At 43.7% G+C, this 72,089-nt stretch overlaps 2 protein-coding genes across 2 annotated transcripts; both read left to right on the top strand.

Annotated features, from left to right (window-relative positions):
* Nucleotides 1–6,773: 6,773 nt before the first annotated feature.
* LOC132823812 (tyrosine-protein phosphatase non-receptor type substrate 1-like) lies at nucleotides 6,774–14,631 on the top strand. Its single transcript, XM_060837857.1, has 7 exons — nucleotides 6,774–6,911; nucleotides 7,105–7,425; nucleotides 10,877–11,158; nucleotides 12,792–12,905; nucleotides 13,177–13,220; nucleotides 13,568–13,678; nucleotides 14,332–14,631. The coding sequence occupies exons 1-7, from the start codon at nucleotides 6,857–6,859 to the stop codon at nucleotides 14,476–14,478; spliced, it is 1,074 nt and encodes a 357-aa protein (XP_060693840.1). The 5' UTR covers nucleotides 6,774–6,856; the 3' UTR covers nucleotides 14,479–14,631.
* Nucleotides 14,632–31,739: 17,108 nt separating this feature from the next.
* LOC132823811 (rano class II histocompatibility antigen, A beta chain-like) lies at nucleotides 31,740–58,510 on the top strand. Its single transcript, XM_060837856.1, has 4 exons — nucleotides 31,740–31,813; nucleotides 32,271–32,552; nucleotides 34,046–34,136; nucleotides 58,480–58,510. The coding sequence occupies exons 1-3, from the start codon at nucleotides 31,798–31,800 to the stop codon at nucleotides 34,132–34,134; spliced, it is 387 nt and encodes a 128-aa protein (XP_060693839.1). The 5' UTR covers nucleotides 31,740–31,797; the 3' UTR covers nucleotides 34,135–34,136; nucleotides 58,480–58,510.
* The last annotated feature ends 13,579 nt before the right edge of the window (nucleotides 58,511–72,089 follow it).

Genomic DNA, 72,089 nt, shown 5'->3' with positions numbered 1-72,089 from the left:
CTAACCATGTATTTGTCCAAATGTCCCTTAAATGTAATTACTGTACCTGCCTCAACCACTTCTGCTGTCACCTCATTCCATATGAGTACCACACTCTGTAAAAACGTTGCCCTCAGGTTCACTTTTATTCTTTCCCCTCTAAGCGTTAAGTGATACCCTCTACTCTGCAATTCGCCAACCCGGTGGAAAAGACTGAGCTTATTCACCCTATCCATGCTCCTTTTGATTTTGTACATTTCAAAAAACCCCTCCGTCTCCTTTGTAAAAAGTCCGAGTTTGGCCAACCTCTCCCTACAATTCAGTTAGTTGAATCCTGGAAACTTCCTTGCAAATTTCTTCTGCATTCTTTCTAGTTTAATAACATCCTCCCTATAACAACGTGACCAAAATTGGAACACAATACGCCAAGTCAACCTCAGCAACGTCCTGTATAACTGCAACATAATTTCACAACTTTTATACTCAATGCACTGACTAATGAAGGCCAGTGTGCCAAAAGCCTTCTTCACTGCCCTGTCTCCCTGTCTACTTGGAGAGAACCATGCCCCTGATCTCCAAGGCCCTTCTGTTGCAGTACAATCCTTAAGGACTTACCATTCGACATGAAACTCTTACTTTGATTTGACTTCCCAAAATGCAAGACCTCACACTTCTCTACACTGAACCACATTCGCCATTTCTTGGCCCAATATCCCAGCTGATCAAGGTACTGCTAAAATTTCTAATAACCTTCCTCACTGTGCACGATACTGCCTATGTTAGTGTCATCCACAAAGTTACTAATCATGTCTGTACATTCCAGTCCAAATCGTTGATATCAAAAACCAGCAGCAATAGATACAGCAGCGAATCCTGAGGCACCCCACTCGTCACAGGCCTCCGTCCGACAAACATCCTTCCACTATTCCCCTCAGCTTCCTACAATCGAGCCAACTGTGTATCCAATTTGCCTGCTCCCCCTGGATTCCATGCCATGTGATCTTCTAGAGCAAATTACCACGTGAAACCTCATCAAAAACCTTACAGAAAACCATACAGACTATGTTTACCACCCTGCCCTCGTCGCTTGCTGGCCACTTCGTGGAAAAAAACTTTATATTTCGGAGGCAGGACCTCCCATGCACAAAGATATGTCGATTATCCCTAATCAAACCCGTCACAGAATCATTGAGATGTACAGCATGGAAACAACTAGTCCATGCCGACCAGATATCCCAACTAAATCTACTCCTGCCTGCTAGCACCCTGCCTCTATACCTCCAAAACCTTCCTATTCATATACCCATGCAGATGCCTTTTAAATGTTGCAATTGTACTAGCTTCCACCACTTCCACTGATGGCTCATTCCATACTTGTGCCACCCTCTCTGTGAAAAAGTTGTCCCTTAGTTCTCTTCTATATTTTTCCCCTCTCACCCTAAACCAGTGTCCTCTAGTCCTCGACGCCCCACCCCAGTGAAGAAACTTTGTCTATTTATCCTATTCATGCCTCTCATGATGTTATAAACCTATATATGGTCACCTCTCAGCCTACGATGCTCCAGGGAAAACAGCCGCAGCCTACACAGCCTCTCCCGAGAGCTACAATTCTCCAAGCCTGGCAACATCCTTGTCAATCTTTTCTCAACCCTGCCAAGTTTCACAGCGTCTGCAACCGAGGAAGGAGACCAGAATTGCACGCAATGTTACAAAAGTGGCCAAACCAATGTCCTGTACAACAACAACATGACATATAAATGCATGCATATCTTACCCTCAGAATCTTTTCAACTAACGTACCCACCACAGATGTTCGGCTTACGGGTCTCTTGTTCCCAGGTTTTTTTGGGGGGCCCTTCTTGAAAAAGGGCACAACGTTCACAACCACCAATCAAACAGACCTCACCTGTGACTATAGAAGATGCAAAAGTATCAGCCAGAGATGTAAAAAAAACGCATTCTGGTTATTTTTTGTTGACAGTGCCTTCCAATGCCACCAGTGAGCAATTTCGAGCTCCATCCAAAACAATACGATTATTAAATGATTACCATTCTGCCAAAGCAGCAGTACTGAATGGTCATTACTGACAATTGAAAAACGTTGAAAACAAAGATCAATAGTATTTCATTTGGTTTTGGGGGTGGAGAAATAAACTCATACCCCTAAGCATGGTGACAATTTAAAATAAAATGAGACATTGCTGGATAAATTCAGAAACTGTCTGTGGACTGGATTTCCCGGAACAGTCACATGCCGGACAGGAAACATTAACTCTGTTTCTCTCTCCAACGGAGATGGCAAATCTCTTGCGTTTCTGGAGCACTTCCATCTTTAGATCTCGATTGTCTTTGTTCTCTTCTGGGACGTTAGTTAAACATAGTAAGGGATCAATGACATTAGGGTGTCCTCGGAGACAAGAAATCACCTGTTACAGTGCGCTAACTACCCTTCATTATTCAGCATTATCATGCAGACTAAAGAATTTGGTCAGCCTCTTGGGTAGACGAGGCTGAAATATCATAAACAAATGTTGGAAAAGCACTCTGTCCCACTGCTGTTGACGATACCTCACGATTGATCAGAAGCGATGAGACTAAACAAGATTAACAATTTAATTTCACTGATTCTGAACCAGGTGAAAATTTAATGTCAGACCAGATGCTGCGACAACAGTGACGTCATGCAAGCCGGGAAAGATTAGTCAACAAGAATCCCTGTTGATGCGCACTTGGAGAAAGCAGTGACTGGGTCAAGAGTGCTGGGTGTACCTTGAGCAAGTAACTTCAATGTCTATTATCATGAGGGTTCGCCAGTCCAAGTGCTATCCAGGTTGGCCGAGTACAAAAGGTTGTTAACTGGGTTGGCAGCATTTGGGGAGGAAGTGTGCCAAAAAGAGGGGACAAAACTGTCCTCAGCTTCAACAACCCGACTGTCACAGATGCATCAAACCATAATTGTATCCATACGAGAGACCACTGACTGTTCTTGAGAATATGAAGTCGCATCTTTGAGTGAGCATCGAAACTTTCGTGTTGTGTGGCACCACAATCGTGCTCAATGAGGTAGATTTGGAACAGGTATAATAACTGAAAGCACGGTATCCATGAGGTGTTGTGGCCATCGGCAACAATCGAATTATATCCATACCAATCTGCAAAGTATGGCACAGCAGATTCGCCACTCTGTCAACCCTATCAAGCCAGGGAATCAAACGCAATTACAAAGAATGTGCAGGAAGAAATGCCAAGAGCAGCACCAGGAATACTTAAATATGGGATAAAAATATGACAAAGCTACAAAACTGGACAAACTGCATGTCAGGCAGCATAAACATCAATTCGAAGAGAGAACTCCACAACAAAAGCACTGGATCAAAGATTTGCAATCCTGACACATCCAGTCATAAATATTGGTTAACATTAAACAAGTAATTGGAGGTGGAAGCTGCACAAACATCCCAAACCCAATGAATACGAAACACAGCAAATCAATCAAAAAGAAAAGGCTTTGCAATATATAACAATCTCCTGGAACAGGTCGATGAACCACCTTAGCCTCCTCAAGTATTTCCCAGCATCGTAAATGCCAATCACAAGTATTGCTCGACGTGATGTCAAGAAACGTTTCAAGAAAATAGGTACTACAAAGACTATGGGACCTGACAACATTCAGGCAAACATATTGAAGAGTTGTGTTCGAGAACTTGTCACAACCCGAGCCAAACTAATCCAGGACGACTGCAACACTGACATCTCAGTCAAAATGTGGGAAAGCATCTGCAGTATGCCAATGCGCGCAAAAGGTATTAGACGCTCACTCAATTGAAATAACTGTGTCACCAACCTTCGCCAATAAAGTGTTGGAAGATATCATCAACAGTGCTATGAAGTAGCGCTTGCTCACTGATAAGCTGCTCAGTGACGCCCACTTCAGGTTCCGCCAGGGCCACAGAGACCCTGACTGCATTACAGCCTTCCTTTCAAACACAGAAAGAACTAAACACCGCAGAGGAGGTGAAAGTAACTGCTCTTGGGAGAAGGTCAGCACTGAGCCATTCTAAGGAGTCCCAGAAAAATAAAACCAAATGGAAATCAGGCGAAAACTCTCTGCTCATTGAAGTCTTAGCTCGCACAATGAAAGATCGTGAAGCTGATCAGGAGTCAGTCATCTCGGCTTTCCCTCATCCTGCTGTCAGAATACTGAATAACTGGCGATGTTTGTGCAAAGTTCAGCTCCACCGACCACTTCTCAGACACTGAATCAGTCCACGTCCAAATGTAACAAAATATTGATAGCATCCAGTCCTGGCCGGAAAACTGGCAAGTAACAAATCCGCCACTCGACTGCCGGAAAATGACCATCTCCAATAAGACAGAATCTAAAAACTGGCCTTTGAAATTCAATGAATTACCATCGCAGAGTCTCCCCTCCATGATTTGCTGAAGGTAATTGTTGAACTCAATTTGAAATAGACAACATCTGCAACTAAAGTCATTCATGTAACACAAATCACGGGAGTCAGTTACAGAGAGCAGCATGTCGCCTTGCCTCTACTCCAGCAACCTCGAGTGCTGATATGGATCCAGCATCACTGCTCATGGCAAAGAACTCTATATCCCTGCCCTGGTCGCCTTCCAGACTGCGCTCATCCTGAAATGGACCTCATCGCCCTTCCTGCCAGTTGCAGAATTGTGGCAACAAAAAAGAGGGATCATTTAGATATAACACATCTGAACATAAAATTTTGGAAATGGCTTACCACCACACTACCATCCTCATTTTGAGTGTTGTACTGTACTTTCATCCACGTAGGCCACTATTTCTACAAACAGAACAAAAATCTCAACGTCATCACCCTGGATGTGCAACATCAGATCTCATCACCTTACATTGAGGCATGGGTCACCCAGAGCCACATATTCCTAACATGGCCACCTCTGAACTGATGATGTAATCCCATCACCAGAGCTTCCAGAATGAGTATCAATCGTTCTTCATGGGCAGTATTGTTTGTTATTCTTTAAACTACAACAGATAACGAATGATTAAATAAATATCTGAGACAACTTGAGTTGGAGTATATGACATTGCTGAGACATAACAACGAAACAGCGCTGATAATCAATGCTACCGTGTTTAAAGGTTTTCAAGAAAGATAGGGTAAATATTAGTAGAGGAGCGTCCTTAATAATGAATACTGAAATCGCCTCTGGAGCGATAGAGAACATAACAAGATGTAATCAAGTCGTGCTGATTTGCGAACATGATGAACAAAACAGGAAAGAATTTGGGGCTGTACTGGAGGTTGAACGTAAACCCCTAGCTCCTTTGAAGAAATGTTTTGTTTTGACAATCATCAATGTGTTACAAGAACATCATGTCAGCCTTTCAAGTCCAACTTTTTTTGCATTCATTAGTAAAGTGGCTTTCACGCGGCTTTTACCGTTGACATAGCTTGGTTAAATCAAACAGGTGTCGAACAGAAGGTAGAGAACAGTAGCATTTACGACTTTGAATAAATCTGCTGCAGTTAAATCAAATGTTTTGCATATACGGTCGGCTGCCAGTGCCATATGGTGTGTCATGGCGTTAGTAACTACGCATGTTGATTCACTATTTGTTCGACACGGGTTCACGTACACCACGACCGATTGTGAAACTGAAGTTTAATTTGAAACAAAATGGAGAAGAAAGGCTGGTATAGCGATGACCTTTTTTTAATCACTGTTGTCAAAAATAGACAAAATCTTGTTCACTGGTATCCTTTGGGAAAGAAATTCAAACATGCTGCAGTGTCCTCAATGTCTCTCCAATTTGGATTGGTCACTGGATTCTTTCCTGCCTTTAACTCGTCCAGCTCGCATGGTCTTTCCAAAATCATTCGTTCCATTCTTTCCTGCTCTTTCATTCCTAATAATCATAAATAACTCATTACTTAACTTTCATTCCTCCAACCATTTTGATTTATATTATATCATCCTCACTGACCCATGCACCCCAAACACAACTCCATCCTCTAATGTTCAAAACTGTCTCAAAACCGGTTGGTTGACTCCTCCGTACTTGGAAATATCTCTGAACACTGTATTCTTACCAATTTCTAAAACTGAGCATGTTTGCAACAATTTTATGCTTAAACCTCATTAATCAGAAATGAATTTGAGTAAATTTTGAGTTTTGAATAAACCAAAATAAAGAAATTCACAAATGTTCTGCTGACCACTGAATCCCTTCCATGTAGGCTCCCGTCACCTCTTTGGATTATAACAGAGACCACCACACTTTTCATTACCACCTATCCTCCAATGTGCAGTTGAAATTGATAGGCCCCATTCATTTCCATCCACATTATCCAGTCATTCTATCAGATTCTCCCGGAATGGGTGGGTTTACTGCATCCACATGGCTCTACTATGCCAATAACACCCCCAGCAATTAACCATTGACCACTCCTTTCTCCCCGTTGTACCTCAGCAAAGTAATGCATCCGCTCCAACTGTAAGATCGGGGCACGCATATCTATTTCATCACCACCACCTCTGTCAAACTTCGTACTGCTGCTGGGCCAGATCCCCGCCGCAGTCCCAAATCCGCAACTGCCATAGGTCGGACAACACTGAACTTTGTCAAGGGTTGTCTCAACCAGAAATCTGTCACGTCATGCAAAAAATAATTGATCGTCTCTTGGTCACCAATCAGACTTGAGCCATCCTCATCTTGCAACACCTACTACCTCGATCCGCCTTAAACAGAACCAATCCATTGAGGTTGTCTCAGACATGAATGCATCAGGGAGTCCCAGATGGTAATAATGTTTCCATCGGGTTTCGCTGGATCTTGCTGTCCTCCTGCTCCAAGACATCTTCCCTGCCCAGAATGCCTGTGTTTCATGTGCTCTGCTATCTCTCAGTCCTGGGAGTAATTTATACAGGTCTGTAAATATTTACACTCATCTAGCGGATAGGAATATGAATGGAAATACTGAGAATTCAAAACTGGCAGCTTCGTTTTCATGATTAATTATTGGATTTTGTTTCGCTGAGTTTCTAAACCATTATTTTACCATTTTTCATTTTTCGGTTCATGAAACAGGAGCAACTAACGCTTGTATATATTTCTGGCAGGTACTGGCGAAACCCCTTTGCCCGTGATTCAATCCCCCCCGTACCTGACTGCAGTGGAAGGTACAAATGTGTCAATGTATTGCTCCACCCCGCTTTTCGATCGCAAAATATCAGTTAACGTGTCCTGGCGGAAAGATGGAGAGATCAAACCTTTGGATCCAACAGCAGACGAAAGGAAAATAATGTTACCGTTCAAGCAAGTATTTTCTGTGTTTCATCTGCTGAATGTGAGCTTCCGGGACTCCGGAATCTATTTTTGTCGCATCAGCGTCTTCGGCAGGAAAACTTCCAATGGGAATGGGACTAAGCTTATCGTACACGGTGAGTGTCACTGAGGAGGAATGAACAGCGTTAAATTAGGCAGGTATACATCGATAATAGATAACAAGAGCAGCAAGGGTCTGCTTTCAGTTTGGTGCCGAAAGGAAGGCTTGTCTTTTTTTCAGTTCAATGAGACTTAGACCGAAATTGTCCTGGTGGATACCAGACTTGCTGTCCGCGGTCAATCAAAGCTAGCCAGGCGGTGTAATGTACTTAATCTTGTATTATATCGTATATTTATAATCAGATAATGTATCATAAATAATGCTCCACTTGATTTTGATAGCTACCGGAAATGAAATGCATTAGATTTGTCATGGAGTTCAAAGTGGAAAGATGTGTTTTTCTGTTAAAGAGATAAATGTCAGGTTTTCAAAATCGATTACCAAATAGGTGCAAGTGATCATAAACGGATACAGATACAGCACAGTGTGAGTAATGCAAAACGAGAGCAAATAATTATCCTGAGGAAGAGGAACAGGCATTAGGAAAACATTCCAATGCAAACTAAGGTAAAACGAATTATTAAATGCTGTCTCAGAAATGTCATGTTTTTTCTTAAATATTTACAACTGCTCACTTAACTTTAACTGAGAAGCATGGAGTATTCTGCTATCTCAGAAATGACGCGCATCCTCACACTGTCGGATTGGAATCTTAAATACTAAGAAGTGCTCACTCAAAATTTCCCTGAGAAGCAGACAGCATTATTTGGATTGCTTCTACAGTAAACTTGAAATTAGAAATGTACTTAGCGCTGCTTCCAAGTATGATTTTGTGGAGAAGTTTACGTTTACTTCGAGATTAAATTCACTGATATATTTATTTTGGTTAATCCCCAATTTTGTTTGCAACTGTTGATAAATATATACATTCCTCATAGTTTGAGTTTCATCTTAAATCCTGATTTTAAGAAGTGGATAAAGTTTACTAAAAACTTTACCTCGTTATGTTGATGCAACCAATCTCCCTACATGAAGTCACTGTATGGAAATATATATGAAAGTGATTTTTTTTTCTGAATACTAAATAGGTCCTCGAGGCACTTGCTCAAGTCTGTGCACCAGCTTCAAATGTAACTGGCCTGTTTTGTAAAGCAACTCTGCCTTTGAAATGGGTAGTGGCATCATCCATACCAGATGTTGGTCTGGGATTGCAACAGGATTTTGTCAATTGAAAATGAGGTTTGGAGGCCTGAAGCAAATGATCAATGAGGAAATGACTAAATGCAATCCTGGGAAGTACATGCAAAGATCGCATGTTGTTCAAATTCACATTGTGTGAAGAATGTGTGCACCACTAGGAAACCAACATATTTCCCAAGGGATCTACATGAACTGGGTTGGACAAGGTTCCTCATGGTAGACTGGCTTGCAAGTTTAGATCACATGGAATACAGGGAGAATTAGGCATTTGGATACAGAACTGCCTGAAAGGTAGAAAACAGATGGTGGTCATGGAGAGTCGCCTTTCAGACTGGAGGCCTGTGACCAGTGGTGTGCCACAAGGATCGGGGTGCTGGGTTCACTGCTTTTCGTCATTTTCATAAATGACTTGGATGTGAACATAGGAGGTAAAGTAAGTAAGTTAGTAGATGATAACAAAATTGCAGGTGCCGTGGACAGCGAAGAAGGTTACCTCAGAGAACAACAAGAACTTGATCAGATGGGCCACCGGGCAGAAGAGTGGCAGATGGAGTTTAATTAGACAAATGAGAGGTACTGCATTTTGGAACAGCAAACCAGGGTAGAACTTATACACATAATGGGAACGTCCTGGTAAATGTTGCTGAACAGAGACCTTGGAGTGCAGGTTGATTGGTGAGGCCACATTCGGAATACGGTATGCAATTCTGATCTCCTTCCAATCGGAAGGATGTTTTGAAACTTGAAAGGGTTCAGAAAAGCTTTACAGGGATGTAGCCAGGCTTGAACGATTTGATTTATCGGGAGAGGCTGAATAGGCTGGAGTTGGTTTCGCTGGAGGGTCAGCGGCTGACCTGATAGAGATTTCTAAAATCATGACGGGCGTGATAAATTAAATAGACAAGGTCTTTTCCCTGGAATGGGGGAGTAAAGAACCACAGTGGAAAGTTTTAGGGTGAGAGGGGAATAATTTAAAATGGACCTAAGGGGCAACTTTCCACGAGGAGTGTGGTGAGTGCATGGAATAAGCTGTGAGAAGGCTAGTACAAGGCTAGAATGCTCGTGGATGCTTGTACAAGTACAAGATTTAAAAGCATCTGGGTGGGTTTGTAATCAGGGAAAGTTTAGAGGGATACGCAATGTCGAAATTCACTATATATTCGTCGACAGCACCTACAAAGCCCACAGCAGCAGATACGTGGCAATATGACCTTCCAAACCTTTCACCATCCCGACTTTGAAATGTATCATCATTCCCATAATAGTGTCGCTGGGTCAACATTCTGAAACTCCTTTCTTTGCAACATTACGGATGCAGGCATACCTCCGTGGGTTGCCGTGGTTCAAGAAGACAGCTTACTACCATCTTCGCAAGGGCAATTGGAAATAGGAAATAGAATATGAAGTCGATAGAAACACCAACATTGCATGCATACCTTTCCTTGAAAAGGGTTAGCTATTTGTCATCTTTTGAGGGGCGGGGCCGAGCAAACAAAGGAATTCTTGAATTTAGGATGCTAATTTTTTTATTGCAGTTTTAACAGATGCGGGTGGAGGTTGGATTGATCTCAAATGCAAACGTACCTTCGGACAGACGGGTAGAGGGTTAAATTCCAAGCTCAATAATCGAAACGAGAAAGAAAAAAGAAAGGGAGTGAAAAGTAAATTGGATTAAGCTTGTATTTGCGATAGTGTCACGCTAGTGATAGAAACTGAACGCCCCGTTTTTATTCATCTTCAATCATCGTTTCATTGCAACCTAAATACAAAGACACGACCAGTCCTGGACTTGAGATTGAGGCTTTTGATGGGACCAATTATAATTAAATGCAAACTGTGGATTGAGAATATCTGGTGGATCCATTGAGTAGACTCTGAATTTCTGGTATCCAATTGAACCAGTGATTGTTCAATGGACAATAAACTGAGGGTGTCTGGTGCACCTGGCGATTATTTAGTATGGACTCTGACTAACTGTGACCACTGTTTATTCAATATAGATTCAGAGCTGCGTGTGCAGAGTGCGTGCCTCGTCCAACATTTTGTCTGTTTTGTGCATGGTTTTGTCCACTCCATTTATCTCCACTTTCTATCTGAATGAAAAAGAAGGAGCGGTTTAACAAGCATACATCGATTTTAAGTTTCAGAATGGGAACATTATTTGTTAACATTATTAGGGTGATTAAAAAAAATTCCCTCCAAAATTCAAAAAAATCTATGCCTTTTGACAGGCTGTTCTGTTCTGTCTGCTGTCCAACCCACACACAACTTCCGATGTTGATTTGTTGATTGTTATTGTGTTCCAGTGCCGCCAACCCCGCTGAAGATAACCCGCCAGTACTCGCCCTTCCTCGCTCTCCTCTGCACAACTGCTGGCTTCTTCCCGGGGCAGTTTGAACTCGTGTGGTATAAAAATCTCTCCGAAATCACGTCTGGCATCAACATCAGGAAAATCGTGAACGAAGAGGGTTTATTTCACGTTTCCAGCGAGCTCAGTCTTCCGGAGAAGGGGTCAGTCTACACCTGCCAGATTTCTCACATCACACGCAGCGTCCCGGCAAACATCAGCGACAAAATTCCGAATCACGGTAAGGGTCACCGGTTTTCAGTTTTTGATATACAGAGGAACCTAACATCTGTCATCAATATTAAAAATACAAGGGTCCAATCCGTTCCCGGATGCTTGGCACTTCAGCCAACGTTAAAAACAGATTTGAAGTGTTACAAAGCCGTCAGTTCAAAATTTACCGCAAACAGAAACCGGCCTGCACTGCATCTGCACTGTGTCCGGGAACCAGCATGTCTATGGCCAGTTTCCTCGTCTGACGCGAGGTTTCATCCACAAGACTGATGATAAACACTTTCTTGCTCTCCATCTCAGTTTGTCTTTCTCTCCCTCTTTCTCTCTCTCTCCAATTCACTCTTGGTCTTATTGGAAAAATCAAAGTTACTTTTCTCTCTATGTTCACCTCCCACTTTATTGTCCTCCTTATCTCCATCACCGTAATGCGTCCAACATCAGACGCCACTCGCTCTCCATTCACTTCCTGGGCACTCCGTAGTTACTGCCTTGGTACGCACCTCAGTTGGTCTGATCGCTTATTTTTTTTTTGTTATCTGTTTTTGAAGGCCGTAGGATCAATTCCTCTTCCGATCCCACTCACAATGGTTTGGCAGAGCCTCGCAGTGCTGAGGCAGTATTGCTCAGTTGAAGGTGCGGTCTTTCTGGGGCTAAAGTGGGTACTGTAGATGCTGGAGATTAGAGTGAAGATTGAAGTGGTGCTGGAAATGCACAGCAGGTCGGGCAGCATCCGAGGAGGAGGAAAATCTGATTGTCCCTACACGTAGGAGCAAAAGATCCGGCGCACCGTTTTGCAGAATAGCAAGTAAGCCCTGCGTGAATACTTATCCCCCGAAATCCACATCACAGAATCAGATGGTCTGATCACTATCACATTGGCCTTTCAAAAACAGTGTCCATAATAGATGCTACAATGCATATGTTAGAACAGCGACTCTGCTACAAAGAAATGGACAACAAATGCTGCCTCAGCCCCCGATACCCACATCCCAAGAGCCAATAGTAAAATCTGATGCATTCATCCAGTCTTTTGGTACATGTTCCTTCGGCAAGATTCCGCTTGGCAGACTTGTTAGTAAAATTAGATCACGTAGGATTCAGGGAGTGCTAGACAATTGGATACAAAATTGGTTTGACGGGAGGAGACAGGGTGGTGGTAGAAATTTGCTTTTCGGACTCGAGTCTTGTGACCAGTGGTATCCCGCATGGATCAGGGCTGGGACCAGTGCTTGTTATTTTCTAAATGATTGGGAAAAGAATATAGGAAGCATGGTTCGTAAATGATGGGCACAGGGTCAATTCTTTCGCCTGTTTGAATGACGTGTGGAACGAGGTAGAGATCTTTCCACCTGGTAAATACGCGCTAATTCGCGGAGGGATTATAAACAATGCTGTATATTCACTAAATCAAATACGGTCATTATTCTGAACACATGCTGGTGTTTTCGAAATGGATAGGCGCTTTGTGGTTCAATTAGTTGGTCGATAAAGGGACAACGGAGCCTCGCGTTCGGTGAGAAGCTGCAGGAATGTGGCAGAGACGGTTTTAATGTGAGTGCAGTCTGTTACCTGGATTGGCGAATATGTTGTATCATCTGCTTTTAAAAATGCTAACATTACACCTTCTCTGTCCCCTATAGGTAACCAAGACCGTACATTCTACTACGCCTTAGTCTTTGGTTGTGCAGCAGGCGGGATTATGATTTTAGTTCTGGGAATTGTCTTCAAGGGGTGCAAATTAGACAAAACAACTGGTGAGACTTGATTTTTTTCCTGATTCTGTACTGGGCTTTCATCTCTTGTTCCATGTCACTGCTGCAGTAGGAGAGAAAGGGGACGGGCAGTCTGGAATGAAATCTTCAAGTGCAGTGCGCATAATGTGCAGCTCATCTCATCCAGATATATAGCAGAATGTTAGCGTTCGGCGAGCCTGCTCACTTTGCTTCAATGGGGCTTAATTTCTTGCGGGCTTGTGATACATTGTGAAAATGATCATGTGTGTAATGCCATTCGGTTCTCTGACAGGCAACGCGACTGCTGAGGACATGAACAGCCAATTTGAGGAACAGGTCAGTTTCTACTTATGACAACGAGAACGAAACTGTGAGTGGGATGTTGTCTACATACGGGTAATTTCTATCCATTCTCCAGGAATCTCAGACGGTGTCCTTCGACGGCACGCATATCGAGTTCACGGTGTCCCCAGTGCATCGCTCTGATATGAACACGAGACAGTGATCCATTGGGACAATGACGTCGAGTCCAGACAAGCCCGCAACTCTCGAAGACATTTTAAATGTTTGCGTTTTGTTAGGATCAGTTGGCCTGCTCTTCAGTCAGGAGCAGAGGCACAGCTCGATTTGTGATTACATTTTTTTAAACTTGCTGGCTAACCTTTCTGCAAAACCTTCCTCAGGTCAATCGGGACAGAGAGGCAGTGAGTCCGATTTATGCTGCTCTCCACTTCAGCGGAGAGAGGAAACCTGCAAAACTACTAACGGAGAAAGAGAGCTTTGTGTATGCGCAGGTACTGTCATGAAAATTAACCATCGGTTTTCCAATGGGGACCGCTTTAACACACGTCTGACCTTAGTCATGTATGATTTGGAGATGCCGATGTTGGACTGGTGTGTACAAAGTTAAAAATCGCACAACACCAGGTTGTAGTCCAGCAGGTTTAATTGGAAGCAAAAGCTTTCGGAGCGCCGCTCCTTCCTCAAGTGGTTCTGGAGTACACAATTTTAAGACACAGAATTTATAGTAAAAGTTTACAGTGTGATGTAACTGAAATTACACATTGCAAAATACCTTACATTGTTTGTTAAGTCTCTCATCTTTTAGAATGACAATGTTAGTTTCGCTTCTTTCATATGCAAATCACAAAACTTTGTTTTAAAGTTACATTCTCGGGTTAACCTTAACAATTCGTGTCTGCACAGATTGGTGTTTCAGTTACATCACACTGTAAACTTTTACTATAAATTCTGAGTCTTACAATTGTGCACTCTGCAAACATCGGATGAAGGAGAGGTGCTCCGAAAGGTTCTTGCTTCCAATTAAACTTGTTGGACTACAACCTGGTGTTGTGTGATTTTCAGCTTGGTAATGTACACCGACAGCCTGAATAATTTTATTAAAGTGAGTAGCAGAAACTACTTATATTTCATTGTTTTATTACAGACAAAGCACCGGACAGCTGGCGAACTGACCTACGCGTCTTTGAATCTTTCCGCTTCCGAGAAAACGGCAAGAAAACCAAATAAAAAGGAGGCGGAGTATGCAGAGGTCAAAATAAAAAAGGGAAGCGGAAACGCCTGGATTCCATGAACTCCAACAATATTCAGTGATAGTACAGTTACAGAAAAGTTGCTTTTGTTTTGTTTATTTGAAAAAGACAACAAGCCAGATGTGATGGGTTGATTGTGAACGATACCTTAATCGATGGTGTATTCTAATTGCTGAACCTCTGTTTATCCTTCAAATCCTTCGATTCCTGTAAAAGCAATGGAATAAATCCATTATTGTCATTGTGTTAAATGGGAATGACGAAAATCATTGAATCCCTACAGTGTGAAAGCAGGCCATTGGGCCCATAGAGTCCACGCTGATCCACCGAAATTCATCCCACCCAATCCTTATAAACCTGCTTTTCCCATTGCCAATCCACCGAGCCTGCACAGGAGGAAACCGGAGGACGGGGCGGAAACCCACGCAGACGCGGGAAGAATGTGCTACTCCACACAGATAACAACTGAGGGTGAAATCCAGCCCTGGTTCCTGGCGTTGTGAGCCCGCAGTGGTCCCCTTCGTTTAGTCAAATTGTAGTCAAAATTGAAAATCATAGGACTCAAGATTATAGTCCAAAATGATAGTCCTTGTTGGATTCAAATCTAGTGTCGTGTGATTTTCAGTTTTGTCTATCTCTGCCCAACATCGGCATCTTCACATCAAAATATTGTGCATCAGACTATTTAATAATGAGATAGTATTGCTGAGCAATCTATATTAATGTCTACACAGAAACTGAACAGGTCGAGGCCGCACTTGATGTTCTGGACGAATTTCCACCATCCTGCCCTACTTCACAAAACCGAATGCAATAGCCTTCTATTAATGTCTCCCTCATGAATTTGTCCAGGTTCCTCCTAAATCCATTCTCAAGTCCATTCATTCTTTGTGATGGTGAATAACACGTTCTAAACCTTTCCCGGGTGTTTTATTTTCTCCAAACCTTTTTTCTAATTAGATGCATTTTTTGTTTCCAACTTCTATTTCCCGCATCGCCCATAAATGTAAATATCTCCTTTCAGCCAACTTAGTTAATATATTGTACAAACGTAATGACATTTGTTATAAGGACTAAGAACAGAGTAGGTTCTTTGACCATAATTGCCTCAGACTCTCTCCGTACAAGTCATGATCACCTGAATGTCCATAAAAGAATGCATGTCTGTCTGGAATAGACAAAATAACGTTTCTTTCACTTTTGACGATAGCCAGATGTCTTAGATAACTTATAAACAAACAAAGATACTTCGCAGGATGGTCGATATAGCAATATAGGAGCAATTCCCTGCTGAACTAGACATATTCCTGTTAGGTTGAGGAGTCGAAAGATCTACAACACCTTGAAGGAAGGAACTTCTCCTCATCTGATCAGTCCCTTTTTGAGAAGAAGTGATTTTGGCCATAGCTTCTAGCAATGATTTCCTACATTAACTCCACCAAGATTATGATTTGATTTTTTTTTACATCTTCCGATGACATGGCGTCTGGTTAAAGTTAAGCTGAAAATGTGTTGCTGGTCAAAGCACAGCAGGCCAGGCAGCATCTCAGGAATAGAGAATTCGACGTTTCGAGCATAAGCCCTTCATCAGGAAGGGTTTTTACTCTGGCTAAAGTTAGTTAATGTGATGAATTAAACCTTGCTGCACAGAAGAATTCTCTGAAACCTTGCGTGAATCTAAAAAAACCATTTGGTGTCTGGTTTTCAAAACAAGGGTATGCTTTCTTTCGTAAAGAAATCAAAATTGAAACCAATACAATGAATGCCATCTTATTGAAGTACTGCACAATTGTGTAAAATCTCTTTAAGTTGTATATTATAATTCGTGTCTAATCAGAACTGACACGTGATCAGATTCCCTGATTGCTTACTGTATTGGAATGATTATTTGTTCTGGTTCCTCCTTAAGTCTCCTAAACGACCGTGAAACAAATTTCCACAGGCCTTCGGCATTATATACATTTTCGTTACTCACTTTAATCACTTCAAAGGATATAACTTCACACTTCACAAATTGTGCTCTAGCTCTTGCGTGGTTCCTCGATCAAGAGACAGTCTTGACTGAAAACACTGATTGAAAACGAATAATCGCTCAGAGTCACAAAGTTATAATATAGAGCTTAGAGTCACTCAGAGTCATTAAGTACATCACGGAAACGTTCCAATTTGTCCAAGCCGTACAGGGATTCTACATTAATGAAGTCCCATCAGCCAGGATTTTACCCATATCACTTTAAACCCTACCGACCCATTAACCCACCCAAGTGCCTTTTAAATGTTGTAATTGTACCAATCTCCGCCACTTCCTCTGGAAGCACATTCCATACACGCACCACTCTCTGCGTGAAAAGGTTCCCCCTTAGGTCCTTTTAAAATATTTCCTTTCTCGCCATAATGCTACGCCCTCTAGTTTTAGACTCCCCCACTCTGGGGAAAAGACCTTGTCTATTTACACTCTCCATGACCCTCATGGTTTTATAAACCTCTATGAGGTCACCCATCAGCTTCCGACGCCTCAATGAAAATAGCTCCAGCCTGTTCAACCTCTCTCTCTCTCTCGCTCAAAACTTCCAACACTGGCAATATTCATGTCATTGTTTTCTTACCCCTTTCAAGTTTCACAACATCCAAACCAACGACATGTCTCCAGCCGCAACATGACCACCCAACTCTTACGTGCAATGCATTGACCAATAAAGACAAGTGTATCAAACGTCCTCTTCCCTATCCTGTCTGCCTGCGACTGCACTCCAAGGTCTCTTTGTTCAGTCACACTTCCCAGAACCTTACCAATAAGTGTAAAATTCCTGCTCTGATTTGCCTTCCCAAAAGGCAGCGCCGCTGGGCAGCACAGTGGTTCAGTGGTTAGCGCTGCTATTTCACGATGTCAGCGACCCGCCTTCGACACCTGTTTCGGGTGACTTTGTGGAGTTTCCAATTCTATGCGCGACTTTCTTCCGGTCATTCGGTTTTCACCCAAAAATTCATAGACAGACATGTTAGATGGTCATGTCAAAGTGTGCTTAGCGTGCAAGTTAAGTAAACTAGTCTGGGGAATGAGTCTGGGTTTGTTGGGCCGAATATCCTCTTCCTACACTCTAGGGATTCTACATTACATAATTTGAGTGTTTATTGGGCAATGTTTGCAGCTTTTCATGGTGCATGGAGGCTCTGTGGTTGGCACTGCTGCCTCACTGTGTTATGATCCTGCGTTCGATTCCTGCCCCGACAACTGTCTGTGTGGAGTTTGCACATTCTCCCCGTGTCTGCATGGGTTTCCTCCGGGTGGTCTGGTTTCCTCCCACAATCCAAAGATGTGCGGGTCAGGTGAATTGGCCATGCTAAATTGCCCATAATGTTAGGTGCATTAGTCAGGTTTAAAAATGGGGTACGGGAGTAGGTTTGGGTGAGTTACACTCGGAGGGTGTGTGTGGACTTGTTGGGCTGAAGGGCCTGTTTCCATACTGTAGGGCATCTGAACTAATTACATTCGCCTAACTTCATATCGGTCACTGATACAGATTGTAGATTGCTAAGTATCAAGCACAAATCCTTGTGACCCTGCACTGGAAAATGCTTTACCTTCCCATCCCACAAAATAAAAATCGTTGACTTTTCCAATTTCTACCTGATCGCTAATGTTCAATCTATGATAATATATTATCTCAAATCTCATGAGTCAGATTATTTCTAATAACCTTTCCTGTCAAACCTGAGCGCATTCTTTGTTCTCTAACTGTAACCAGTACTTCGCTCTCATCTGTCCTAACAATTGTATCGTCAAGAAATGTCATGGTACTACCCACTGTAATTTTTCACCTAATAGTCCCCTTTGACTCTGCCTAATCATATTATGCTTTTCCCAAACGTCTGATTAAAACAAACCAGAGTGCTGCAAATGACGGAAATCTACAATAAAACCAGAAGCTCCTGGAGAATTGCAAAGAGTCCTGTAAAGTCTGGAATGAAATCAGGTGCTGAGTGGAAAAAGCAGATAACAGGTCGTAGATTGATGGGACAGTATTTGCTTTATCATACAATTCGCATATGTGGACACACCCCGATTCTTTTCTGCAGTTTTGCACAGATGCCTGGGTTCTGGTTATACAGAACAGCTTGGCTAGCGTTGCGGCAAATTCTGGAGCAGAAGTCTGCTGTCACAGTGCATTTGTAATCTCCAGTCTCTCCGACTGTTTAATGATTGCAAATGAAGTGTATTGGATTGCCTGAAGACGGGCATTTGTAATACTGTGGAGCACAGGAGGAAATCAAGATGGATCATACACTTGGCTGTTCTGGCTGAAACCTCTTTGCAAAAATCAGTGTTTTGTTTTCACTGATTTGCTGGACCCCCGTTTATAAAGGATGACTTTGAGGACAAGGGTGCAGGACATACTTTGAGTGAGGAATTTGATTGATTATTTCTCTGAACGGGTCGGAATAAGAGCTGCTGGGCTTGGCAGCGGTGATCGCACAGCCCTGATATGCAGCAACTGATCACCCCCAACATGTAATACTATTGCGTTTACAGTACCCAAGAAAATACTATTGCGTTTACAGCGACCCAAGAAAAACCGGGAGACCGTTAATGAAGGAAGAGTTGTCGATGCGCAGGTACTGTGTTGAAAATTAACAATTCCAACCGGGATCACTCTAATATAAATCCGATCTCAGTAATGTACACGGACAACCTGAATGATTTTATTAAACAGAGTCAGAAGACGTCCTCATAATTCATTCGTTCTCACGCAGGCTAAGCACCGCACAGTTGGTGAACTGATGAATGCGTCTTTGAATCTCACCACCTTCGAGAAAATGTCAAGACGAAAACAAAGGAACGAACCGGCGGAGTATGCAGGGGTCGAGATGTGCAAGGGAAGCGGGAACCCCTGGATTCCATGAACTCCAACAATGTTCAATGATATTACAGTTACACAGGGAAGTTGTATTAGTTGAATACAAAGGGTAACTTTATGCGTTAAGTTGCTCATGAACTACACCGTCATTGAATGGAAGTGGAAGAAGGAGTGGGAGTTGTAACAAAAACTAGATTCTGATAAATAAAGTTTTTTTTTTGTTTTATTTTGTGCAAATCTCACGAATCCTGCAAAAGCACGAGAATCAATGCATTTCTGTCACGGTTTTGAAATGGGAAGGAAAAGCGGTGAAGACCGCTGTCCAGTCACGTGTTATTCACTTGTCATGTCGTATCGCATTACTTAGCGGTTTACCTTGATGTTTACAGCACTGGAACTGAACAGGCCTCAGCCACAGTTTATGTTCTACACAAACATCCTCCCACCCTGCGTCACAAATCACAATGCAATAACCTTCTACTAATATCTGTGCAGGTGCAGGGTTCTTTGTGAACTATATTGTGATTGATGGAGTTGGTGGAAGGTGCAGGCGATGTAACCGTTGCTCGCCTCTGGCAATTGAACGTTAGTTTAGTCTTCAATCTCTAGATTCCTGCAAAAGCAATGGAATAAATGCATTACTGGCATACATTTTAAATGGGAATGCAGAATATCGAAGACCGTTGTCCAGTTAGATTTTATTTGATCAGACGATTTACTTGGTCAGTCATGTCGCATAGCATTGCTAAGCAGATGATCTTATTCTTTAAAGCACGGGAACTCAACAGGACTGAGCCATTTAGTATGCTCCACACCATCATCTTCCCAACTCTCTTTACGTCACAAACGACAATGCAATAGTGTTTATTAAGAGATACCTCGTGAACTGGTCTGGATTTACCTTAAATCCATCCTCACGTCGATCCATTCCTTGTGATGACAAATTAGACATCCTATATATTATCTAGGTGTTCTGCTTTCGCCTGAAGGTATCTATTATTTTTGTTAAACTCTCTCTTTTGTTTAACTTCACTATTGCCCATATATGCAAATCACTACTGCGTGCCCAGTCCATTAATGTTTTGTTTACATTTAATACAATATATCAACAGGAATAAGAATGGGACTACGCTATTTGTTCGGATGTTTGCTGATAATCACCTCCATTCCATCGTTCTACATTTCCTGCACATTCCTTGATTCCCATAGTCAAACCAAAAATGTATCCTTATCTGTCCTGAATAGTTGAATTTCTGGGGAATTTTCACAATAATTAGATGTGTCAGATGCTTTTCAAACAAGAAAAAAAAACTGGCAGGATGGTCCATGTTGCCATTTAGAAGTGTCCTCTAAGCTGAGAAAATCATATTCATCTAACGTAGAAGCTTCTGTAGACCTTACAACACTGAGGGGAGAAGGAACAGCTGCTCATCCGGGTCCAGAATGAGCAGGTCTTTTGGAGAACAAGTTCCGATCTGATCCAAGAGCAAAAGCTTGAAACATGAATTAAGCTGATGAAGCCATTCTTGTTTACACCTTCAATAATTTCACCTTGGATTATACTAAATGCCAGGGAATATAGATTTATGAATTAAATCTTGCTCAATGGAATAGTATTCTGATATCGCGAATGAATCTAAAGAGCATGATGTGCACAGTCTACAAACCAACAATTTCGGAAGTAAAGAAATCAAAATTGAGCGCAATACACTGAGTGTAGTCTTACTGCGGCAGTGCAGAAATATATAAAATCTATTAAATTATTTACAATTATTTATGTCTAAAAATTTAATGCAATCCGATTCTTTGCTTATTTAATATGTTGGAATTTTAATTTGTTATAGTTTGCCTAACCATGTATTTGTCCAAATGTCCCTTAAATGTAATTACTGTACCTGCCTCAACCACTTCTGCTGTCACTTCATTCCATATGAGTACCACACTCTGTAAAAAAGTTGCCCTCAGGTTCACTTTTATTCTTTCCCCTCTAAGCGTTAAGTGATACCCTCTACTCTGCAATTCGCCAACCCGGTGGAACGGACTGAGCTTATTCACCCTATCCATGCTCCTTTTGATTTTGTACATTTCAAAAAACCCCTCCGTCTCCTTTGTTATAAAGTAAAAAGTCCGAGATTGGCCAACCTCTCCCTACAATTCAGTTAGTTGAGTCCTGGAAACTTCCTTGCAAATTTCTTCTGCATTCTTTCTAGTTTAATAACATCCTCCCTATAACACCGTGAGCAAAATTGGAACACAATACGCCACGTCAACCTCAGCAACGCCCTGTATAACTGCAACATAATTTCACAACTTTTATACTCAATGCACTGACTAATGAAGGCCAGTGTGCCAAAAGCCTTCTTCACTGCCCTGTCTACCTGTCTACTTGGAGAGAACCATGCCCCTGATCTCCAAGGACCTTCTGTTGCAGTACAATCCTTAAGGACTTACCATTCGACATGAAACTCTTACCTTGATTTGACTTCCCAAAATGCAAGACCTCACACTTTTCTACACTGAACTGCATTCGCCATTTCTTGGCCCAATATCCCAGCTGATCAAGGTACTGCTAAAATTTCTAATAACCTTCCTCACTGTGCACGATACTGCCTATGTTAGTGTCATCCACAAAGTTACTAATCATGTCTGTACATTCCAGTCCAAATCGTTGATATCAAAAACAAACAGCAATAGATACAGCAGCGAACCCTGAGGCACCTCACTCGTCACAGGCCTCCGTCCGACAAACATCCTTCCACTATTCGCCTCAGCTTCCTACAATCGAGCCAACTGTGTATCCAATTTGCCTGCTCCCCCTGGATTCCATGCCATGTGATCTTCTAGAGCAAATTACCACGTGAAACCTCATCAAAAACCTTACAGAAAACCATACAGACTATGTTTACCACCCTGCCCAAGTCGCTTGCTGGCCACTTCGTGAAAAAAACTCTATATTTCCGAGGCAGGATCTCCAACGCACAAAGATATGTCGATTATCCCTAATCAAACCCGTCACAGAATCATTGAGATGTACAGCATGGAAACAACTAGCCCACGCCGACCAGATATCCCAACCAAATCTACTCCCACCTGCTAGCACCCTGCCTCTATCCCTCCAAAACCTTCCTATTCATATACCATGCAGATGCCTTTTAAATGTTGCAATTGTACGAGCTTCCACCACTTCCACTGATGGCTCATTCCATACATGTGCCACCCTCTCTGTGAAAAAGTTGTCCCTTAGTTCTCTTCTATATTTTTCCCCTCTCACCCTAAACCAGTGTCCTCTAGTCCTCGACGCCCCACCCCAGTGAAGAAACTTTGTCTATTTATCCTATTCATGCCTCTCATGATGTTATAAACCTATATATGGTCACCTCTCAGCCTACGATGCTCCAGGGAAAACAGCCGCAGCCTACACAGCCTCTCCCGAGAGCTACAATTCTCCAAGCCTGGCAACATCCTTGTCAATCTTTTCTCAACCCTGCCAAGTTTCACAGCGTCTGCCCCCGAGGAAGGAGACCAGAATTGCACGCAATGTTACAAAAGTGGCCAAACCAATGTCCTGTACAACAACAACATGACATATAAATGCATGCATATCTTACCCTCAGAATCTTTTCAACTAACGTACCCACCACAGATGTTCGGCTTACTGGTCTCTTGTTCCCAGGTTTTTTGGGGGGGCCCTTCTTGAAAAAGGGCACAACGTTCACAACCACCAATCTAACAGACCTCACCTGTGACTATAGAAGATGCAAAAGTATCAGCCAGAGATGTAAAAAAAACGCATTCTGGTTATTTTTTGTTGACAGTGCCTTCCAATGCCACCAGTGAGCAATTTCGAGCTCCATCCAAAACAATACGATTATTAAATGATTACCATTCTGCCAAAGCAGCAGTACTGAATGGTCATTACTGACAATTGAAAAACGTTGAAAACAAAGATCAATAGTATTTCATTTGGTTTTGGGGTGGGGAAATAAACGCAGACCCCTAAGCATGGTGACAATTTAAGATAAAATGAGACATTGCTGGATAAATTCTGAAAAAGTCTGTGGATTGGATTTCCCGGAACAGTCACATGCCGGACAGGAAACATTAACTCTGTTTCTCTCTCCAACGGAGATGACAAATCTCTTGCGTTTCTCGAGCATTTCCATCTTTAGATCTCGATAGTCTTTGTTCTCTTCTGGGACGTTAGTTAAACATAGTAAGGGATCAATGACATTAGGGTGTCCTCCTAGACAAGGAATCACCTGTTACAGTGCGCTAACTACCCTTCATTATTCAGCATTATCAAGCAGACTAAAGAATTTGGTCAGCCACATGGGTAGACGAGGCTGAAATATCATAAACAAATGTTGGAAAAGCACTCTGTCCCACTGCTGTTGACGATGCCTCACGATTGATCAGAAGCAATGAGATTAAACAAGATTAACAATTTAATTTCACTGATTCTGAAACAGGTGAAAATTTAATGTCAGACCAGATGCTGCGACAACAGTGACGTCATGCAAGCCGGGAAAGATTAGTCAACAAGAATCCCTGTTAATTAGCACTTGGAGAAAGCAGTGACTGGGTCAAGAGTACTGGGTGTACCTTGAGCAAGTAACTTAAATGTCTATTATCATGAGGGTTCGGCAGTCCAAGTACTATCCAGGTTGGCCGAGTACAAAAGGTGGTTAACTGGGTTGGCAGCATTTGGGGAGGAAGTGTGCCAAAAAGAGGGGACAAAACTGTCCTCAGCTTCAACAACCCGACTGTCGCAGATGCATCTAACCATAATTGTATCCATACGAGAGACCACTGACTGTTCTTGAGAATATGAAGTCACATCTTTGAGTGAGCATCGAAACTTTCGTGTTGTGTGGCACCACAATCGTGCTCAATGAGGTAGATTTGGAACAGGTATAATAACTGAAAGCACGGTATCCATGAGGTGTTGTGGCCATCGGCAACAATCAATTATATTCATACCAATTTGCAAAGTATGGCACAGCAGATTCGCCACTCTGTCAACCCTATCAAGCCAGGGAATCAAACGCAATTACAAAGAATGTGCAGGAAGAAATGCCAAGAGCAGCACCAGGAATACTTAAATATGGGATAAAAATATGACAAAGCTACAAAACTGGACAAACTGCATGTCAGGCAGCATAAACATCAATTCGAAGAGAGAACTCCACAACAAAAGCACCGGATCAAAGCTTTGCAATCCTGACACATCCAGTCATAAATATTGGTTAACATTAAACAAGTAATTGGAGGTGGAAGCTGCACAAACATCCCAAACCCAATGAATACGAAACACAGCAAATCAATCAAAAAGAAAAGGCTTTGCAACATATAACAATCTCCTGGAACAGGTCGATGAACCACCTTAGCCTCCTCAAGTATTTCACAGCATCGTAAATGCCAATCACAAGTATTGCTCGACGTGATGTCAAGAAACGTTTCAAGAAAATAGGTACTACAAAGACTATGGGACCTGATACCATTCAGGCAAACATATTGAAGAGTTGTGTTCGAGAACTTGTCACAACCCGAGCCAAACTAATCCAATACGACTGCAACACTGACATCTCCGTCAAAATGTGGGAAAGCATCTGCAGTATGCCAATGCGCGCAAAAGGTATTAGAAGGTCACTCAATTGAAATAACTGTGTCACCAACCTTCGCCAATAAAATGTTGGAAGATATCATCAACAGTGCTATGAAGTAGCGCTTGCTCACTGATAAGCTGCTCAGTGACGCCCACTTCAGGTTCCGCCAGGGCCACAGAGACCCTGACTGTATTACAGCCTTCCTTTCAAACACAGAAAGAATTAAACACCGCAGAGGAGGTGAAAGTAACTGCTCTTGGGAGAAGGTCAGCAATGAGCCTTTCTAAGGAGTCCCAGAAAAATAAAACCAAATGGAAATCAGGTGAAAACTCTCTGCTCATTGAAGTCTTAGCTCGCACAATGAAAGATCGTGAAGCTGATCAGGAGTCAGTCGTCTCGGCTTTCCCTCATCCTGATGTCACAATACTGAATAACTGGCGATGTTTGTGCAAAGTTCAGCTCCACCGACCACTTCTCAGACACTGAATCAGTCCACGTCCAAATGTAACAAAATATTGATAGCATCCAGTCCTGGCCGGACAACTGGCAAGTAACAAATCCGCCACTCGACTGCCAGAAAATGACCATCTCCATTAAGACAGAATCTAAAAACTGGCCTTTGAAATTCAATGAATTACCATTGCTGAGTCTCCCCTCCATGATTTGCTGAAGGTAATTGTTGAACTCAATTTGAAATAGACAACATCTGCAACTAAAGTCATTCATGTTACACAAATCACGGGAGTCAGTTACAGAGAGCAGCATGTCGACTTGCCTTCATGAAATTTACTCCAGCAACCTCGAGTGCTGATATGGATCCAGCATCACTGCTTATGGCAAAGAACTCTATATCCCTGCCCTGGTCGCCTCCAGACTGCGCTCATCCTGAAATGGACCTCATCGCCCTTCCTGCCAGTTGCAGAATTGTGGCAACAAAAAAGAGGGATCATTTAGATATAACACATCTGAACATAACATTTTGGAAATGGCTTACCACCACACTACCATCCTCATTTTGAGTGTTGTACTGTACTTTCATCCACGTAGGCCACTATTTCTACAAACAGAACAAAAATCTCAACGTCATCACCCTGGATGTGCAACATCAGATCTCATCACCTTACATTAAGGCATGGGTCACCCAGAGCCACACATTCCTAACATGGCCACCTCTGAACTGATGATGTAATCCCATCACCAGAGCTTCCAGAATGAGTATCAATCGTTCTTCATGGGCAGTATTGTTTGTTATTCTTTAAACTACAACAGATAACGAATGATTAAATAAATATCTGAGACAACTTGAGTTGGAGTATATGACATTGCTGAGACATAACAACGAAACAGCGCTGATAATCGATGCTACCGTGTTTAAAGGTTTTCAAGAAAGATAGGGTAAATATTAGTAGAGGAGCGTCCTTAATAATGAATACTGAAATCGCCTCTGGAGCGATAGAGAACATAACAAGATGTAATCAAGTCGTGCTGATTTGCGAACATGATGAACAAAACAGGAAAGAATTTGGTGCTGTACTGGAGGTTGAACGTAAACCCCTAGCTCCTTTGAAGAAATGTTTTGTTTTGACAATCATCAATGTGTTACAAGAACATCATGTCAGCCTTTCAAGTCCAACTTTTTTTGCATTCATTAGTAAAGTGGCTTTCACGCGGCTTTTACCGTTGACATAGCTTGGTTAAATCAAACAGGTGTCGAACAGAAGGTAGAGAACAGTAGCAGTTACGACTTTGAATAAATCTGCTGCTGTTAAATCAAATGTTTTGCATATACGATCGGCCGCCAGTGCCATATGGTGTGTCATGGGGTTAGTAACTACGCATGGTAATTCACTATTTGTTCGACACGGGTTCACGTACACCACGACCGATTGTGAAACTGAAGTTTAATTTGAAACAAAATGGAGAAGAAAGGCTGGTATAGCGATGACCTTTTTTTAATCACTGTTGTCAAAAATAGACAAAATCTTGTTCACTGGTATCCTTTGGGAAAGAAATTCAAACATGCTGCAGTGTCCTCAATGTCTCTCCAATTTGGATTGGTCACTGGATTCTTTCCTGCCTTTAACTCGTCCAGCTCGCATGGTCTTTCCAAAATCATTCGTTCCATTCTTTCCTGCTCTTTCATTCCTAATAATCATAAATAACTCATTACTTAACTTTCATTCCTACAACCATTTTGATTTATATTATATCATCCTCACTGACCCATGCACCCCAAACACAACTCCATCCTCTAACGTTCAAAACTGTCTCAAAACCGGTTGGTTGACTCCTCCGTACTTGGAAATATCTCTGAACACTGTATTCTTACCAATTTCTAAAACTGAGCATGTTTGCAACAATTTTATGGTTAAACTCATTAATCAGAAATGAATTTGAATAAATTTTGAGTTTTGAATAAACCAAAATAAAGAAATTCACAAATGTTCTGCTGACCACTGAATCCCTTCCATGTAGGCTCCCGTCACCTCTTTGGATTATAACAGAGAAGACCACCACACTTTTCATTACCATCTATCCTCCAATGTGCAGTTGAAATTGATAGGCCCCATTCATTTCCATCCACATTATCCAGTCATTCTATCAGATTCTCCCGGAATCCCTGGGTTTACTGCACCCACATGGCTCTACTATGCCAATAACACCCCCAGCAATTAACCATTGACCACTCCTTTCTCCCCGTTGTACCTCAGCAAAGTAATGCATCCGCTCCAACTGTAAATCGGAGCACGCATATCTATTTCATCACCACCTCTGTCAAACTTCGTACTGCTGCTGGGCCAGATCCCCGCCGCAGTCCCAAATCCGCAACTGCCATAGGTCGGACAACACTGAACTTTGTCAAGGGTTGGCTCAACTAGAAATCTTTCACGTCATGCAAAAAATAATTGATCGTCTCTTGGTCACCAATCAGACTTGAGCCATCCTCATCTTGTAACACATACTACCTCGATCCGCCTTAAACAGAACCAACCCATTGAGGTTGTCTCAGACATGAATGCATCAGGGAGTCCCAGATGGTAATAATGTTTCCATCGGGTTTCGCTGGATCTTGCTGTCCTCCTGCTCCAAGACATCTTCCCTGCCCAGAATGCCCGTGTTTCATGTGCTCTGCTATCTCTCAGTCCTGCGAGTAATTTATACAGGTCTATAAATATTTACACTCATCTAGCGGATAGGAATATGAATGGAAATACTGAGAATTCAAAACTGGCAGCTTCGTTTTCATGATTAATTATTGGATTTTGTTTCGCTGAGTTTCTAAACCATTATTTTACCATTTTTCATTTTTCGGTTCATGAAACAGGAGCAACTAACGCTTGTATATATTTCTGGCAGGTACTGGCGAAACCCCTTTGCCCGTGATTCAATCCCCCCCGTACCTGACTGCAGTGGAAGGTACAAATGTGTCAATGTATTGCTCCACCCCGCTTTTCGATCGCAAAATATCGGTTAACGTGTCCTGGCGGAAAGATGGAGAGATCAAACCTTTGGATCCAACAGCAGACAAAAGGAAAATAATATTACCGTTCAAGCAAATATTTTCTGTGTTCCATCTGCTGAATGTGAGCTTCCGGGACTCCGGAATCTATTTTTGTCGCATCAGCGTCTTCGGCAGGAAAACTTCCAATGGGAATGGGACTAAGCTTATTGTACACGGTGAGTGTCACTGAGGAGGAATGAACAACGTTAAATTAGGCAGGTATACATCGATAATAGATAACAAGAGCAGCAAGGGTCTGCTTTCAGTTTGGTGCCGAAAGGAAGGCTGGTCTTTTTTTCAGTTCAATGAGACTTAAACCGAAATTGTCCTGGTGGATACCAGACTTGCTGTCCGCGGTCAATCAAAGCTAGCCAGGCGGTGTAATGTACTTAATCTTGTATTATATCGTATATTTATAATCAGATAACGTATCATAAATAATGCTCCACTTGATTTTGATAGCTACCGGAAATGAAATGCATTAGATTTGTCATGGAGTTCAAAGTGGAAAGATGTGTTTTTCTGTTAAAGAGATAAATGTCAGGTTTTCAAAATCGATTACCAAATAGGTGCAAGTGATCATAAACGGATACAGATACAGCACGGTGTGAGTAATGCAAAACGAGAGCAAATAATTATCCTGAGGAAGAGGAACAGGCATTAGGAAAACATTCCAATGCAAACTAAGGTAAAACGAATTATTAAATGCTGTCTCAGAAATGTCATGCTTTTTCTTAAATATTTACAACTGCTCACTTAACTTTAACTGAGAAGCATGGAGTATTCTGCTATCTCAGAAATGACGTGCTTCCTCACACTGTCGGATTGGAATCTTAAATACTAAGAAGTGCTCACTCAAAATTTCCCTGAGAAGCAGACAGCATTATTTGGATTGCTTCTACAGTAAACTTGAAATTAGAAATGTACTTAGCGCTGCTTCCAAGTATGATTTTGTGGAGAAGTTTACGTTTACTTCGAGATTAAATTCACTGATATATTTATTTTGGTTAATCCCCAATTTTGTTTGCAACTGTTGATAAATATATACATTCCTCATAGTTTGAGTCTCATCTTAAATCCTGATTTTAAGAAGTGGATAAAGTTTACTAAACACTTTACCTCGTTATGTTGATGCAACCAATCTCCCTACATTAAGTCTCAGTATGGAAATATATATGAAAGTGATTTTTTTTTCTGAATACTAAATAGGTCCTCGAGGCACTTGCTCAAGTCTGTGCACCAGCTTCAAATGTAACTGGCCTGTTTTGTAAAGCAACTCTGCCTTTGAAATGGGTAGTGGCATCATCCATACCAGATGTTGGCCTGGGATTGCAACAGGATTTTGTCAATTGAAAATGAGGTTTGGAGGCACGAAGCAAATGATCAATCAGGAAATGAATAAATGCAATCCTGAGAAGTACATGCAAAGATCGCATGTTGTTCAAATTCACATTGTGTGAAGAATGTGTGCTCCACTGGGAAACCAACATATTTCCCAAGGGATCTACATGAACTGGGTTAGACAAGGTTCCTCATGGTAGACTGGTTTGCAAGTTTAGATCACATGGAATGCAGGAGAATTAGCCATTTGGATACAGAACTGGCTCAAAGGTAGAAAACAGAGGGTGGTCATGGAGAGCTCTTGGAGTGGAGTCGCAAGGAGACAGGATAGTGAACAAGCTGTTGATATGTTTTCCTTCATTGGTCAGTGCATTGACTATAAGAGTTGGGAGGTTATATTGTGGCTGTACAGGACATTGGTAAGGTCACTTTTGAAATATTGTGTGCAGTTCTGGTCTCCCTCCTCTCAGAATGATGCCGGGATACTTGACGTAGTTCAGAAAAGCTTTACAAGGATGTCGTCAGGGAGTGGCTGAATAGTGTTGTTTTCCCCGGAGTGTTGGAGGCTGATGGGTGACCTTATCGAGATGTATAAAATCATAAGATGCATGGATAGGATAAATAGACAAGGTCTGTTCTCTGGGGTGGGAGAGTACACAACGTGAGGGGGAAACATTTTCATGGGACCTACGGGGCAACGTTTTCACGCAGAGAGTGGTACGTGTATGGAATGAGCTCCCAGAGGAAGTATTTAAAAATCATCTGGATGTGTACTTGAATAGGAAGGGTTTGAAGGGATATGGGCTAATTGCTGGTAAATGGGACTAGATTAGGTTAGGATATCTGATCGGCATGTACGAGTTGGACCGAAGGGTCTTTTCCCATGATGTACATCTCTATGAGTGTGTTTGAGTGCCAGTCGGGAACTAATGATTGTGAAGAAGATAGACCAAATAGTTTCAAGGACAAGTTCATTAGAAATAATCAACTGAAGGAGATAGGGTTTTTTTAATTCTCAGTAAAGGCAAAAAAAAGTGCAAATTCGTTTCGCATATAACTTTAACAGTCAAGGGATGCATTTTGTGAAAATCTCTAATTGTTGAACTTCTATTTGGAATTTAGCGATGACATTGTTAATAGATGACCTAGTTAGCTATCGTTTATAGATGAAGACTGTTTACAACTCCAGAGAAATATTTCCGAGAAAAATGCCTTTTCATTTATTTTACAAAACATTATCATCCTGGGGGTTGCCGAGGCCCTGAACTGGACTAACCATGTCAATACAATATCTACAAGAGCAGATGGAAGGCCAGGAAGCAACAATGTGTGATCCACCTCCTGACTCCCCAAATCCTATCCACCATTTATGAAGCACACGTCGACAATATGATCGAAGACGTCCCATTTGCCGGATTAAATGTAGCTGCAACAACACCCAACACGCTTGATAATGCATTCAGGCAATGCAGCCCATTTCGTTGGCACCACATGTATCACCATTCCCTGCATGACCGATGCTCTGTGACAATCCTGGATGCCGTTTTACATATGAACATGTCCGGTCACATCAGTGTGTGCCATCTCCAAGACGCAGTATAGGAATTCGCCCAATATTCGTCGACAGCACCTTCAAAACCCACAGCAGCAGATAGATGGCAACACGACCACATACAACTTCCCTTCCAAGCCTGTCACCACCCTGACTTGTAAATATAACACCATTCTATTATAGTGTCGCTGGATCGAAATCCTGAAACTCCTTCCTTTACAACATTACGGGTGCACATTGCACTTGCGCCTTGTTGTCCTTAGTGGAGACAGTGTTGCCTGGGTGAAGTGGCGCAACACGTTTTGCCTCCTTGACAGCGGTGAGATTACTTGAGCTCGCTTCCAACCAGTCTTGTGTCTTCCCCTGTTTGTTCTCAACGGCCTTGTGTGCAGTGCCATGGATAGTGTCCCTGAGAAAGTCTGCGGAGCATCTCATTGGACTTGGACTTGGGTTTGAGACTTTGATGGGACCAATTATAATTCAATACAAACTATGGATTGAGAATGTCTCGTGGAAAAAGTAAGTATTTAATAGATTCTGGATTGCCTGTGTCCGGTTGAACCAGTGATTGTTCAATGGACAACAGACTGAGGGTGTCTGATCGAACCGCTTTTTTTTAGTATGGACTCTGACTTTGTCTGATTTGACCACTGTTAATCCAATGCAGACTCTGAACTGTGTGTGTAGAGTATTTATCTCGTCCAACATATTCAGTGGCTGCCCATTCTGACATGGTTTTGTCCACTCTATTTATCTCCACGTTTTATCCGAATGCAAAGGAAGGGGAGGTTTAACAAATGTCCATCGATCCTAACTTTCAGAACTGAAACTTTAGTTGTTCGCATTAATAGGTTGATTAAAAAAAATTCCCTCCAAAATTCAAGAAATGCCTGTGCCTTTTAACAGGCTGTTCAGTCCACTGTCCAATTCACACACAACTTCCGATGTTGATTTATTGATTGTTATTGTGTTCCAGTGCCGCCAACCCCGCTGAAGATAACCCGCCAGTACTCGCCCTTCCTCGCTCTCCTCTGCACAACAGCTGGCTTCTTCCCGGGGCAGTTTGAACTCGTGTGGTATAAAAATCTCTCCGAAATCACGTCTGGCGTCAACATCAGGAAAATGCTGAACGAAGAGGGTTTATTTCACGTTTCCAGCGAGCTCAGTCTTCCGGAGAAGGGGTCAGTCTACACCTGCCAGATTTCTCACATCACACTCAGCGTCCCGGCAAACATCAGCGACAAAATTCCGAACCACGGTAAGGGTCACCGGTTTTCCCTTTTTGATATACAGAGGAACCTAATATCTGTCATCAATATTAAAAATACAAGAGTCCATTCCGTTCCCGGATGCTTGGCACTTCAGCCAACGTTAAAAACAGATTTGAAGTGTTACGAAGCCGTCAGTTCAAAATTTACCACAAACAGAAACCGGCCTGCACTGCATCTGCACTGTGTCCGGGAACCAGCATGTCTGTGGCCAGTTTCCTCGTCTGACGCGAGGTTTCATCCACAAAACTGATGATAAACACTTTCTTGCTCTCGCTCTCAGTCTGTCTTTCTCTCTCTCTTTCTCTCTCTCTCCAATTCACTCTTGGTCTTATTGGAAAAATCAAAGTTACTTTTCTCTCTATATTCACCTCCCACTTTCTTGTCCTCCTTATCTCCCGTTTCCAGCGAGCTCAGTCTTCCGGAGAGGGGGTCAGTCTACACCTGTCAGATTTCTCACATCGCACTCAGCGTCCCGGCAAATATCAGCTACACGGTTCCAAACCATGGTAAGGGCGATGGGTTTTCAGGATTGCTTTAATCACGATCTTTGTTATATCCTGGAACCCACGGCGGGATTTCTGTCTACACTAATCTTCAATATTAAAATTACAAGGGTCCGGTCCATTCCCGCATACTTGGGCCTCCAGCCGAAATCAAACTTGACGCCAATATTTTAAAGTATTGCTTAACCGTCAGCTCAAAATGACCACAAACTGCATTCAATCCGCGCCAGGTTCGGGGTTAGCAGATCCTGAAGAAGGGCTCCTGCCCGAAACGTCGATTCTCCTGCTCCTTGGATGCTGCTTGACCTGCTGCGCTTTTCCAGCAACAGGTTTTCAGCTGTTAGCAGATAATACCCAGTTCCCCTATCTGACACGCGGTTTCATCCCTAAAGATAATAACTCAGTCCTAAGCGAATATTTATCCTACCAATCCACACGACAGAATCAAATGATCTGCTCACTCTCACATTGCCTTTTGGGAAACCGTATGCAAAATGGTCACATTTATTACAGCGGCGAGCACACTTTGAGTCGTTCCTTGGCTTTAAAGGGGCCTGAACGGCGCTATGTAAATGCCAGCTTTCTCTTTTCCGTTGATTGCGTATTGTTACCATCGAGCACTGCATTAGAAATTAACGCGAGGATGAGAATTAGCTTTAGCTCCCGTTTAGCAGTGTCAGTGATCAGATCCAATAAAAGACCGAGGGTAGATTATTCTTGGGGTTCCTTGATACACACAATATTCAGTGAAAACTCCGCGGAACTCATGGAGAAAGGTTCTGAGCATTTTAATTCTGCCCCTCAGTTGTATTGAAGTAAACTCATAAGCGCACAGTCCTGTGTCTAACACACTGGTTGTACTCAGTTCCCTCTCGGTTGTTCTCACTCCCTTTAAAGACATACACACTAACATCCTGCGTCTCCTTTCCGTCTCTAATTGTTTCTCTATATTTCCTCATTGAATCTCTATCCTTCAGTTGGCCGATTCCACACCATTAACATCTTCCGTTTGATTTTGGGGATCGGAATGGTGGTGTTGGGGACCGCCTTACTGTGGATCATTTAAAGGTAAGGGGATCATTTGTTGCTTGCATCATTGTAACTAGATTAAAGGACTTTTTTTAATGCAGGAAACAAAATATATCATCCTTCATTAGTGACATTCGGTATCTGCACGGATGGATGCGCGAGACATTGGCTGACCCTTTACTTTCTTATCAATTCAGTACATACTGTAAGAAAAGAATGAACCCTATCACTGAATGCTGACGTGTCGTTCAGTGCTAACACCCACCTCGCACTCACTGTGTCACAGGACACCAGGTGAAGTCCTGACCAGGGAGCTTAAGATTTCACATAAACCTGTTGGACTGTAAGTCGGTGTCGTGCGACTTGTCCCCCCAATCCAACCGCCACCACCACATCACCACTGTCACCTGACACTTCAATTTCTCCTTGCTGTCTCTTACACATGCAGCACCCGTTTACAGTATCATCATTCAGACCGTGTTGCTATCGCAATCATTTCTCAGTCGTTGTTCATTGCATGGGGATCTCACACTCACTTATCCAGTAAACATCCCTTAATTAGAGCTGTGCCCAACAAGCAGCTCTCCCTCTCTCCCTCGCCTAACCACCATTCACCCACACGCACCTTAATCTTTCACTGCCTGCGTCTCGTACAGTGATATCTCTAATTATGAGCATCCACAGATTTTATTTTCGGTTTTTTAGTAGTTCAGGTGCACTGTGCATCGCAAATCTCACTTCGAGTTACTGCCCCTATCTCTAAACTATTTCATACTCACACCACGCTCTAACTCATATACCTATCTCTGTTACTCTTTCGCACATTACTCTCTTCTCATACACACATGCATAGCGATAGACACACGCACACAGTTTCTCTCCCTCTCTTACATAACGCGTACACTAGTCCCACATTCACTGTTATTTATGCAGCCAGTCTGGGATGTAAACAACACCATTGCTCTCTTCAGCAGAAAAGAAGCGAATCGGCCAACCGGTCATTGTTCTTTCATGTTGCGAAATTGTATCTGTTCAATAAAGCGTAAAAATATTCCTCGCATCGACATCCAAAGACAATTTCTAAGTGGAACAGCGATGATACAATTAAAAATTATGAACGTTTGAAAACATTGCATTGCCTGTTAAACCTAATACTTGTTCGTACATATCGGGTAAACTGCGGTGTATTTTCTGCATATTACCTTCGTTCTCGCTACTTTTCGGCAACTTGTTCAAATTACTGAGCAAGAGTTCCAATGTCAATAATACGTTAATAATATGTTTTTTTTTCCATGTCTGGTTGACATACATTATCTGTCTGGCTACCAGACCCAGTACTGGCACAGACCCCGCACTGTCACAGATCCAGTACTGATACAGACCCAGCACTGTCTCAGACGCAGTACTGATACAGACCCCGCACTGTCTCAGACCCAGTACTGATACAGACCCCGCACTGTCACAGATCGAGTACTGATACAGACCCAGCACTGTCTCAGACCCAGTACTGATACAGATGCTGCAGTGTCACATATCCAGTAGAGTGTTGAGATTCTGATCGCCGAGCTGGGAATTTGTGTTGCAGACGTTTCGTCCCCTGTCTAGGTGACATACTCAGTGCTTGGGAGCCTCCGGTGAAGCGCTTCTGTGATGTTTCCTCCGGCATTTATCGTGGTTTGAATCTGTCGCTTTCGGTTGTCAGTTGCTGTCCGTTGCAGTGGCCGGTTATATTGGGTCCAGGTCGATGTGTTTGTTGATAGAATCTGTGGGTGAGTGCCATGCCTCTAGGAATTCCCTGGCTGTTCTCTGTTTAGCTTGTCCTATAATAGTAGTGTTGTTCCAGTCGAACTCATGTTGCGTGTCATTTGCGTGTGTGGCTACTAAGGATAGCTGGTTGTGTCGTTTCGTGGCTAGTTGGTGTTCATGGATACGAATTGTTAGCTGTCTTCCTGTTTGTCCTGTGTAGTGTTTTGTGCAGTCCTTGCATGAGATTTTGTACTCTACGTTGTTTTTGCTCATGCTGGGTATGACAAACAGGAAGACAGCTAACGATCCGTACCCATGAACACCAACTAGCCACGAAACGACACAACCAGCTATCCTTAGTAGTCACACACGTGGATGACAATCAACATGAGGTCAACTGGGACAACACTACTATTATAGGACAAGCCAAACAGAAAACAGCCAGGGAATTCCTAGAGGCATGGTACTCACCCACTCTACCATCACAGATCCAGTTCCGCTACAGACCCTTCACTGTCACAGATCCAGTACTGGTACAGACTCCTAACTGTCACTGATCCAGTACTGGTACAGACCCTGCACTGTCGCAGACACAGTACTGGTACGGACTCCACACTGTCACAGACCCAATACTGGCACAGACCCTGTACTGGTACAGACACCACATTGTTGCAGACCCACTACTGGTACAGACTCCAGAATGTCACAGACCCAGTACTGGTCCAGACCCCGCACTGTCCCAGATGCACTACTGGTACAGACCCCACACTGTCACAGACCCAATACTAGTGTAGACCCCACACTGTCAAAGACCCAGTACTGGCACAGACCCGGCACTGTCGCAGACACTGTACTGGTACTTACTCCACACTGTCGCGAACCTACTACTGGCACAGACTCCCCAGTGTCACAGACACAGTACTGGTACCGACAGCACTGACTCAGACCCAGTAGGAACGGATCCCTCACTATCACAGACCCAGTGCTGGTACAGGTCCTGCACTGCTGCAGACCCAGTACTGGTACAGACTCCACACTGTCGCAGACCCAGTACTGGTACAGACTCCATAATGTCACAGACCAAGTACTGGTACAGACTCGGCAGTGCGTCAGACCCAGTACTGGTCGAGTCCCCGCACTGTCATAGATCAAATACTGGTACAGGCTCCACACTGTCACAGACCCAGTACTTGTAATGACCCCATACTGTCACAGATGCAGTACCGGTACAGGCCCAACACTGTTGCAGACCCACTACTGGTACAGACACCACACTGTCACAAAACCAATACTCGTACAAACACCTCACTGTCACACACCCAGTACTGGTACAGACCCCTCACTGTCACAGACCCAGTACGAGTACAGACTCCACACTGTCAGAGACCCAGTATTGGGACAGACTCCACCATGTTACAGACACAGTACTGGTACAGACTCTGCACGGACTCAGACACAGTACTGGTACAAACCCTGCACTGTCACAAAAACAATACTAGTACAGACACCTCACTGTCACACGCCAGTACTGGTACAGACACCTCACTGTCAGAGACCCAGTACTGGTACAGATACCGTACTGTCACAGATCCAGTTCTGCTACAGACTCTTCACTGTCACAGATCCAGTACTCGTCCAAACCTGCACTGTCACAGACCCAATACTGGTACTGATCCCGAACTGTCACTGGTCCAGTACTGATACAGACCCTGCACTGTCACTGATCCAGTACTGGTACAAACCCCACACTGTCACAGACCCAGTGCTAGTACAGACCCCACACCGTCAGAGACCTGTACTGGTACATACACCACACTGTCACACACCCAGTACTGGTACAGGCTCCGCACTGTCACACATCTAGTACTGGTACAGACCCTGCACTATCACAGACCCAGTACTGGTACAGACCCTGCAGTGTCACAGACCCAATTCTGGTACAGACCCCTCACTCTCACACATCCAGTACGGGCACAGACACCGTACTGTCACAGACGCAGTACTGGTTCAGACCCCTAACTGTCACAGACCCAGTACTGGTACAGATCCCGCAGTGTCACAGACCCAGTACTGGTACAGACTCCACACTGTCAGAGACCCAATACTGGTACAGACTCCGCACTGTCACATATCCAGTACAGATACAGCCCCACACCGACACTGACCCAGTACTGGTACAGACCCTGCACTGTCACAGGCACAGTACTGGTACAGACTCCACACAGTCACAGGCCCAGTACTGGTACAGAATCCATATTGTCACATACCCGGTACAGTTACAGACCCCACACCGACACAGAACCAGTACTAGTACAGACCCAATACTGTCGCAGACCTACTACTGTTACAGACTCCACACTATCGCATACCAAGTACTGGTACAGGCTCCACACAGTCACAGAGCCAGCTCTGGTACAGACTCCACACTGTCACAGACCCAGTAAGAGTACAGACCCCGCACTGTCACAGACCCAGTAAGAGTACAGACCCCGCACTGTCACAGACCCAGTACTGGTGCAGACTCCACACAGTCACAGACCCAGTACTGCTACAGACCCTCATTGACACAGACACAGTACTGGTACAGCCTCCACACTGTCACAGAGCCAGCTCTGGTACAGACTCCACACTGTCACAGACCCAGTAAGAGTACAGATCCTGCACTGTCGCAGAACCAGTACTGGTGCAGACACCACACTGTCACAGACCAAGTGCAGATACAGACCCCACACCAACAGACTCAGTACTGGCACAGACCCCTAACTGTCACAGACCCAGTACTGGTACAGAACCCGCACTGTCACAGACCCAGGACTGGTACAGACTCCACACTGTCAGAAACCCAGTAATTGTACAGACTCCACACTGACACATACCAGTATAGATACAGACCCCACACCGACACAGACCCAGTACTGGTACAGTCTCTATACTCTCACAGGCGCAGACCTGCTACCGATCCCGCACTGTCAGAGACCCAGTACTGGTACAGACTCCACACTCTCACATACCCAGTGCTGGTACAGACCCCTCACTGTCACAGACCCAGTACAGATACAGACCGCACACCGACACTGACCCAGTACTGGTACAGATCCCGCACTGTCATAGACGCAGTGCGGAATGGATCCCGCACTGTCAGAGACCCAGTACTGGTAGAGACACCGTACTGTCACAGACGCAGCACTGGTGCAGACACCACACTGTCACAGACCCAGTACTGGTACAGAGTCAACACTGTCACATACCCAGTACTGGTACAGACCCTCCACATTGTCGCAGACCCACTACTGCTACAGACTCCACAATGTCACAGACACCGTACTGGTACAATCTCTGCACTGCTGCAGACCCAGTAATGGTACAGACCCCGCACTGTCATAGACCAAATACCGGTACAGACCCCGCACTGTCACAAACCCAGTACTGGTACAGACCCCTCACTGCCACAGATCCGGTACTGGTGCAGACTCCACACTGTCACAGACCCAGTACTGGTACAGACACGTCACTGACACAGGCTCAGTACTGGTGCAGACTCCACACTGTCACTGATCCAGTAGTGGTATAGGCTCTACACAGGCACAGTACTGGTACAGCCTCCACACTGTCACAGAGCCAGCACTGGTACAGACTCCACACTGTCACAAGCCCAGCACTGGTACAGACTCTGCACTGTCACAGAACCAGTACTGGTACAGACCCAGCACTGTCGCAGACCTTCTACTGTTACAGACTCTACATTGTCACAGACCCAGTACTGGTACCGACCCCTCTCTGGCAGAGACACAGTACTGGTATAGACCCCATGTTGTCACATACCCAGTACAGTTACAGACCCCACATCGACACAGACCCAGTACTGGTACAGACCCCTCACTGCCACAGATCCGGTACTGGTACAGACTCCACACTGTCGCAGACGCACTACTGGTACAGAATCCACAATGTCACAGATCCAGTACTAGTACAGATCCGCACAATCACATACCCAATACTGGTACAGACCTGATACTGTCACTGATCCAGTACTGTCACAGACCCCGCACTGTCACAGACCCAGCATTGGTACAGACCCCACAGTGTCACAGACCCAGTACTGGTACAGACCCTGCACTGTCACAGACTCAGTACTGGTGCAGACACCACACTGTCACAGACCAAGTGCAGATACAGACCCCACACCAAAAGACGCAGTACTGGTACAGACCCCTAACTGTCACAGACCCAGTACTGGTACAGACCCCGCAGTGTCACAGACCCAGTACTGGTACAGACCCCTCACTATCACAGACCCAGGACTGGTACAGACTCCACACTGTCAGAAACCCAGTAATTGTACAGACTCCACACTGTCACATACCAGTATAGATACAGACCCCACACCGACACAGACCCAGTACTGGTACAGTCTCTATACTCTCACAGGCGCAGAACTGCTACCGATCCTGCACTGTCAGAGACCCAGTACTGGTACAGACCCAGCACTGTCGCAGACCCAGTACTGGTACAGGCTCCACACTCTCACATACCCAGTGATGGTACAGACCCCTCACTGTCACAGACCCAGTACAGATACAGACCGCACACCGACACTGACCCAGTACTGGTACAGACCCCACACTGTCATAGACGCAGTGCGGAACAGATCCCGCACTGTCAGAGACCCAGTACTGGTACAGACACCGTACTGTCACAGACGTAGCACTGGTGCAGACACCACACTGTAGCAGACACAGTATTGGTACAGACTCCACACTGTCACAGGCCCAGTACTGGTACAGACTCCACACTGTTACAGGCCCAGTACTGGTACAGACTCTGCACTGTCACAGACCCAGTACTGGTACAGACTCCACACTGTCACAGACCCAGTACTGGTACAAACCCCGCACTATCACAGATCCAGCACTGGTAATGACCCCGCACTGTCTGAAACCTCGCACTGGTACAGACCCTTCACTATCACAGATCCAGTTCTCGTACCGACCCCACACTGTCGGAGATCTAGTACTGGTACCACCACGCACTGTCATAGACCCTACACTGTCACAGACTCAGTAATGGTGCAGACACCATACTGTCACAGATGCAGTACTCGTACAGATTCCGCAGTGTCACAGACCTAGTACTGGTACAGACCCCTCACTGTCACAGACCCAGGACTGGTACACACTCCACACTGTCACAGACCCAGTACTGGTACAGACCCCTCACTGTCACAGACCCAGGACTGGTACACACTCCACACTGTCAGAGACCCAGTACTGGTACAGACTCTACACTGTCACATGCCCAGTACAGATACAGTCCCCACACCGACACAGACCCAGTACTGGTACAGTCTCTATACTCTCACAGATGCAGTCCTGCTACCGATCCCGCACTGTCAGAGACCCAGCACTGGTGCAGACCCCACTCTGTCACAGACCCAGTTCTGGTACAGACCCAGCACTGTCGCAGACCCAGTACTGGTACAGACTCCACACTGTTGCAGACCCAGTACAGATACAGACCTCACACCGACACTGACCCAGCACTGGTACAGACTCTGCACTGTCACAGACACAGTGCGGTACAGATCCCACACTGTCAGAGACCCAGTACTGCTACAGACACCGTACTGTCACAGACGCAGCATTGGTGCAGACACCACACTGACACAGACCCAGTACTGGTACAGACTCCACACTGGTAGAGACACAGTGCGGTACAGATCCCACACTGTCAGAGACCCAGTACTGCTACAGACACCGCACTGTCACAGATGCACTACTGGTACAGACCCCACACTGTCACAGACCCAGTACCATGCAGACCCCACACTCTCACAGACCCAGTACTGGTACAAACCCCGCACTATCACTGATCCAGTACTGCTACAGACCCTACCCTGTCACAGATCCAGTACTGGTACAGACCCCACACTGTCACAGACCCAGTACTGGTACAGACCCCACACTGTCAGAGACCCAGTACTGGTAATGACCCCATACTGTCAGAAACCCCGCACTGGTATAGACCCCTCACTGTTACAGACCCAGTTCTAGTACCGACCTCACACTCTCAGAGATCTAGTACTGGTACGGACCCCACGCTGTCACAGACCCTACACTGTCACAGACCCAGTACTGGGTACAGGCCCCCCACTCTGTCACAAACCCAGTACTAGTACAGATCCCGTATGTCACTGACACATTACTGGTAGAGATAACATTTAAATAGTGGAATAGATGGAACTGGCTCATGATCCCATGTTAATTTCATTTCAAGTGCAGCTAAATGAAACTAATGTGCCAGTACCATATCTTATCAAGTATTCACATTCTGAGCAGTTGAAATTACCCAGATTTGGATTTCCAGTTTGGAGCATCTTATTCATCAGACATCACAGTGTGTGGTGACAACACAGAATTTTCTCTGAAGCCAGTTTGGTCCATTACAGAATCTTAACTTGTTGGTTACTGGTCAGTTATGAATGCATAAGCCAAAGAAAAATATTGTGCTTTTAGAATCGACCTGCAGAGCTAAAGGTTTAGTCTGTTCTTGTTTACAGTGTACCTCCAAATAGTTTGGATTACATTGCATGGCATGTTTCATATTATTGATTTCGAGAGTGTGTTGCTGGAAAAGCACAGCAGGTCTGGCAGCATCTGAGGAGCAGGAGAATCGACGTTTCAGGCATAATCCCTTCACCACCATTCCTGATGAAGGTTTTCCTGCTCCTCGGATGCTGCCTGACCTACTGTGCTTTTCCAGCACCACATTCTTGATTCTGATCTACAGCCCTCACTTTCTCCTCCTTCGTATTATTGGTGTACCAGATTTAAACTCTTCAGTAACCTTCACCCAGTCGATTATCCTATGAGTCCCATTCTTTCCTCCTAGTGTGATACCCTCAGCATGATACCATCGTCAGGAGATAGAATGTTTGTTGTGTCATATTATAGGCTTTTGTGCGGTTCCTTTTAAAGAAAACTGTCATTTTTTAAAATCTATTCTCCAAGTTTAAACAAATCGATCTGATGACTGCATATGTCATCCAGTCCGGTTTATATCTTATACAGCATTTCACTACACTTTTAATAAAGACTTAGTCTGCTAAGTGTCGTTGATGCTCTGTATTACTAAGTTATTTGCCCTGGGTCTTCTTCAGTTGTCATATCAATTCGTTGCTAGAAACTTAAGTATTTAGTTTCCTGATCCAAAAGGTCCTTCCTCATGCTGATTTATAAATAATCCTTTCATAGACCTTTCTATCTGGTAATGTGTTTCCATAAACTTTTGAGATGTAATCTAGCTAAACCAGTTGTCATATCCACTGACTTGGGCACTTTAACATAATTCATTGTATATTCCCTTTCTTCCCCATTCCTTGCTCCGAGTTTCCTATTCTTCACTAACAATTCCATAAAGCACAGTCTCCTTTCACTGTTTATTGCTGTTCATTCCTTTTACATGCTCTAGGTGATGGGTACAAGTTCACGTTTAACAAAACCTGTGTGGTCTGAAAAAGCTTTTACATGATGCATTTCCTGTCTGGGATACTTCTATTCGGTTTTCTTTACTCTATTGCTCAGCGCTGAGCTTTGTGTGATTGCCATTTATTGATTTCAGATTAGCTGAGTGAGACCATAAGTTATGATTGCTAGTTTCAGTGATAAAGAAAAAAATCTTCTGCAATTAACTTCTAAATTATGTAGTCATACAGCATTGAGACAGACTCTGCAGTCTAAACCAAACTAAATTAGCCCCACCTGCCTGCTCCTGCAAACCGTTTGTATTCACGTGCTTATCAAAGTGTCTTTTAAACATTGTAACTGCGCCCACATCCATCACTTGCGCAGAAAGTTAATTCCACACACGAACCAGATTCTGTGTAAAAATGTTGTCCCCCACGTCTTTTTTTCAATCTCCCTCCTCTTACCTTAAAAATATACACCTTCCCCTTGTCTTAAAATCCTCTGTTCTAGGGAAAAATACCTACCATTAATCCTAAGAATATTCTTCATGGTTTTATGAATCTCTACGAGGTCACATCTCAATCCCAAATTCGTTCTCATTCCTGGTGCATCTACCTCCAAGGCCCACTAACCATATGCTGCAGTATGGCCCCAAATCTGCTATCCCTAATATTTCTACTATTAATGTTGAGTGGATAAAGATGGATAGGTTTTTGACTAGTAAGTGAATCAAAGGTTCTGGGGAGTAGACGAGAGAATAAGGTTGAGGAAAATATCTGCCATGATCAAATGGTGGGCAAGGTTGATGAACCGATTAGCCTAAATCCGTCCCTAAGGTCTTATGGTGCAGAATCCTACCCGCCTCTCAGATGCAACTGACTGTATTTAACCAAAAGAGAAAATGCTGGAAAATCTCAGCAGGTCTGACAGCATCTGTAAGGAGACAAAAGAGCTGATGTTTCGAGTCTGACCCTTTGTCAAAGCTTTTATGCTTTTATGACTGTATTTAACCTTGGACTAAAACCTGGTGACAACCAATCAGTATTAGAACATACAACATAGAAAAATACAGCGCAGTACAGACCCTTTGGCCCTCGATGTTGCGCCGACCCAAGCCCACCTAACCTACACTAGCCCACTATCCTCCATATGCCTATCCAATGCCCGTTTAAATACCCATAAAGAGGGAGAGTTCACCATTGCTGCTGGCAGGGCATTCTATGAACTCATGACTCGCTGAGTAAAGAATCTACCCCTAACATCTGTTCTATACCTACCTCCCTCAATTTAAAGCTATGCCCCCTCGTAATAGCTGACTCCATACGTGGAAAAAGGTTCTCATTGTCAATCCTATCTAACCCCTAATCATCTTGTACACCTCTATCAAGTCACCCCTAAACCTTCCTTTCTCCAATGAAAACATCCCCAAGTGCCTCAGCCTTTCCTCATACGATCTTCCTACCATGCCAGGCAACATCCTGGTAAACCTCCTCTGCACTCGTTCCAATGCCTCCACATCCTTCCTATAGTATGGCGACCAAAACTGCACACAATACTCCAGATGAGGCCGCACCAGAGTCTTATACAACTGCATCATGACCTCAGGACTCCGGAACTCAATTCCTCTACCAATAAAGCCCAGTACACCATATGCCTTCCTCACAGCACTATTTACCTGGGTGGCAACTTTCAGAGATCTGTGTACATGGACACCAAGATCCCTCTGCTCATCCACACTACCAAGTAGCCTACCATTAGCCCAGTAATCCATCTTCTTGTTACTACTACCAAAGTGAATGACTTCACACTTAGCTACATTGAATTCCATCTGCCACCTTTCTGCCCAGCTCTGCAACCTATCTATATCCCGCTGTAACCTGCCACATCCTTCTTCACTGTCCACAACTCCACCGACCTTTGTGTCATCCGCAAACTTGCTCACCCAGCTTTCAAGCCCCTCCTCTAGATCATTTATAAAGATGACAAACAGCAACGGTCCCAAAACAGATCCCTGTGGTACACCGCTAGTAACTGCACTCCAAGATGAACCTAGTCCATCAACTACTACCCTCTGTCTCCTTCCAGCCAGCCAATTCCTAATCCAAACCTCTAATGCACCCTTAATGCCATACCTCCGTAGTTTTTGCATTAGCCTACCATGGGGTACCTTATCGAACGCCTTGCTAAAATCCATATACACCACATCTACTGCTTTACCCTCATCCACCTCCTTAGTCACCTTCTCAAAGAACTCAATAAGGTTTGTGAGGCACGACCTGCCCTTCACAAAACCATGCTGACTATCCTTGATCACATTATTCCTATCCAGATGTTCATAAATCTTATCCCTTACAATTCTCTCTAAGACTTTGCCCACAACAGAAGTGAGACTCACTGGCCTATAGTTACTCGGGCTGGCCCTACTCCCCTTCTTGAACAAGGGGACCACATTCGCTATCCTCCAGTCTTCTGGTACTATTCCCGTTGACAAGGACGACATAAAAATCACAGCCAATGGCTCTGCTATCTCCTCCCTAGCTTCCCAGAGGATCCTAGGGTAAATGCCATCCGGCCCAGGAGACTTATCTATTTTCATCCTTTCCAGTATTCCCAAAACCTCCTCCCTACATACTTCAAGGCCATCCATTCTAATCACTTGTGACTCAATATTCACACCAGCAACAGAGTCCCGTTCCTGAGTGAATACTGACGAAAAGAATTTACACCTTTGGCAGATCTTTTGATTTTTATTAAAATTAATTAGCATGTTTACACCTTCCCAACCAAACTAGGATGCTATGTATTACTTTGAATGTGAAAGCACTATATGTATATATAACTACGATATTCTTGTGCTGTTATCTACAATCTCTATCCATGCTGTAATAGCTGACGATAACCCTCCTCTATCATTTTTTCTCTGCTGGTATGTCATGTTGAAAATTAACAGAATGTTGGTGTGGTATCTTCTGGAGTATTGTGTGCAGTTCTTTTTGCCCTGTTATAGGAAGGATATTATTCAACTGGAGAGGGTTCAAGAAAGATTTGCCAGGATGTGACTGGAAATGGATGGTTTGAGATATAAAAATAGACTGGTAAGGCTGGAGTTAGGAGATTGAGGGCTGACATCATTGGGGTTTATAAAATCATGAGGGGCATAGATAAAGTGAATGGCAAGAGTCTTTTCTCTAGGATGGGTGAGTTCAATACTAGGAGGCATATTTTTCAGGTGAGACAAGAAAGATTTAAAAGGACACGAGGGGCAATTTTATTACACAGAGAGTGGTTTGTTTGTGAAACAAACTGCCAGAGAAAGTGATGTATAAAGATAGAGTGACAGCATTTAAAAGACATTGGTTAAGTACATGAATAAGAAACATTTGGAGGGATATCGGTCAAGTGCAGGCAGGTGGAACTAGTTTAATTTGTGGAGCTAGTTAGACCCAACGGTCTGAATCCAAGCTGTATGACTACAAGAATCTATGAATCCAGAAGATTTTTCAAAGGGAAACTGACACCAGGTGACCGCAACATGAATTTGTTTATTATCTTAATGCAACAAAATGTCTCAAGGTGATTTGAAAGATAACTAAAAGATGCTTGACATAGATTTATCTAAGGCATACTTAGTTTAGAAGACCTAAGACTTGTTCCAAGAATTGGAGTTGAAAAGTGTGGCGCTGGAAAAAAACACAGCAGGTCAGGCAGGAGAGTCAACATTTTGGGCATAAGCCCTTCATTAGGAATGTAGAGAGAGAAAGGGGCTGAGAGATAAAGGGGTGGGATTGGGGCTTGGAGGACGGTAGGTGGAATGGTGATTGGTGAATGCAAGTAGGAGGTAATTGTGATAGGTTTGTGGGGACGGTGGAATGGATAGGAGGAAAGGAAGATGAACAGATAGGTAAGATCAAGAGGGAAGTACCAAGTTGGAGGGTGGATCTAGGATGAGCTGGGTGGTGGGGAGATTTGGAAGCCGGGGAAGTCAACGTTCATGTAGGCTGTAGGTTCCCAAGGCAGATGATGAGGCATTCTTCCTCCAGTTGGTTGATGGTTTTGATTTGGCAGTGGAGAAGGCCCAGGATTTGCATGTCCTTGGGGGAGTGTGAGGGAGAGTTGAAATGGTTGGCCACAGGAACGTGCAGTTGCTTGGTGCAAGTGACCGGAGATATTCCCTGATCTACTCTGTTAGTTGGTTTTCTGTCTCCCTGATGTAGAGGACACCACATTGAGAGCAATGATGCAGTAAATAAAGTGATTTGCAGGAATATCTCTATCAGATTTGAAATGATGCTTCAGGCCTTGGCAGAGGTTATGGGAGAGCAGTTGGTGCAGGTTTTGCACTTCGTGCCGTAGCGGGGAAGGTGTCGGCTGTAGAGGGTGGGTCGGTTGAGAACGCAGATGGGACTGGGAGGGAAATATATTTTTAGTGTTGGGCTTTGACTGTAGATGGCAAAAATGGCTGAGGATAAAGCACTGTATCTGGAGATTTGTGGGTGAATGTGAGGACTGGGGGTTTTTATTCCTGTGGTTGGGGGTTTGGGGTTTGAGAGTGGAGGCATGGAAAGTGAAGGAGATTTGATGGCATTGTTGACCATGTAGGAGGGGTAATTGCAGTCACTGAAATAGGACGACATCTGGGAAGTCTTGGAGTGGAATTGCTCCTCCTGGGAGCAAATGCAGCAAATGCAAAAGAATTGGGAGTAAGAGATGGTGTTTTTATAGGAGGGTGTGTGGGAGGTGTAGATAAACTAGCTGTGGGAGTGGGTGGGTTTGAAATAGATGTCAGTGTTGAGTCGGTCACCGGAAATGGAGATGGAGAGGTCCAGGAAGGGGACTGAGGTCTCAGAGATGGTCCATATGAATTTGAGGTCAGGGTGAGAGGTGTTGGTGAAGTTGATGAACTGTTCAGTCACCTCGTGGGAGCACAATACAGTCATCAATGTTGCAGAGGAAAAGGTGGGGAATGGTGGCATTGTAACTGCAGAAGATGGACTGTTCCACATAGCCTGCAAAGAGGCAGGCATGGCTGGAGCCCATGTGGGTACCCACGGCTACACCTCTTGTCCATAGGTTGTGGGAGGATTCAAATGAGAAATTGTTGAAGGTGAGAACCAGATCCACTAATCGAATGAGAGCGTTGGTGGGGGGAGGCGGTTTGGGTTGGAGGCAGAGGGAGAAACAGGGCTTTTTTATGCTTTCGTCATAGAGGATGGAGGTGTACATGGACTGGATGTCTGTAGTGAATATGAGGTGTTTGGGGCCAAGAAATCAAAAGTCATTGAGAAGGTGGAAGGTGAGTTTGGTGTCCTGGACATATGTGGAGACTTTATGGACCAAGGGGATAGGATGGAATTGAGATATGAGGAGATATGTTCGGTGGGGCAGGGCTAGGCAGAGACAATTGATCGACTGGGATAATCAGGTTCGTAGATTTTGGCTAAGAGATAGAACCGGGCACTGCAGGGTTGGAGCACTATGAGGTTGGAGGCTGTGGATGGGAGATCCCCTGAGGTGATGAGGTTGTAGATGATGGCTTGGTGTGGAAGGTGGGGTCGTGGTGAAGGGTCCATTAGGAAGAGGTGTCAGCAAGTTGGCATCAAGCTTCAGCGAAGTAGAGGTCAGTGTGCCATGCAGCCACTGCGGTCCCCCACCCGACCTTGCCCACTGGTTTGGTGGTGAGGTTGGGGTTGGAGTGGAGGGAGTGGAGGGCTGTGAGAGTGACAAGTTGGAGTGGATGAGAAGGGGTGGACAGGCTGAGGCGGTAAGCGGTAAATTTAAACCAGTATCCAAAAGACATAACTAAAGGCAAGGGAGTGGGGGTCCATAGGTTCGGGAGCGATTTTGTTAGGATATCCCAGAGATTGCAACTCAGCCTGCTGAAGTCAGGGGCTGCACTGGACAAATGAAGAAAATCAGAGCTGCTCAAAACACTAGGTATTGGTAGATGTTCAGATCCTGGAGTCTCCTATACTATTGCGATTAGAAAGAAAAAGTGTGGTGACATCATAGACTGAAAAATCAGCGATGTTACGTTATAGAGTCATACAGTCCAACCAGTCCATGCCGACCATAATCTCCAACGAAACTAGCCCCACTTGTTAGTTGCTGCAGGCTCTGGACACACTGGTCCATCTCCCACTTTTCATTACAGGTCTAGTGGAGCAGAGCAGGTGCTCAAAACTGAGATGTATTCAGACTATCAGGAGGTATGGAAAGAGGCATGAGAGAGACACTAGCTCCCCTCTCCTGGAGTCTGTGTGTCTGCACCTTTTTAAAAAAATATTTGTTCATGAGGTTTGGAAGTCAGTGCCAAGGCTGGCAGTTGTGGCTCATATTTAATTACCTCTTGGAATGAATGTCTTGTGAGGACCATTTCAGAGGGGCAGATACATACAACATAGAAAAATACAGCGCAGTATAGGTCTTTTGGCCTTCGATGTTGTGCTGATCCAAGCCCACCTAACCTACACTAGCCCACTATCCTCCATATGCCTATCCAATGCCCGTTTAAATACCCGTAAAGAGGGAGAGTTCACCACTGCTACTGGCAGGGCATTCCATGAACTCACACTCGCTGAGTAAAGAATCTACCCCTAACATCTGTCCTATACCTACCTCCCTCAATTTAAAGCTATGCCCCCTCATAACAGCTGACTCCATACGTGGAAAAAGGTTCTCATTGTCAATCCTATCTAAACTCCTAATCATCTTGTACACCTCTATCAAGTCATCCCTAAACCTTCTTTTCTCCAATGAAAACATCCCCAAGTGCCTCAGCCTTTCCTCATATGATCTTCCTACCATACCAGGCAACATCATGGTAAACCTCCTCTGTACCCGTTACAGTGCCTCCACATCCTTCCTATAGTTTGGCGACCAAAACTGCACACAATACTCCAGATGCACACGGATTTAATTTGATGATAACTTTTTAAAAAATCATGTCACGTTAGACTAGCGACATATTTCTTGCGCACAGAGTTATGCACCAGCTGAAATACTTCAGGACAACGGTCCAGCCCCAGTGGAAAACAGATGTTGCTGGAAAAGCTCAGCGGATCTCACGGCATCTGCGGACAGGTCATTTCAGGTCCAGTCGCCCCTTCCTGAGAATTGATAGCGAGCAGGAAAAACTTGGTGACATGCAGAAGATGGAGATTTGGGGTGTTTGAGGGGGGGGGGGGGGAACAGATGTGGAAGGGGGTAAAAAGTGAACGGCAGGCAGGAGCAGAGCCCGAAGAGAGACTAGAACAGTTGGGAAAACAAAGGAATGGGTAACGATCGGTCTGGGAGAATGAATAGCTACTAACGGGGTCAACTAGTGGCTAACAATGGGTTTTGTATCATAGCAGACCATGTGATAACAAGACTTGGTATGTGGGGATTAGGCTAGGACATGGCAGAAGATGCCTCAGGCCCTAAAATTGTTCAACTCAATATTGAGTCCAAACATTTGTAGAATCGAGCAGTCATTTATTCCACAGTCTCCAGTAACCTGACCCTCCTGGTCTTGGATTCTGCCCATCCAGGTGCTGTGTCACATTTGCAATGGGTACTGCAGTTTTGTAAAGGGACGTGCAATCCCCACTGTACCTTTCACAGTTAGATCAGTAAGGTGCATCACTTCTAAACCATCATGTTGCGTAATTATACCTTCTGTTATTGAATTGTCTTGTAAAACCTGTTTTATTTTCGGTGGTGTAAGGGCGGCTCATGTTTGAAAGACACAAAATGGCCGACAAGGGTTCGATAGAATGAGACAGTCTGTTCAAGCTTTAAGACACAAAATGATAGATTCCAGTCTCGTTCATAAAGGCATATTGTCCCAGTACGTGAACAACACCAGTTAGAACAGTCCACGAACCAACCAACTTAACTTATTAATCAGCTGTGAAAACAACAGATATAGTTTTTTTAAAAATAATTGTTTGTTTATTTGCACTTATTCACAATTTTAAGAAATAGGTTCGAGTTAAAGATGCTTCAGATAATCGTAGAGATAGATTTCAACATAAGCATAGATACATGTACAACCAAAGTATAACAGAAGCATTAGGGGAAAACATTTAAACAAAGATGTAAATGTTAATTCGTCTCAAGAAATGTTTTCTCTTATCTTTCAAAAGATGCCTAATACACCCTGAATGAAATAGATTGGCTGAAAGTTATTAATCACAAAGTGCTAACAGTAGAAGTAGGTATATAACTTTACACTTTGGAACTAACGTATAACAGAAATTAATATTATGAATACTATAGCAGTTTGTTAAAACCAACTGTCATTTATATAGATAGATGGAGCAGTGGAAAATACTATGAATAACAGAATTACAGCAGTCCTTAGAGATAAGCAAGTCTGGGACATACTAGAGGAGTTTAACCAGTAACTTTGGAATGTTAATTAATAGGATGCACAGAAAGATTCCAAGGCCTGAAGAATACAATGTCTGTTAAATGCCATGAGATCATGGCAACCTGAAGCTATCATAGGAATGCCCATCATTGATTAGCTGTTTGACGGGATTGGGCATATGGAATAAAGAGAAAGACATTGTGACCATGCTGAATGTGATCATTGTAACACAATGTATAAAAATACTATATTTCACTGTAAAGATTTGAATGCATCATTGATCTCTCCTCCAACCTGAACCAAAGATTAGGGGAATAATTGTGTTCTCACATCGAGGCCAGATTTTTGGAAGATTCTTTAGCACTCTCCCTCATTAACATGTTTCTGCTTGAATAAAACTCTGTCACTTGCCTGAATTCTGCCTGCCTCCTGAGTCTTTGTCCCTGGTCGGTTGTGGGGGGCGGGGATGGGGGTTGTTTGGGGGAGGTGGGGGTATGCTCCAACAAGTGGATAGTTTGCTTTTCTTTCCCCATCTTTCTTAGTCCTTTCTCATTAGCTATTTGGCCCCTTCAGCCAATTGCCACATAGCCTCTCATTTAGCTCTGCAACTGACTCCAGCAAACTCCCCATTAATTGATGCAATTATTAAAATGTATCTCAGTTCAAATATTCCTAACCAGTAAGAAAATTGCCCAGCTGGCAGGAGAGCTGAATCTAAGATAATCCATTCAGGAATATCTAAGGTTAAATGTGGACACAACACATTTTCAGGGAAGTTTGTATAATATGACTTTTGGGTGCTTTGTGGAATATGGTCAGCCAAATGCTTTGAATCTTGCAATAAGAGGTTCATAGAAGATATGCTTGTTTACTATAGTTATACTTAGTTAAATATGTGTTAGCATAACCAATCCAAATCATATCTATCCTCCAGGAATAGTTAGTTCTTAGCACATTTACCCAATGTCTTTTTTCCTTTCCTCCTGAACCTAGTAGGTTTTCAAACCTTTGGTGAATAGATCCAATTTCAAATTATTTAGAAAATTTGTGTCCTGAGGAAGGATCACTCAAATTGAAACATTAACTCTGATTTCTCTGCACAGGTGCTGCCAGATGTGCTGAGCTTTTCCAGTAATTGCTGTTTTAGTTTCTGTTGTTTGATTTACACCTTTGGCAGATCTTTTGATTTTTATTAAAATTAATTAGCATGTTTACACCTCCCCAACCAAACTAGGATGCTATGTATTACTTTGAATGTGAAAGCACTATATGTATATATAACTACGATATTCTTGTGCTGTTATCTCAAATCTCTATGCATGCTGTAATAGCTGACGATAACCCTCCTCTATCATTTTATCTCTGCTGGAATGTCATGTTGAAAATTTACAGAGTGTTGGTGTGGTATCTTCTGGAGTATTGTGTGCAGTTCTTTTTGCCCTGTTATAGGAAGGATATTATTCAACTGGAGAGGGTTCAGGAAAGATTTGCCAGGATGTGACTGGAAATGGATGGTTTGAGATATAAAAATAGACTGGTAAGGCTGGAGTGTAGGGGATTGAGGGCTGACCTCATTGGAGTTTATAAAATCATGAGGGGCATAGATAAAGTGAATGGCAAGAGTCTTTTCTCTAGGATGGGTGAGTTCAATACTAGGAGGCATATTTTTCAGGTGAGACAAGAAAGATTTAAAAGGACACAAGGGGCAATTTTATTACACAGAGAGTGGTTTGTTTGTGAAACAATCTGCCAGAGAAAGTGATGTATAAAGATAGAGTGACAGCATTTAAAAGACATTGGTTAAGTACATGAATAAGAAACATTTGGAGGGATATCGGTCAAGTGCAGGCAGGTGGAACTAGTTTAATTTGTGGAGCTAGTTAGACCCAACGGTCTGAATCCAAGCTGTATGACTACATGAATCTATGAATCTAGAAGATTTTTCAAAGGGAAACTGACACCAGGTGACAACAACATGAATTTGTTTGTTATCTTATTGCAACAAAATGTCTCAAGGTGATTTGAAAGATAACTAAAAAGATGCTTGACATAGATTTATCTAAGGCATACTTAGTTTAGAAGACCTAAGACTTGTTCCAAGAATTGGAGTTGAAAAGTGTGGTGCTGGAAAAAAACACAGCCGGTCAGGCAGGAGAGTCAACATTTTGGGCATAAGCCCTTCATTAGGAATGTAGAGAGGGAAGGGGGCTGAGAGATAAAGGGGTGGGATTGGGGCTTGGAGGACGGTAAGTGGAATGGTGATTGGTGAATGCAAGTAGGAGGTAATTGTGATAGGTTTGTGGGGACGGTGGAATGGATGGGAGGAAAGGAAGATGAACAGGTAGGTAAGATCAAGAGGGAAGTACCAAGTTGGAGGTTGGATCTAGGATGAGCTGGGTGGTGGGGAGATTTAGAAGCTGGTGACGTCAACGTTCATGTAGGCTGTAGGTTCCCAAGGCAGATGATGAGGCATTCTTCCTCCAGTTGGTCAGTGGTTTTGATTTGGCATTGGAGGAGGCCCAGGATTTGCATGTCCTTGGGGGAGTGTGAGGGAGAGTTGAAATGGTTGGCCACAGGACTGTGCAGTTGTTTGGTGCAAGTGACCAGAGATATTCCCTGATCTGCTCTGTGAGTTGGTTTTCTGTCTCCCTGATGTAGAGGACACCACATTGAGAGCAATGATGCAGTAAATAAAGTGATTTGCAGGAATATCTCTATCAGATTTGAAATGATGCTTCAGGCCTTGGCAGAGGTTATGGGAGAGCAGTTGGTGCAGGTTTTGCACTTCGTGCCGTAGCGGGGAAGGTGTCGGCTGTAGAGGGTGGGTCGGTTGAGAACGCAGATAGGACTGGGAGGGAAATATATTTTTAGTGTTGGGCTTTGACTGTAGATGGCAAAAATGGCTGAGGATAAAGCACTGTATCTGGAGATTTGTGGGTGAATGCGAGGACTGGGGGTTTTTATTCCTGTGGTTGGGGGTTTGGGGTTTGAGAGTGGAGGCATGGAAAGTGAAGGAGATTTGATGGCATTGTTGACCATGTAGGAGGGGTAATTGCAGTCACTGAAATAGGACGACATCTGGGAAGTCTTGGAGTGGAATTGCTCCTCCTGGGAGCAAATGCAGCAAATGCAAAAGAATTGGGAGTAAGAGATGGTGTTTTTATAGGAGGGTGTGTGGGAGGTGTAGATAAACTAGCTGTGGGAGTGGGTGGGTTTGAAATAGATGTCAGTGTTGAGTCGGTCACCGGAAATGGAGATGGAGAGGTCCAGGAAGGGGACTGAGGTCTCAGAGATGGTCCATATGAATTTGAGGTCAGGGTGAGAGGTGTTGGTGAAGTTGATGAACTGTTCAGTCACCTCGTGGGAGCACAATACAGTCATCAATGTTGCAGAGGAAAAGGTGGGGAATGGTGGCATTGTAACTGCAGAAGATGGACTGTTCCACATAGCCTGCAAAGAGGCAGGCATGGCTGGAGCCCATGTGGGTACCCACGGCTACACCTCATGTCCATAGGATGTGGGAGGATTCAAATGAGAAATTGTTGAAGGTGAGAACCAGATCCACTAATCGAATGAGAGCGTTGGTGGGGGGAGGCTGTTTGGGTTGGAGGCAGAGGGAGAAACAGGGCTTTTTTATGCTTTCGTCATAGAGGATGGAGGTGTATGTGGACTGGATGTCTATAGTGAATATGAGGTGTTTGGGGCCAAGAAATCAAAAGTCATTGAGAAGGTGGAAGGTGAGGGTGGTGTCCTGGACATATGTGGAGAGTTCATGGACCAAGTGGACAGGACGGAATTGAGATATGAGGAGATATGTTCGGTGGGGCAGGGCTAGGCAGAGACAATTGGTCGACTGGGATAATCAGGTTCGTAGATTTTGGCTAAGAGATAGAACCGGGCACTGCAGGGTTGGAGCACTATGAGGTTGGAGGCTGTGGATGGGAGATCCCCTGAGGTGATGAGGTTGTAGATGATGGCTTGGTGTGGAAGGTGGGGTCGTGGTGAAGGGTCCATTAGGAAGAGGTGTCAGCAAGTTGGCATCAAGCTTCAGCGAGGTAGAGGTCAGTGTGCCATGCAGCCACTGCAGTCCCCCACCCGCCCTTGCCCACTGGTTTGATGGTGATGTTGGGGTTGGAGTGGAGGGAGTGGAGGGCTGTGAGAGTGAGAGGTTGGAGTGGATGAGAAGGGGTGGACAGGCTGAGGCGGTCGATATGTAAGTGGTGGATTTAAACCAGCATCTAAAAGACATAACTAAAGGCAAGGGAGTGGGGGTCCATAGGTTCGGGAGCGATTTTGTTAGGATATCCCAGAGATTGCAACTCAGCCTGCTGAAGTCAGGGGCTGCACTGGACAAATGAAGAAAATCAGAGCTGCTCAAAACACTAGGTATTGGTAGATGTTCAGATCCTGGAGTCTCCTATACTATTGCGATTAGAAAGAAAAAGTGTGGTGACATCATAGACTGAAAAATCAGCGATGTTACGTTATAGAGTCATACAGTCCAACCAGTCCATGCCGACCATAATCTCCAACGAAACTAGCCCCACTTGTTAGTTGCTGCAGGCTCTGGACACACTGGTCCATCTCCCACTTTTCATTACAGGTCTAGTGGAGCAGAGCAGGTGCTCAAAACTGAGATGTATTCAGACTATCAGGAGGTATGGAAAGAGGCATGAGAGAGACACTAGCTCCCCTCTCCTGGAGTCTGTGTGTCTGCACCTTTTTAAAAAAATATTTGTTCATGAGGTTTGGAAGTCAGTGCCAAGGCTGGCAGTTGTGGCTCATATTTAATTACCTCTTGGAATGAATGTCTTGTGAGGACCATTTCAGAGGGGCAGATACATACAACATAGAAAAATACAGCGCAGTTCAGGTCTTTTGGCCTTCGATGTTGCGCCGATCCAAGCCCACCTAACCTACACTAGCCCACTATCCTCCATATGCCTATCCAATGCCCGTTTAAATACCCGTAAAGAGGGAGAGTTCACCACTGCTACTGGCAGGGCATTCCATGAACTCACACTCGCTGAGTAAAGAATCTACCCCTAACATCTGTCCTATACCTACCTCCCTCAATTTAAAGCTATGCCCCCTCATAATAGCTGACTCCATACGTGGAAAAAGGTTCTCATTGTCAATCCTATCTAAACTCCTAATCATCTTGTACACCTCTATCAAGTCATCCCTAAACCTTCTTTTCTCCAATGAAAACATCCCCAAGTGCCTCAGCCTTTCCTCATATGATCTTCCTACCATACCAGGCAACATCCTGGTAAACCTCCTCTGTACCCGTTACAGTGCCTCCACATCCTTCCTATAGTATGGCGACCAAAACTGCACACAATACTCCAGATGCAGCTGCACCAGAGTCTTATACAACTGCAACATGACCTCACGACTCCGGAACTCAATTCCTCTACCAATAAAAGCCAGTACGCCATATGCCTTCTTCACAGCACTATTTACCTGGGGTGGCAACTTTCAGAGATCTGTGTACATGGACACCAAGATCCCTCTGCTCATCCATACTACCAAGTATGTGACGATTAGCACAGTACTCCATCTTCATGTTACTCTTACCAAAGTGAATCACTTCACACTAACCTATATTGAACTCCGTTTGCCAACTTTCTGCAGCCTATCTATATCCCGCTGTAACCTGCCACATCCTTCCTTACTGTCAACAACTCCACCAACTTTTGTATCATCTGCAAACTTGCTCACCCAACCTTCTAGCCTCTCCTCCAGGTCATTTATAAAAATGACAAACAGCAATGGTCCCAAAACAGATCCTTGTGGAACACTGCTAGGAACTGCACTCCAAGATGAACATTTACCATCAACTACTACCCTCTGTCTTCTTCCAGCCAGCCAATTCCAAATCCAAACCTCTAACGCACCCTCAATGTCATACCTCCGTATTTTTTGCAGTAGCCTACTATGGGGAACCTTATCAAACGCCTTACTAAAATCCATTTACACCACATCTACTGCTTTACCCTCGTCCACCTCCTTAGTCACCTTCTCAAAGAATTCAATTAGGTTTGTGAGGCACGACCTGCCCTTCACAAAACCAAGCTGGCTATCCTTGATCACATTATTCCTGTCCAGATGTTCAGAAATCCTATCCCTTACAATTCTCTTTAAGACTTTGCCCACAACAGAAGTGAGACTCACCGGCCAATAGTTGCTAGGGTTATCCCTACTCCCCTTCTTGAACAAGAGAATCACATTTGCTATCCTCCAGTCTTCTGGCACTATTCCTGTAGACAATGAGGACATAAAACTCAAGGCTCTGCAATCTCCTCCCTAGCTTCCCAGAGAATCCTAGGATAAGTGCCATCAGGCCCAGGGGACTTATCTATATTGTTGGAGTGACTTGACCAAATCGTCATTGTTAGGAAGGAACAGAAATGTTGTTCTTGCATACTGAAATTAAAGCTAACATTGCATAGTCTTCCTAACTGCTCACTGCTCCTCATCTACCTCACATTCCATTCCATATGCACATAACTTAATTCTTCCCCTAACTGAGAATTATTAATGCCTTCTGAAGAAACCTCGATGTAATGCAGTGACAGAGCTGTCTCAATTAATCAATGAAATTACATAACGTCGGGGGTTTGCAGCAACACCTACAAGCAGGAGCTGGACGGAAATCTCACACCCGCTCAGATGTAGATTCTGACAATGAACCGACAGCGCAATATCTGCGGCGCATCTTTTAAGAAATAAGTTTGAACGTCGTTGTTTTTAACAAAATGAATAACGAAATTTCGAGTTAACCCGCTTCATTTTCGACCTGTTTTCTTGTTAACAGTCACATACCTAATGTCATCAACTGCTCGCACATTGGCTCGGAGGTATTGTTTCGGGGGCGGTGTGGAAAGCGGCGGGTCGAATTGTACACAGCTTTGACCAAGGTTCAGTTAGACTCGAAACGCCAGCTCTTTTCTCTTCGTTCAGATGCTGCTGAGATTTTCCAGCGTTTTCTCTTTTTGGTTTCGAATTGTACACATCTTTTTGCATTAAATAAAGGTTAATTGGAACGAATGAACATTTGCAATTTTCAGCTCTGATGCCTAACACGGATTTAATTTGATGATAACTTTTTTAAAAATCATGCCACGTTAGACTAGCGACACATTTCTTGCGCACAGAGTTATGCACCAGCTGAAATACTTCGGGACAACGGTCCAGCTCCAGTGGAAAATAGATGTTGCTGGAAAAGCTCAGCGGATCTCACGGCATCTGCGGACAGGTCATTTCAGGTCCAGTCGCCCCTTCCTGAGAATTGATAGCGAGCAGGAAAAACTTGGTGACATGCAGAAGATGGAGATTTGGGGTGTTTGAGGGGGAGGGGGTGGAGCAGATGTGGAAGGGGGTAAGAAGTGAACGGCAGGCAGGAGCAGAGCCCGAAGAGAGACTAGAACAGTTGAGCAAACAAAGGAATGGGTAACGATCGGTCTGGGAGAATGAATAGCTACTAACGGGGTCAACTAGTGGCTAACAATGGGTTTTGTATCATAGCAGACCATGTGATAACAAGAGATAATAAGATAACAAGAGATAAGAGATAATAATATGTGGGGATTGGGCTAGGACATGGCAGAAGATGCCTCAGGCCCTAAAATTGTTCAACTCAATATTGAGTCCAAACATTTGTAGAATCGAGCAGTCATTTATTCCACAGTCTCCAGTAACCTGACCCTCCTGGTCTTGGATTCTGCCCATCCAGGTGCTGTGTCACATTTGCAATGGGTACTGCAGTTTTGTAAAGGGACGTGCAATCCCCACTGTATCTTTCACAGTTAGATCAGTAAGGTGCATCACTTCTAAACCATCATGTTGCGTAATTATACCTTCTGTTATTGAATTGTCTTGTAAAACCTGTTTTATTTTCGGTGGTGTAAGGGCGGCTCATGTTTGAAAGACACAAAATGGCCGACAAGGGTTCGATAGAATGAGACAGTCTGTTCAAGCATTAAGACACAAAATGATAGATTCCAGTCTCGTTCATAAAGGCATATTGTCCCAGTACGTGAACAACACCAGTTAGAACAGTCCACGAACCAACCAACTTAACTTATTAATCAGCTGTGAAAACAACAGATATAGTTTTTTAAAAAATAATTGTTTATTTGCACTTATTCACAATTTTAAGAAATAGGTTCGAGTTAAAGATGCTTCAGATAATCGTAGAGATAGATTTCAACATAAGCATAGATACATGTACAACCAAAGTATAACAGAAGCATTAGGGGAAAACATTTAAACAAAGATGTAAATGTTAATTCGTCTCAAGAAATGTTTTCTCTTATCTTTCAAAAGATGCCTAATACACCCTGAATGAAATAGATTGGCTGAAAGTTATTAATCACAAAGTGCTAACAGTAGAAGTAGGTATATAACTTTACACTTTGGAACTAACTTATAACAGAAATTAATATTATGAATCCTATAGCAGTTTGTTAAAACCAACTGTCATTTATATAGATAGATGGAGCAGTGGAAAATACTAAGAATAACAGAATTACAACAGTCCTTAGAGATAAGCAAGTCTGTGACATACTAGAGGAGTTTAACCAGTAACTTTGGAATGTTAATTAATAGGATGCACAGAAAGATTCCAAGGCCTGAAGAATACAATGTCTGTTAAATGCCATGAGATCATGGCAACCTGAGGCTATCATAGGAATGCCCATCATTGATTAGCTGTTTCACGGGATTGGGCATATGGAATAAAGAGAAAGACATTGTGACCATGCTAAATGTGATCATTGTAACACAATGTATAAAAATACTATATTTCACTGTAAAGATTTGAATGCATCATTGATCTCTCCTCCAACCTGAACCAAAGATTAGGGGAATAATTGTGTTCTCACATCGAGGCCAGATTTTTGGAAGATTCTTTAGCACTCTCCCTCATTAACATGTTTCTGCTTGAATAAAAGTCTGTCACTTGCCTGAATTCGGCCTGCCTCCTGAGTCTTTGTCCCTGGTCGGTTGTGGGGGGGGGGGGAGGTGGGGGTTGTTTGGGGGAGGTGGGGGTATGCTCCTACAAGTGGATAATTTGCTCTTCTTTCCCCATCTTTCTTAGTCCTTTCTCATTAGCTATTTGGCCCCTTCAGCCAATTGCCACATAGCCTCTCATTTAGCTCTGCAACTGACTCCAGCAAACTCCCCATTAATTGATGCAATTATTAAAATGTATCTCAGTTCAAATATGCCTAACCAGTAAGAAAATTGCCCAGCTGGCAGGAGAGCTGAATCTAAGATATTCCATTCAGGAATATCTAAGGTTAAATGTGGACACAACACATTTTCAGGGAAGTTTGTATAATATGACTTTTGGGTGCTTTGTGGAATATGGTCAGCCAAATGCTTTGAATCTTGCAATAAGAGGATCATAGAAGATATGCTTGTTTATTATAGTTATACTTAGTTAAATATGTGTTAGCATAACCAATCCATTATCATATCTATCCTCCAGGAATAGTTAGTTCTTAGCACATTTACCCAATGTCTTTTTTCCTTTCCTCCTGAACCTAGTAGGTTTTCAAACCTTTGGTGAATAGATCCAATTTCAAATTATTTAGAAAATTTGAGTCCTGAGGAAGGATCACTCAAATTGAAACATTAACTCTGATTTCTCTGCACAGGTGCTGCCAGATGTGCTGAGCTTTTCCAGTAATTGCTGTTTTAGTTTCTGTTGTTTGATTTACACCTTTGGCAGATCTTTTGAGTTTTATTAAAATTAATTAGCATGTTTACACCTCCCCAACCAAACTAGGATGCTATGTATTACTTTGAATGTGAAAGCACTATATGTATATATAACTACGATATTCTTGTGCTGTTATCTCAAATCTCTATGCATGCTGTAATAGCTGACGATAACCCTCCTCTATCATTTTATCTCTGCTGGAATGTCATGTTGAAAATTTACAGAGTGTTGGTGTGGTATCTTCTGGAGTATTGTCTGCAGTTCTTTTTGCCCTGTCATAGGAAGGATATTATTAAACTGGAGAGGGTTCAGGAAAGATTTGCCAGGATGTGACTGGAAATGGATGGTTTGAGATATAAAAATAGACTGGTAAGGCTGGAGTGTAGGGGATTGAGGGCTGACCTCAGTGGGGTTTATAAAATCATGAGGGGCATAGATAAAGTGAATGGCAAGAGTCTTTTCTCTAGGATGGGTGAGTTCAATACTAGGAGGCATATTTTTCAGGTGAGACAAGAAAGATTTAAAAGGACACAAGGGGCAATTTTATTACACAGAGAGTGGTTTGTTTGTGAAACAATCTGCCAGAGAAAGTGATGTATAAAGATAGAGTGACAGCATTTAAAAGACATTGGTTAAGTACATGAATAAGAAACATTTGGAGGGATATCGGTCAAGTGCAGGCAGGTGGAACTAGTTTAATTTGTGGAGCTAGTTAGACCCAACGGTCTGAATCCAAGCTGTATGACTACATGAATCTATGAATCTAGAAGATTTTTCAAAGGGAAACTGACACCAGGTGACAACAACATGAATTCGTTTATTATCTTAATGCAACAAAATGTCTCAAGGTGATTTGAAAGATAACTAAAAGATGCTTGACATAGATTTATCTAAGGCATACTTAGTTTAGAAGACCTAAGACTTGTTCCAAGAATTGGAGTTGAAAAGTGTGGCGCTGGAAAAAAACACAGCAGGTCAGGCAGGAGAGTCAACATTTTGGGCATAAGCCCTTCATTAGGAATGTAGAGAGGGAAGGGGGCTGAGAGATAAAGGGGTGGGATTGGGGCTTGGAGGACGGTAAGTGAAATGGTGATTGGTGAATGCAAGTAGGAGGTAATTGTGATAGGTTTGTGGGGACGGTGGAATGGATAGGTAGAAAGGAAGATGAACAGATAGGTAAGATCAAGAGGGAAGTACCAAGTTGGAGGTTGGATCTAGGATGAGCTGGGTGGTGGGGAGATTTAGAAGCTGGTGACGTCAACGTTCATGTAGGCTGTAGGTTCCCAAGGTAGATGGTGAGGCATTCTTCCTCCAGTTGGTCGGTGGTTTTGATTTGGCAGTGGAGGAGGCCCAGGATTTGCATGCCCTTGGAGGAGTGCGAGGGAGAGTTGAAATGGTTGGCCACAGGACTGTGCAGTTGCTTGGTGCAAGTGACCAGAGATATTCCCTGATCTACTCTGTGAGTTGGCTTTCTGTCTCCCTGATGTAGAAGACACCACATTGAGAGCAATGATGCAGTAAATAAAGTGATTTGCAGAAAAACCTCTGTCAGATTTAAAATGATGCTTCAGGCCTTGGGCAGAGGTTATGGGAGAGGAGTTGGTGCAGGTTTTGCACTTCGTGCAGTAGCGGAGGAGGTGTCGGCTGTAGAGGGTGGGTCGGTTGAGAACGCAGATAGGGCTGGGAGGGAAATATACTTTTAGTGTTGGGCTTTGACTGTAGATGGCTTTGACTGTTTCACATAGCCTGCAAAGAGGCAGGCATAGCTGGAGCCCATGCGGGTGCCCATGGCTACCCCTCTTGTCCATAGGATGTGGGAGGATTCAATTGAGAAATTGTTGAAGGTGAGAACCAGATCCACTAATCAAATGAGAGAGTTGATGGAGGGAGACTGTTTGGGTTGGAGGCAGAGGGAGAAACAGAGCGTTTTTATGCATTCGTCATAGAGGATGGAGGTGTACATGGACTGGATGTCTATAGTGAATATGAGGTGTTTGGGGCCAAGAAATCAAAAGTCATCGAGAAGGTGGAAGTTATGGGTGGTGTCCTGGACATATGTGGAGAGTTCATGGACCAAGTGGACAGGACGGAATTGAGATATGAGGAGATATGTTCGGTGGGGCAGGGCTAGGCAGAGACAATTGGTCGACTGGGATAATCAGGTTCGTAGATTTTGGCTAAGAGATAGAACCGGGCACTGCAGGGTTGAGGCACTATGAGGTTGGAGGCTGTGGATGGGAGATCCCCTGAGGTGATGAGGTTGTAGATGATGGCTTGGTGATGGGATGTGGGGTCGTGGTCAAGGGTCAATTAGGAAGAGGTGCCAGCAAGTTGGCATCAAGCTTCAGCGAGGTAGAGGTCAGTGTGCCATGCAGCCACTGCGGTCCCCCACCCGCCCTTGTCCACTGGTTTGGTGGTGATGTTGGGGTTGGAGCGGAGGGAGTGGAGGGCTGTGAGAGTGAGAGGTTGGAGTGGATGAGAAGGGGTGGACAGGCTGAGGCGGTAAGTGGTAGATTTAAACCAGCATCTAAAAGACATAACTAAAGGCAAGGGAGTGGGGGTCCATAGGTTCGGGAGCGATTTTGTTAGGATATCCCAGAGATTGCAACTCAGCCTGCTGAAGTCAGGGGCTGCACTGGACAAATGAAGAAAATCAGAGCTGCTCAAAACACTAGGTATTGGTAGATGTTCAGATCCTGGAGTCTCCTATACTATTGCGATTAGAAAGAAAAAGTGTGGTGACATCATAGACTGAAAAATCAGCGATGTTACGTTATAGAGTCATACAGTCCAACCAGTCCATGCCGACCATAATCTCCAACGAAACTAGCCCCACTTGTTAGTTGCTGCAGGCTCTGGACACACTGGTCCATCTCCCACTTTTCATTACAGGTCTAGTGGAGCAGAGCAGGTGCTCAAAACTGAGATGTATTCAGACTATCAGGAGGTATGGAAAGAGGCATGAGAGAGACACTAGCTCCCCTCTCCTGGAGTCTGTGTGTCTGCATCTTTTTAAAAAAAATTTGTTCATGAGGTTTGGAAGTCAGTGCCAAGGTGGCATTTGTGGCTCATATTTAATTACCTCTTGGAATGAATGTCTTGTGAGGGCCATTTCAGAGGGGCAGATAAGAATGAACCACGTCTTTACTCTCACTGCGTCAAGATGGCAGATTTCCCTTCCCAAAGACCATTAATGAAGCAGGTAGGAATCTACACATTAAGAGCAGGTCATTCAGCCCTGCCAATCTATAAAATTATGGTTGATGTATTTCAGACCTCGATTCCCTCACAGGTTTTGAGAGGCTGGATATGCTGAGACTTTTTTCACTGGAGTATAAGAGGTTGAGACTTATGAAATCATAAGCCATATAGAGCCTTATGAAATCATAAAGAGCATAGATTAGGTGAATAGCAAGGATGGATTTGCCTGGGGGGTGGGGGGGAGTTCAAGATTCGGATGCATTTTATTAAAGTGAAAGAAGAAAGAGTTAAAAAGGACAAGAAGGATATTTTTTTCACACAGAGAGTGGTTCAAATGTGGAATGAACTGACAGTGGAAGTAGCAACTGCAGTGGAGCTGATGGCCTCGTGGTATTATTGCTGATTCATCAATCTAGAGACCCAGGTCATGTTTCTAAGTACCTGGATTTGAATCTTGCCATGACAGGTTGTGGACTTTGAATTCAACAAGCATCTGGAATTGAGAGTCTAATGATGGCCATGAAACCATTGCAGATTGTCAGAAAACCCCGTTTGGCTCCCTAATCTCTTTTAGTAGCATCCTTCCACTGTCTTCTATTGAGGAGAAGGTATAAAAAGTAGTATACACATGTAAACAGATTCAAGAACAGCTTCTTCCCTGTGGTTATCAGACTTCTAAATGAACCTTTGAAATTTTAAATTTATTGTTGATTTCAACCTCTGCACCTTTACTGCAGCTGTAACATTGTATTCCTCACTCTGTTCTATTACCCTCAGGCACTTTGAATGGTATGATCTGCCTGTATTGCACACAAAACAAAACTTTCCACTGTACCTCGGTGCATATGACAGTAATAAATCAAATCAAATCAAATCAAAAAGGACTCATATTGATTCCAAATGAAGATTACAAATTTAAAATACTGTTTCTTTAAATTCTGGAAAGTTCAAAGTCAGTTTGCTTCAATTTGCTTCAGATCCTGGGTGAACTTCAGGTTTGTTACAATAACATCAAAATACTGCAAATGCTGGAAATTTGAAACAAACACAGAGAAGACTAGAGAAACTCAGCTGATCTGGCAGCATCTGTGAAGAGAGAAACAAAGTTAACAGTTCAAATTTGGTATGACTTCTTCAGAGGAGATAATTAAGATGCAAGGTATGATCCCACAAAGGGGAATGGGAGGGGAAAAAAATCCAGTGAGCCACAGAACATGGAAATATAAGCTTTGAATCTAAGATGGACTGGTTCCTGAGATCCTATTTTTAACTTTGCAAAACAAAGTCTGTCTACTCTCTGATTCATACTACTCAGCCAATTTCCAAAAATAAGTAAAAATGTTACTTCACATTCTTTCTGCTTCTTTTGACCAGAATATTAACATGTATCTCCAAGTTCTTGCATGCTAACGATAGCATCATACTGTCTATTAGAATTCCTACAGTGTCTAAACAGGCCCTTTGACCTAACAAGTCCACATTGACCCTCCAAAGAGTAACCCACCCAGACCCATTCTCTTACTCTATGTTTAACGCTGACTAATGCACCTAGCCTACACATCCCTGAACAATATGGGCAATTTAGTATGGCTAATCTGCACATCTTTGGAGTGTGGGAGGGAGCTGGAGCACCCAGAAGACGCTCATGCAGACACGGGGAGAATGTGCAAATTCCAAACAGACAGTCGCCCCGAGGCTGCGATCAAACCCAGGCTCCTCCCGCTGTAAAGCAGTAGTGCTAACCATTGAACCGCTGTGCTGCCCATGCTATGGTGGTGAACTTATCACAATCATGCTTATTTCCATTAACTCTCCCTCATTCTCTCTTCCTTTAAGGAAGCCAATCACAGCTCCTAGTTACCACTGTACTGAAAAATCTTCATCCCATTCATTAGTCTTGTAAATCTCACACATATCCTTTCAGGGATATTTCCATCCTTTCCCTTAAGTCAGCATCCTCATCCTAAAGTTTGGTGACCATTTTTTTTAAGTTTACTTTTGGAATACAGCATTCACTGGTTGGGTAAACATTTATCGCTCAACCTTAGTTGTCCCTCATATGTGGTGGTGATCTGCCTTCATAAACTGCTGCATTCCCTTTGGGGCAGGTATAATCATTAAATGCTGTAAAGGAAGGACTTCCAGGATTGGAACAAAGTAATTGTGTCGAAATGAGAGTATTCTACCAACTCAGGTGGCTTGGAGGCAGAGCTTGTAGGTAGCCATGTTCCCTTCTATCTACTGCGTTTCCACCTCTAAGCAGTTGCGAATATGGAAGGTGATGTCTAGTAGATGCTGATGCAGTTCAGCATTACCTTCATTAGGATACTGGTGACTGAGCAAGCAAAGATCACCATCAACTGAATGTGTAAAAAAGTGCTACGCTATTTTCCACACTACCACAATGGGGAGGTGACTGCCTTGTGACATTATTGGTGGTCTGTTAATCCAGATAATCAGCTAATGTTCTGGGGACCTGGGTTTGAATCCCACCATGATAGATAACAGAATTTGAATTCAATAAAATAGAATCTGGAATTAAGGACCTACTGATGATCATGAGACTATTGTTGGTTGCCAGAAAAATCCCTAGGAGAAAGTGAGGAGTGCAGATGCTGGAGATCAGAGCTGAAAAATGTGTTGCTGGAAAAGCACAGCAGGTCAGGCAGCATCCAAGGAGCAGGAGAATCGGGCATGAGCCCTGCTTCAGGAATCTGTAGGTACTGGTTGTCCTGGTTGGGTCCAAATTTTGTTGGTCTGAACGTAGTCCGGAGTCCATGCAGGGTTAGTCAGTTCCGTAGACAGGTGCTGAGGAAGGACATGTGGCTGTGGTAGCGAGTATGTTTGAGGACATGGCTGAAAAACTTCAGGGCAGAGGAGATGACCTGAGGGTGCAGTGAGAGAGGGACTCACTGAAATGGTAGTGTGGATGAGCAGAGGGATCTTGGTGTCTATGTACACAGATCTCTGAAAGTTGCCACCCAGGTAAATAGTGCTGTGAGGAAGGCATATGGTGTACTGGGCTTTATTGGCAGAGGAATTGAGTTCCGGAGTCCTGAGGTCATGTTGCAGTTGTATAAGACTCTGGTGAGGCCTCATCTGGAGTATTGTGTGCAGTTTTGGTCGCCATACTATAGGAAGGATGTGGAAGCTTTAGAACGAGTGCAGAGGAGGTTTACCAGGATGTTGCCTGGAATGGTAGGAAAATCTTATGAGGAAAGGCTGAGGCACTTGGGGCTGTTCTCATTGGAGAAGAGAAGGTTTAGGGGAGATCTGATAGAAGTGTATAAGATGATTAGGGGTTTAGATAGGGTAGATACTAAGAACCTTTTACCGCTAATGGAGTTAGGTGTTACTAGGGGACATAGCTTTAAATTAAGGGGTGGTAGGTATAGGACAGATGTTAGGGGTAGATTCTTCACACAGCGGGTTGTGAGTTCATGGAATGCCCTGCCCGTATCAGTGGTGAACTCTCCTTCTTTATGGTCATTTAAGCGGGCATTGGATAGGCATTTGGAAGTTATTGGGCTAGTATAGGTTAGGTAGGATTCGGTCGGTGCAACATCGAGGGCCGAAGGGCCTGTACTGCGCTGTATCCTTCTATGTTCTATGTTCTATGTTCTAAATCCTTGTAGAGGGAGGAAGAGAACTTCTTCAAGGAAGGCATCCTTGCAAGAGGATTCCCAGTAGGTTAAAATCAATGAGGAGAAAGTGAGGACTGCAGATGTTGGAGATCAGAGCTGAAAGATGTGTTGCTGGAAAAGTACAGCAGGTCAGGCAGCATCCAAAGAGCAGGAGAATCGATGTTTCAGGCATAAGCCCTTCTTCAGGATTCCTGAAGAAAGGCTTATGCCCAAAATGTTGATTCGCCTTCTCTTTGGATGCTGCCTGACCTGCTGCGCTTTTCCAGCAACACATTTTCCATGCCAGAAAAATCCCATCTGGTTTACTAATTTCCTTCAGGGAAGGAAATCTGCCATCCTCACCTGGTCTGACCTATATGTGACTCCAGATGCACAGCAATGTGGTTGACTCCCAATTGCTCCTGAAATCATGTCGCAATCCGTTTAGTTGTATCGATCATTGCATATCCTCAACAAAGAAATGACACCTGGGATTGACTGAGGCACCAGAAAAAGTAAAGGCAAAAAATCCTCCTTTCTAACAATTGGGTGTTAATGCCAAAATTAGGAGAGCTGTCTCACAAACCAGTCAGGCAACAGCTTGACATAGCCAAATTTATGAATCATACCTTACAGACAAAGCCCAAGACATCAGTGTCACCATTCGTGAATATGTCTTGTCCCATCAGCAGGGCAGATCTAGCAGAGACGGCAGCACAGTGCTATACAATTGTAGGGAGTTGCAATGGCAGTCCTTACTATCGACTCCAGACCCGTGACATCTTGTGGTTACAGTTTAAACATGGGCAAGGAAATCTCCTACTGAATGCCGTATACCATTTTCCTTCAGCTGGCAATGGCACTCCTCCATGTTGAATAACTCTTGGAGGAAGCAATGAGGATGGCAAGGGCACAAAATGTACTCTGGGTGGGGGTTTCAATGTCCACCACTAAGAATGGTTTGGCGGGAGTACTACAGATCAAGCTAGTTAGATCCAAAATGACACAGCTACTAGACTGGGTCTGCGGCAGGTGGTGGGGGAACTAACAAGATAGAAAAACAAACTTGACCTCATCCTTACCGATCTGTTCATAACAGTATTGGTAAGAGTGAACACTGCACAGACCTTGTGCCTTCACATTGGAAATAACCTCCACCATGTTATGTGGCACTACCATTGTGCTAAGTGGAATAGATTTTGAACAGATTTAGGGACTCAAAACTGGGCATCCATGAATTACTGGTGATATCGAACAGCAGAAGAATTGTACTTCAACACAATCTGCAATTTTATGGCCCAAAATATCTCCATAATCAACCATTACCATCAAGCCAAGGGATCAACCCTAGCTCAATGGAGAATGCAGGAAGGCATGCCAGGAGCAGAACCAGACTTACCTGAAAGTGAGGTGTCAACCCTAGCGAATCTACTAAATAGAGCTACTTGCATGTCAAATAGCATAAGCAGCAAGTGATAGACCAAACTAAGCAATCCCACAACTAATAGTTCAGATCTAAACCTGCATTCCTGCCACACACAGACATGAATGGTGGTGCACATTTAAACAACTCACTGGAGGAGGAGACTCCACAAATACCTGCATTGTCAATGATGGAAGAGCCAAATACATCAGTGCAAAATATATGGCTGAAGTATTCACAGCAATCTTCAACCAGAAGTGTTGAGGGTATGGTGCATCTTGGCTTCCTTCTGTAGCCCACTGCATCTCAGATTCTAGTCATCAGTCAATTTAATTCACCGTACTTGATATCAAGAAACAATTGGAGACACTGGGATACTTCAAAGGCTATGGTTCCTAACATCTGGCAATTGTTCTGAAGACTGGTACTCTAGAATTTGCCACTCCCTTAGCCAAGTTCTTACAACACTGGCAATTATCTGATAATGTGGAAAATTGCTCAGGTATGTCCTGTACATCAAAAGCAGGATAAATCTAAACCAAACAATCACCGCCCCATCCAGCCTACTTTTGATCATCAGTAAAGTCACAGAAGGTATAATCAACAGTGCTATCAAAGAACATCTGCTCAACAATAATCTGTGCAGTGACTCCCAGGGTGGGTTCTGGCAGGGCCACTCTGCTCCTAATGATATTTCAGTCTTGGTTCAAACATGGACAAAAGGAGCTGAATTCCAGAGGTGAGGTAAGAGTGATTGCCCTTGATATCAAGGCTACATTCATCCAAAGTGTGTCATCAAGGAGTTCTCGCAGAATTGGAATCAATAGGTATCACAAGGTAAACTCTCCAGTGGTTAGAGTCATACTTGGCACATGGTCATGGCTGTTGGAGATCGGTCATCCTGTATCCACAATATCTCAGCAGGAGTTCCTCAGAGTTGTTTCCTAGGCCCAACCATTTTCAGCTGCTTTATCGATGACCTTCCATCCATCATAAGGTCAGGAATTGGAACACTGGCCAATAATTGTACAATATGCTCCACCATTCAGAACTCCTCAGATACTGAAGCAGTTCATATTCAAATGTAACAAGATCTGGATAATGTCAAGGCTTGGGCTGACAAATGAGATGTAACATTCATGCCACACAAATGCCAGGCTATGACCATCTCCAATAAGAGACAACCTAACCACTGTGCCTTGACATTCAATGTTGTCTCCATCACTGAATGCCCCACTACCAACATCCTGGGAATTATCATTGAACAGAAACTCATCGGGACTCAGTAATAAACACGGTGTCTAAAAGAGCAGTTCAGAGACTAGGAATACTGTAGCAAGTAGATTAGATTAGATTACTTACAGTGTGGAAACAGGCCCTTCGGCCCAACAAGTCCACACCGACCCGCCGAAGCGCAACCCACCCATACCCCTTACCTAACACTACGGACAATTTAGCATGGCCAATTCACCTGACCCGCACATCTTTGGACTGTGGGAGGAAACCAGAGCACCCGGAGGAAACCCACGTAGACACGGGGAGAACGTGCAAACTCCACACAGTCAGTCGCCTGAGGTGGGAATTGAACCCAGGTCCCTGGCGCTGTGAGGCAGCAGTGCTAACCACTGTACCACCGTGCCGCCCTTAAACCACCGTGCCGCCCTTGTGATACCTAGGAAGTACTCACCTCCTAACTCCCCAAAGCCTGTTCATCATCAACAAGGTACAACTCTGGAGTGTGATGGAATGCACCCCACTCGCCAGCATGGGTGCAGCTCCAATAACATTCAAGAAGATTGACACCATCCAGGACAAAGCAGCCTGTTTGACTGACATTACGTCCACAAGCATCCACTCCCTCCATCACCAATGCTCAGTAGCAGCAATGTGTACTTTCTACAAGATGCACTACAGAAATTCACCACAGATCCTGAGACAGTGCCTTCCAACCCATGACCACTTCTATCTAGGAGGGTAAGGGCAACTGATGCATAAGAATATCACCACCTTCAAGTTTCCCTCCAAGCCAACCACCATCCTGACTTGGAAATATATCATTATTCCTTTACTGTCACTGGCTCAAAAATCCTGGAATTCCCTCCCTAAGGGCATTGCAGGTCAATCCACTGCAGGTGGCCTGCCGCAGTTCAAGCAGACAGCTCCACCACTTTCTCAAGGACAACTAGAAATGGGCAATAAATACTGGCCAGTCAGCAACTCTCATACCCCACAAATGACTTTTTTTAAAATTACTACAATCAGGCTAACAGATTGACAGCTCCTGCATTTTCTCGCTCCCTCCTTTCTTAAATAATGGAGTTACATCTACAACTTTCCAATATGCCAGCATCATTACGGAATCTATAGAATTTCGAAAATCATCAATGCAACTCATTCTCCGCCACCGCTCTGGATATAGATTATTCTAACTTAGGAATTTATTAACTTTTATG

The sequence above is a fragment of the Hemiscyllium ocellatum genome, chromosome 17 (genome assembly GCF_020745735.1).
Source record: "Hemiscyllium ocellatum isolate sHemOce1 chromosome 17, sHemOce1.pat.X.cur, whole genome shotgun sequence".
In the NCBI taxonomy this organism is placed as follows: domain Eukaryota; kingdom Metazoa; phylum Chordata; class Chondrichthyes; order Orectolobiformes; family Hemiscylliidae; genus Hemiscyllium; species Hemiscyllium ocellatum.
The sequence above is the reverse complement of the archived record's forward strand: the minus strand, read 5'-3'. Positions and strand labels throughout refer to the sequence as shown.

Coding starts and splice junctions, on each gene's coding strand:
- LOC132823811 (XM_060837856.1), top strand. Junction 32,553..34,045: donor CGACAAAATTCCGAACCACG/GTAAGGGTCACC, acceptor TCTATCCTTCAG/TTGGCCGATTCCACACCATT.
- LOC132823812 (XM_060837857.1), top strand. CDS start 6,857: ATGCCTGTGTTTCATGTGCTCTGCTATCTCTCAGTCCTGGGAGTAATT. Junction 11,159..12,791: donor CGACAAAATTCCGAATCACG/GTAAGGGTCACC, acceptor TGTCCCCTATAG/GTAACCAAGACCGTACATTC. Junction 12,906..13,176: donor CAAATTAGACAAAACAACTG/GTGAGACTTGAT, acceptor GTTCTCTGACAG/GCAACGCGACTGCTGAGGAC.